The sequence below is a fragment of the Rhea pennata genome, chromosome 7 (assembly GCF_028389875.1).
Source record: "Rhea pennata isolate bPtePen1 chromosome 7, bPtePen1.pri, whole genome shotgun sequence".
Taxonomy (NCBI): Eukaryota; Metazoa; Chordata; class Aves; order Rheiformes; family Rheidae; genus Rhea; species Rhea pennata.
In genome coordinates this window covers 11,482,372-11,552,363 of record NC_084669.1, presented here as the reverse complement: position 1 = coordinate 11,552,363, position 69,992 = coordinate 11,482,372, and the positions used below count along the sequence as shown (strand labels likewise).

The 69,992-nt window shown below is 46.0% G+C and overlaps 2 protein-coding genes across 3 annotated transcripts; both read left to right on the top strand.

Moving 5' to 3' along the window:
- The first annotated feature begins 23,984 nt into the window (after positions 1–23,984).
- Positions 23,985–32,282, top strand: DUSP5 (dual specificity phosphatase 5). The gene is made up of 4 exons (XM_062579953.1): positions 23,985–24,397; positions 28,025–28,167; positions 28,607–28,826; positions 30,676–32,282. The coding sequence occupies exons 1-4, from the start codon at positions 24,004–24,006 to the stop codon at positions 31,074–31,076; spliced, it is 1,158 nt and encodes a 385-aa protein (XP_062435937.1). The 5' UTR covers positions 23,985–24,003; the 3' UTR covers positions 31,077–32,282.
- A 10,680-nt stretch (positions 32,283–42,962) lies between these two features.
- Positions 42,963–68,955, top strand: SMC3 (structural maintenance of chromosomes 3). 2 transcript variants are annotated; one of them, XM_062580226.1, is made up of 29 exons: positions 42,963–43,077; positions 47,334–47,409; positions 49,058–49,096; positions 49,963–50,030; positions 50,414–50,485; positions 50,678–50,757; positions 51,354–51,432; positions 52,749–52,866; positions 53,353–53,528; positions 53,801–53,881; positions 54,295–54,459; positions 54,923–55,044; positions 55,635–55,848; positions 57,523–57,626; positions 57,836–57,935; positions 58,360–58,520; positions 59,939–60,080; positions 61,314–61,464; positions 62,450–62,602; positions 63,376–63,527; positions 63,925–64,083; positions 64,579–64,686; positions 65,126–65,234; positions 65,747–65,994; positions 66,125–66,337; positions 67,014–67,205; positions 67,367–67,544; positions 68,114–68,220; positions 68,535–68,955. In XM_062580226.1, exons 1-29 carry the CDS (start codon positions 43,063–43,065, stop codon positions 68,604–68,606), a joined length of 3,654 nt encoding a protein of 1,217 aa, XP_062436210.1. In that variant the 5' UTR covers positions 42,963–43,062; the 3' UTR covers positions 68,607–68,955. The 2 variants fall into 2 exon arrangements, with proteins under 2 accessions (XP_062436210.1, XP_062436211.1); XM_062580227.1 differs by lacking the exons at positions 42,963–43,077; positions 50,414–50,485; positions 50,678–50,757 and having other exon boundaries at positions 47,338–47,409.
- The last annotated feature ends 1,037 nt before the right edge of the window (positions 68,956–69,992 follow it).

Genomic DNA, 69,992 nt, shown 5'->3' with positions numbered 1-69,992 from the left:
GCAAATGAACGAAGAGCATGAAAGGTGGACAGTGCACTCATTCTGAGGGCTTTTAAGAGTCTAAGAGATTTTCCAGAATGCCTCTGCAACCCAGAAGCAGATGTGGTTTGGATTTTCCTATTCTGAAGCCTTCCACTCTACATTCTAATTTAGGATATAATTAAGAGATTTTTTTTTAAAGAAAGTTCATCAAGAAATCAAGCTAACAAAAAACAGTATCTGCTGTGTGTAATGCTGGAACAAATCCAGAGAGTGCTACAGATGAAATAAGTTTTCTAGCTGTGGAGTTTCACTGCTGTACATATTTATTTCTGGTAGCAGTCATGTGGCTAATGTACTGGTGGTCTTGACCTGGAGCTGCCAGGAGCACACACCACTGTACATGGACCTCATATGCAGCAGCTCATGGGCTATGGGGAGCTCCCATCATTTTCACTAAGCCGAGGCCAGGGGGAAGGCACTAGCCATTAAATCAGTGCAACTGTGTTGTTGAACTGCCCCCTGAGGTGCTGTCTCCGGTCTCTGCAGTGGAAAGGATAGCTCCATGTGCTTAGCTCAGGGCCGGTTCGGGTGGGAGGTGATGGTGCAGTAGCATGCATTGCCTGGCTGTGCATGTTCTGCATGAGGCAGCTGTTAACCTGCCTTTACTGATGGGCAATCCAGAGCTTTACGTTCTGAACCTGGAATGCTGGGCTGCACATCCCCAGCTTGGGAAGGATCCTGGATCCTGGATGTATGTGATACATAGGTATCACAAACTGCCATTAACTTTACCACACAAAAGGCTACTCAAAAGTAGCCTTGGCAATAGGCCAGAATGTATTCCACATTCAGATGTAACAACTTCACCTTCCCTTTGGATTCTCCTCTGCTGCACATAAGATGCCTATAGAACATCTTAGGTTTTAGATGCCTTGAGACAGAAATGGTCTTTTGGGTCTCTGTTTAGAGAGAAAGATTATTTATAACAGTTCTTGGCCTCTTACATGTCTGGGTGCTGAATCCTTCCCCACACCTCTGTAGGACCCATGCAGACAGGAGACCAGCCATCAGGACGTGACTTTACAGTGCCCCAGTACAAAAAGTCCACAGGCACAGTGTACACTAAGCTTCAGCTATCGTATGCCATTTTTAAAGCACAGTAAGCTCTCTCTTATGCTGTGCTGAATCTTTCCACAAGAAGAACATCTGCAGAAGGTGCCAGTGCAAAGTGGTTTGTGCTTCAAGCTTCCTTAGCCCCTTTGCACAGATAGGGAAACTGAGGCACATGGATAGGAGATTAGGTGTCCTTGCTCATATAATCAGCTAGCAACAGAGGAAAAAACTGCATTGTGCAGACTTTTATGCTCCATTCAGATCCTGCTGGCTCCTCTGCAGCTCCCCAGCATGGTGTTCCAAGTCCTAGAAGCCCCCGCACATAGTTGTGCATGCAGATTCAGATGCAATGTAGTCCTTTGCTGCCACAGGTAAGCTGGATAGCAGGATTTGCCCTGCTGGAGGGGTCTGGATTTGACACCTCTAAAGCTCCTGTGCCCCAGCAGTGATAAGAACCTATCGATCAGGCCAACAGCAGAAGCATTAATGGAGAATTAGAGGACTTGAGGAATGAGGGAGAGGAGATTTTTTTTGGAGATGCTTTACATATGGGCTGACTTTCTTGTAGGAGGGAATTGTTTATGTGGGTGCTGCAGAGGAGCCAAGTCTGTTTTGTATTACTTGAATCACAAGGGATCAGTGGTTGCAGGAATAAACGTGCCAATAGTAGCAAGAGTGGGTGGGAGAGGAAAACTATTTGGGGTTGCTGCCTTACACCCTGCTGCTCTGGCCCAGCCCTGACGCCTCCCCCCCCCCCCCCCCCCCCGCCCTCGTTGTTCCTCCCAACCACAGCAAAGGCTGTTTGGCTGCTTTCAAGGGGAAGTAGCTGGAGACTTTACCTCGACACACTGCTCACATGCAAATTGAGAAGCAGCATAAACAGAGAGGCAACAATACCTGCACTTCAGCTGCTGGGCAGAGTCCCCACAAAGTGAGCCCAGCCCCGGGTGGGAGCAGGCTGATAAATGCTCCAGGCTCGAGCTGGCCGTCTGGCACTTCTCACCGAGGGACTCAGCCTGGAATGTGCATATGGCCAATTCGGCTTAACAGAGTCAGTGTAATATTGAGACCTAATGTCTGGTTATGATCCTCCCATTTACTATTTCCTACACCTCCTTCTTTGGTATGCCTGGACCAAGGGAAGTCAATATAAGAACTGAGATAGCTAAGTAGGGATTCTGGCCGCATGAAAGCTTTGGTGGTCTTGTAGGTCCTTATACTGATTTAATGCCTTTCCCAGCCTTTTTTTTTTTTTTTTTGCCAGATGCACCATTTTGTTTTAATCCGTCTGCATTCATTTTTCCCTTGTAGAATCTGGGAATTTCTGAGGCACTGTTCGGTAGTGCCCCCAAGACAGCAGGCAGCAGGGGCTGCGTTGGGAAAGCTACCAGGTGTTGCATTAGGGGATGTGGTTAGGAGCCACAGCCAAACCAGTGCAGCTGCAGTAGCTCCCTGTCCACCCCAGTGAGGAGCAGCTGCTATCTTTATGTAAGGATGTGGGTGTCTCTGGGAAATCGAAGGTCATCCCCTATTTTAGGAGGTGGAGGCTCCGCTGGAGGAAGCAGAGGCTTACAGCCAACACCTTACTTTGCCTGTATTTAATTATGTAATGTGTCAATGCACAAATATCAGCTTTGCCAACCTTAAACATACAAATATCCTGAGTCAGCCTACTTCCCCTGCCCCCCCTTCCCCCCCCCAGTATGGGATTTCCATGCAAAAAGAATACCCTGGTTTCTTGTTTCCTTCTTATGTTGGAGCCTTCAGGGGACATGGTTTGCATTTCTCTTTAATCAAAGCAGGTGTAACTTGTAAGAGTGCATAAGTTAGGCTTGGAGAGCACCTCACCAGCTAACCAGAAAACTCTGTGTCAGGTCCTGCCTCTGTGGTCCTGCCTCTGTGTGTGTGTGTGTGTGTGTGTGTGTGTGTGTGTGTGTGGCGGGGGGGGGGGTGTCACAGGGATTTTGTTGTTAAACAGATATTCCTCAGACCTCCCAATAAGAGGACTGGAGATAAATTACTGAAATACACAAGTAGAGAAGTCATGATGAGCAGGTTAGACACAGGTGTTTGCCTGGGCACTGAGTGATTCCCTGGTAGGACTGCAGCCCTTTCCACCTCCTGATCCAGCCACTGCTTCTCTAAGGAGGATGGATGAGCTAATATCCATGGACAGGACTACAGGAATGACTTTATTTTTTTTTTATAATGAGTGAGGATTTTTAACATTTAAAATAGTTTAGAAATGGCTAGTCTTGCTCAGAAAATTATCTCAAATGTTCTGAGGACAGCATTAATAAATGACCAGCAGAAGTTTACTGTAATGTGGAGAAATTCTCTGTAGAGCAATTACCTTCACAGGCAGCATTTTACATATTTAAATCAGATCCTTGTGCTTGACAGGGCTTCTAGACAGATGAGTCTATGGTTAGAAGTTATAGCATGTGTGATGCCTCATGGTCTAGGTGGCAGAGGGACTTAAAGTCTGCCTCAGGGTGCTGTCATGGACACTGAGAGTTTCCAGTCTTACTCTGCTGGGGGGATTTCTCGTGTGGGTCTTTTTTTTTTTGTTGTTTTGTTTTTAAGGATAACTTTACTTTTTCATTTCCTTTTCATAGTTTTCGGTGACATCCTATTTTTGCTTGCACGCAAAATGGCTCTGGCATGGTGGCACAGCAGTTAATATTTGCTCTTTGGGAACTTCTAAAAATCCTGTATCACTTTATTCCTCTGCTCCTCAACATATTCATCTGTATTTGTGCCTCCAGGCCAGTTTAACAATGTGTTTGATCTGCACATTCCAGCTTCGTCGGAGTTTTACAGCTGACGTCAAGTTCGTATTGCTGATGATTTTAGAAAGAGCCACGAGCAGTTGGAGAGAAAGGGGATTCGCCCAGGTACGGTCTTTGTGTTCAGCACTGTTGGGACTCTGCTCTGCGTTAACTTGCCTGCAGTCAGACTGCAGCCTTCTCATTTCCATTGCCCTTTCACCATGGGATTGCTCCTACGCTCACGGACCAATAGAGCCTTTGTATCCTGCCCCCTTGCCCAGGTGCTCCCCTTTATTTAATGCCAGCTAAAATGTTTTAAACAAAACACAGAGACCCAGCCACTTGTACGGGTTGGTTACGTGCTGTGAATTAGTTGGCAGGTTTTAATCCAGTAAAGCCTGGTTAACACTGTCCTTGCACAGTAAGCTGATTATGATAAATAGTCATGCTGTGTCTTAGCAGATGCCTGAAATCAGATCAACCAAATGCAGTTAGACTGGCCAGGCAACTTTTTTCTTTCTTTTTTATTTATTTATATATTTTTTTTTCCTTTTTAGCTCCCACAGTGATAACACTACATTGGCTTTGCAGAGTGGTCTGGTTAGGATGCAGTGATGGCAACTGGCTGCCATCCACCCACCAAAGTCTGCTGAGATTAGAGGAGCTTCTGGAGGAATGCTGCAAGCTCACATGAACCCTCGGCAACTGCTGCCTCTCTGTCCCTTTGGCAGCAGCCGTCCTACATCCCTGGCTGAAGAAGAGATCCAGGAACACTGGAGAGAGAGAGAGACACACACATGAGAACTTGTGGAGGAGGAAGCTGCGGTGAACTGAGATTCATTCTTGCCACCTCCAGTGGCAGTACTCCCTCCACCCAAGCCCAAGAGACCAAGGGCCAGCAGGGTGGTTTGTTTTGCAAGCTCAGGGAAGCCTCTGGCTTCCTAGATAGCAATACGTGGAGAGACTGCAAGGGTCCCCGTGCTGGATTTTGCTGTGGGCACTGGGAATTGCTGTACGCTGCCAGCCATGAGCACAGGAGACAGTTTAGGATGCGTATGCTTCTAGTGTGTTGGAAAATCCTAGCAAATGGGGCGAACCAGAGGAATTTGGGAGTCCAGGGTTGAAATTCTTGCCTGGGCCCTCTAAATGCTTTCTAGGAGCTTTCGGGGTTGGGGCCTCTCGCCTCTCTGTCCTTTCCAGCTCAGATCAGCGTGGGACGGTATTTTCTGCCGTTTCCTGGAGAGCCATCGGGAGGACCCCAGGCCTGCAGGGAGGTTTTCCAGCCCCGAGTGGGGGTTCACAGCAAGTGTTCCAGCATTTCACGTCTGAATGCCGCCTCTGTTGAGCAGCGTGGAGAATAAAGCTCCCATTTAGAATATTGCTGCTGCCTAAGAGGCTTTAGGGATTGTTAAAGCCCCTGCGTCTCAGGAAAGAGTCTGTCTTCATCTGCTGCCAATTACAGCCATGGGGCAACACTGCGGCCTCGGGTGAGGGCTCGCGCCTTGCTCGTGTCACTGCCCGCCCTCGGGGGCGTGCGTGGGGGCAACGCAAGCGCACGCACGGGAATCGAGCCCCCGCGCTGCGAGGGAAAACGGAGGAGGAGGAGGAAGAGGCCAGGCCTGCCAAGGCCACCGGGAGCCGTGCCGAAGCACGGACGCGGAGGCAGCGCCGTTGCGCTTGGCGCCGGTCTGGATCAGGGCTTCGCCCGCGCTGAGCCGAAGCGTGCGAGCCGCCCCGGAGGCTCCCGGGGCGCCCTCGGCTTGCGGGCGAGACCTGGCCGACTCCTGGCTGTTTTCCGTCCTTCCGTGATTCAAACGGCGGAGGTGCGAGAAAGCCCCCCTCGGGCGGGAGGCCGCGGGCTGCCTCCCGCCGGGGCTCCGCGGGCGGCCCGGAGGCTGCCCGGCGCTCGGGGTTCGGGACGGCCCGCGGGCTCCCGCGCGCGGGAGCGCGGCCCGCTCGCCCCGCAGGAAACGCGTAACAAATCCGACGCCCCGCGGGTCTCCGGAGGACGTCGGGTGCGAGGCTCCGGGCCGCCACGCGACGCGGCCGTGGCCGCGCTCCCGCCGGCGGGCGAGGGCGGGGGCCGGGATGGCTCTCGGCGCCGGAGTCGCGTGGAAGGCTGAGTCTCTCTCAGAGGCGGCCGGAGCGCCCGAATGCGTTGTTAGCTGGTGGAGACGAGTCCCTCGAAGCCAGGTACCCGCTGCAGCTTGCTGACCTAGCTTTGCCGGTCGGTTTAGACGCCGAGTTCGCGAGGCAGCCTGCGGCTTTGCTCTCTCAGCCTCCGTGGACCCAACCACGTTCCTCCCGCTCCAAGAGCTTGTGTTTCTTCCGCCTCCCCTAAGTCCATCTTGATCTGTCAGTCTTCAGGTGACAGGCTTGGCCTCTGCAGACGGCTTCCCGCTCTGCCGAAACAGCCCTTCCTCTGCAGCCACTCATCTGCCCTGGCACGTCTGCTCTCAGGGTCAGGTCCCCAGTTCAGCTCCCCTGGGTGCTATTCAGCTAATAAGCGTTGATTCGTGTGGTTTCACTCCCCTGATTTTCTTAGCTCTTTACAAAATCAGGACACGCACAAACCTAGAGAAGCAGAGAAATCTGCATGCTGCCCTTACTGGTTTCAGAGGTGTTCTGGAGAGCTATCAGTGCAATGCCAGAGGTCCCAAAACGTCTCATTTCTGCATGCGGTTTTGTGAGGAAGAGCCTCTTGGAAGGACATGGCCTTTATAATGCTCCCCAGCTCCTCTTCTACTCTGCCATTGCTGCTGTGCTTTAGTGGAGAGGGGGTGGACTGGGAGAGAACCTACAAACCAGGGAAGATACCTAATGCCAGACATCAGGGCACTAATCTTGCAAAGGTCCATCTGAATAAAAACATCTTCTCATGCTTTGCAGCTTGTGAAGTCTACTGTGGTTTTTCATAGAGACCTAAATGAAAGCAAGTTCTGGCCCAAAATGTCCTGTTACTTCTCACCCTTGTTTTTAGGTACATCTGCAGAAGATCAGCAGCTGGCAGAGAAACTGGCAGTGGAGAATCACACACATAACAGAAGAAACACAAATCTCAACAAAGCCTGACTGCTGATACAGAAATTACTGAAAGGGAACGTAAGGCCTGCTTGGATTTGGGGTCTTTGGTACTGTGCTTCTCAGCCTAGCTAATTGCTCGAATGAGGGTGGCGCTCTCATCCGATCCAGGAGAGAGTACACCGCAGGGAGACCAAGGGTGGAAAATGAAAGGTAGATTAACATTTAAAGAGTGGCAGTGAAAGGTAAAGCTTCCTGTTGACCATTAGAAAATTCAATCAAGCTATTTCCTTTCTTCGTAGCTTTGATGTCAAGAGGCAAACGTTAAAAACCATTTGTTTGTTCCAAAGCCGCTTGGAGGTGAAAGCCGAGGAGGTAAACAACATGCACAGCTTCCTCCTACACTTGCATGATGTCATTCAGATCAGAGTGATCACCAAGGATGCTCTGTCTGCACTGTCTCCTGACTAACGCTGACTTTGTAACCACATCTTTTCTCAGTGGAAACAAGAGCAAAATCCAGAGAGCTGAGGCAGCCTGGCAGTTCATGTTGATAAACAGGCACGAGGAATCTTTCTAGGCCTGTGTTGTGAAAAAAGAATGATGCATAACCTCCTCCTGTGGTGTGTGTGTCCCGTACGCACACCCGAGCAGCCTAGCCCTCCTTGTCTTTTCCCTGCAAGCACGGCCATTGATTCAGTGTGAGTTCTTAGGCAATAGAGAGCAAGAATTAATTCTCTTTCTGCCCTGAGAGCTATAAAACCCTGCTGCAAATGGCAATAGAAGACTCAATCTATTTCTGGTCTCTTATCTATCTTTTATTTTTTTAAGAAGTGTAATCTTATGACCACATCACTGTCTGGTTTCAGATCTGTGTAACAGTAAGAGATACAGCTGTGGGTATTGAATGCTCCCAAACCTACTGACCTTTGTAGGTGCTGCAAGTGCTCTGCATCCCGGTGGGTCAAGGTCAGAAAATGTAGGTGGTGAGTGGATGTGTAATGAAATCACTGCACCCTCACTCTGCCAGCAGATTGCATCACACTCAAAATTAGACCAACAGCTGACTGGCAGGGATGGCCATGGAGCCCAGCTGTTCTATCTGCTGACTAACGTCCCCTCCTTATGCCTCTACCTGATCCCTTTGTGCATCCCCTGATGGACTTTGTGCCTAGGTGAGCCCTGTGCCTTTGTTTGGAAGGAGCTCGAGGTGGTTTGAATGGCAAGAGGAATTCTAAAGCTGGAGTTCACATCACAACAGCCACACTGTTTCAAGGTGAGTGTAACAGCCGCAAGCGACTGTCTAGAATATGTGATGGTATAGAATAAAAATGTGGGTAGCAGGGGATGTTAACATGTTGGCAGGAACTCCCAGCTCTGCCACAATGAATCACTGATAATATCACCCATGCTGGGTCCCAGATCCTGCATTCCTCCTCTTGCCTGACACCCTGATGGAGTGGGAATTGCCATTTGAGATAATGATTGCAGGATCAGGAGGCACTTGGCAATACCCTGCTTCCCTTATTTTGCTAGGGAGATTTTGTCCCTCTCTGTGTCTCTCTCTTTCTGCTGTTTGAAATGTTTTATTCTGTGCTTGCAAAGTGTAATAAGCCTCCACTGGAGAACGGTAAAATACATATGGGCCCTGGGAACTCCCTGGGCTTATAGGGAAAATGCTTTTCTGCTTTGTTTCCAGCAGTAAAATTTCATGAGAAGAAGCCCAAATCTGTGTCATGTTTTGCTACTGTTACTTATAATTTTCCTGCACTAAGCAATTTCTGGATGGTCTGTAATTACGAACAGCCTAGGAGTTGGGCTGTGTAGCACTGAAGGGGAGCGAGGAGACCCTCTGCAGTAAGATTCCCTGAGATTCCCCAGTTAACACCTTTGAGACCCTGTTGTTAACAGGCCTGGCACATACCACCTGCTGAAGAAATCTTACCAAGGGTGTTTTACTGATTCAAATATCCATATGATTGCTGCTGCTCCCATTTTTATGCCTTGCTAGGACTTACAGCAATGCAAGCCCTGGATCTCCACAAGTTTAGCTACTTGTTTTTGTTTTGTTTTGTTTTGTTTTGTTTTTCCCACGTTTGATGGCAGAGTGAAATCATCTCTACTTCTGCACACTAAGAAGTGTGCGCCAATGCTGGAGGACCTCCATGTGCACTGGTTAGCTTCCAGCTTTTCTACAAGCTGTGATTTTGGTGATAGCAAAATACTTTCCCTCCACAGTAGGGCAGCTATCCCCAGATACCATGCACCCTGAATTTAAGTGAGAAGGGTTGGTGTGCAGAGGAGAAAGACATTGTTTAGAGACAATCCCAGAAAAAGCCTAGGAGCAACCTCTTGCAGCTCTTCAAGTAACTTTGAGCACTAGCTGAACGATGAAATACTTCTTAATTTGCTACAGTGAATTCAAAGGTAATTGACATACCAGTCACGGCCTAAATTTGAAAATCAGATCAAAGCTGCTAGCGCTGGGAGGCCCACACACTGCTGTCCCTCGAGGCCATACTTCCTTCACGCTCCTTGTGCTCAGTGTGCAGCAGGAGAAAGTCACAAGCTTGGCTGCTGACCGGGAGAGCAAACGGGAGCACAGCGGGCAGAGCGGTGGAGGTGTTTTGTCGCAAGGCAGGATGAATTTGGCATCGATCCTGGCTGCTCTGGCCTGTCTGATGGGGGAAGTCCAAGGTGAGCCCATGTGATGTTAGGCATGTCCACCCTAACCTACTGGTCTTGGGTCTCCTAGGTAAAAGTCATACTGCTGATCTTTGGGAAGGTAATAGTCAAAGCAAAGACACCCCTTACTCCCAGTTGCTGTCTAATGCTTAATTTGAAGTATAAACATAAACCTGCAGGGGATTTTGTATATCTATAGCATGGCAGAGGGAGAGTTTCTCCTACTTGGTTAGGAGAGAAATTGCTAAAGGATTTTACCTTGGGTCAGCCTAAAGGGCTGGGAATGGAAAATGAATTCAGCTTCAGTTAAAAGTGATCCAAAGTTATCTTGTCCAGGAGTCTCAGTTCAGACCCTGGAGGCTACGTGTTTCTGATGCAAAAAGCTCAGTTTCAGCTACCGCCTTACTGAAAACCACAGCAAAGTGCCTGAGGCCAGAACGAACAAGGGGAATTTCTAACCTCTGAAAGAGGTCCTTGCAGTTTAGGGTGAGCTTTGAACTGTTGCTGCTTGTGCAGTGCCTGTCATGCGCAGAAATAACTTTGTTCTCAAGGTCTTGGAAACTAAATCCCCATAAAACTTGTAGAAGATGGAAGAAAAACAGCAGATTTTCGCTTTATGTTGGTTGTATCTCTGCCACTGGGCTGGCAGGAGACCTGTATATTCCCTCATTTCAAAACTCCTCACACCAAATTCAAGGGAAATAGAAGTTGGAGAGTGACGTCCCTGTGAGGTCAAGGGGATCCTAGGTCTGGGCAGAACTGCAACTATGGGCACTGGTTTAACAACTGCTAGTATCAAATGGGCTGTAGCCAAGATATAAATAGATACTCAGTTTTATTCCCACCTTTTCTATGTTGCCAAAGGATCCCACCCTTGCAGCACTCCTACTACTGTGGTCTTAAGACTGCAGAGGCCTGGTGGTACCCACCACAGCAGGTCCAAGGGGACTGCTCTGATTGAGACCTGTAAATCCTCCATGGTCCTGCCACTGGCAGAGATATGCTGAAGCTGAAAACATCTTTCAAGTCTGTCGGGCCAGCTGCGCGCACGCCTTGTCCTCTGAGTGGCTGCAGTCGCAGCGAGATGAATTCTGGCTCTGCGGTGACTCTAAGCAGACACCGTCGTTCCTGCCGTTGAGGGCTGGGGAGATCACCGCCGTGCTCGGCAAGGGCTACTGCTGTGACCAGCGCGGAGCCCGGCCTGGGAGCAGGTCTGGTGTCTCCGCCGCTGGCCTAGCACACGACTGCACCAGATGGCCGCGCTTGCCGCGCTCTGCCTTCCTGACGCCTCTTCATCCTTCCCTACTTCCCTTGTGTAAGCACTCTGATCCCTGTGCGGACGTGGTGTAAAAGCCAAGTGTTCCTGTGCTCCTTTCTTTTTCACTTCAAATCTCAGTTGCTTTGGTGACCTGTTACCAGTTCGTCTTTAAAATATTCAGTTACTTGATGGTTGGTGCTGTAAGTATGCAGGAAGATCTCCTTGCCAGCTTTTAAGCAGTTCTAACTGTACAATAGCTGCTTTCCCAGGGGAATTACCAGCTCACCCATTAAAGGATGTGCTGCTTCTGCCTACTCATTTCACAGTGGTAAAAAGGCCAGTCTAACCTATAAAAACATGCTTTATTTGTAGCTACAATACAGCTAGTTTCTGATGTATTTTGACCATTACGCCTGAACATGGGACAGCCGTATGATCCCAGCTTTTCACATTACATATGTAGTTTTTAAGGAGGAACAATCTAATCCAGTTATTCCTAAGCCAAACTCCATAACTTGTACTTGACTAGAGCATATTTTTTTATTTGAAGACATCAAGAGAGGGAAACTCCACCACTTCCTTTGGTAGTTTGTTCCAGCGGTTAATAGCCATTGCTACTAAAATTTGTGTCTCATTTCTCACAGGAACTTGTCTGACTTTTGCTTCCCAGTACTGCTTTTTTGTTCTGGTGTCCCTCTCAGTGTCCAGTGGAACTGGAGTGAGAGTGCCTCAAGTTCAGCTTCTAGTATTCCTCCAAAATTCTGTTTACGACTGCAACTTACTTTCCCCAGGAAAGTGGTGGACAAAATACTCCACACCAGCTGGTGAGGAATAACACTTCTGACTTGAAAGAACTGACCTCCACACTCTCCTCCCATCTCTGCCTCTGTTTTTGTGGCACTTTTTTGCCTGCAGCTAATTAAGAAGGAATTCCCTGCTGGAGGAAAGAAGCGAAAATAGAAAAATCCCTCTCAGAAAGTCACTGGGTATCTAATCAAGCTGGGACTGCGTTGTTGGGAGGAACCTTGCATATATCAGGCCTACAGTAGCCCACGGCAAGAGCATCTTCAGTTCTGCAGAATAAGCTGGCTGACAGCATGCTGTACAGATGCAATCCAGGTTTTATGTGGTATAGTAAAAGAAAACGCCTTAATGGGGTTTAATTACTTTTTTTAAAAAAATATATAAATCCTTTGCAACGCACATTTCAGCTAAAAGAACCTTGCAATTAATTGTTGCTGTTACCAAAATCAAAGTCTTACATCAAGTCTTTCTCCTCTTCCATATCCTTTCTTGAACTCTGTTTCAAACTGCATGGAAGAGAATAATAAATACTAGGGACCAGGCAGAGAGAATTCCCATATCTTGGTGTTTGTGCTTAGTGGTAATGATGCTGAAATTGCAAGTTGGAACTGTTAGCGTTTAACAGCAAGGAAATATCAACGCACGGTCACTGTTTGCTGATGGGCTTCAGCTCCCACTGACCTGTGCTCACTGGAGAACTAATGGGATGTATTTGACATGACAGCAGCACGCTGTTTTGTAATCTGAAATGTCAGAGTCAAAACTTGCTACAGTCACTCCTCTGGCTTCTCTATAAAGTGTCTAACTGATACGAGTGCCTGAACCACCTGCAAATAAGGGAGGGAATCAGTTGCAGCAAAATATTTAATGAGTATCCACCACAAGAGAGGGTTTGCTCCTGCCTGTGTGGCCACCTCCTTCTGCACTGAGCTCAGCTTGTCAGGTTGCCTCCTGCTGCCCCGATCCATGTGGCAGCCAGCAGAAATGATGCTCCCTGTAGCTTCTCCTAGTGGGTCCAGAATGAGCTGATACAGGCTGACAGCTAAAATACAAAGCAATAAGGATGTATTCTAACTGTCAGAACTGAATCCTGTCCAGTTCTGAACTGGACGAATGTCTTCTATCCAAGTACTGAACTTGCAGACAAAGAATGGAAACTGGATAAAATTCCTGCTGTGGAAAACCATAGATGTTGATTCCTGACCTTAATTAAGTGCTTTGGGTTTAGGAGGTGTTTTGCTTTGACACGTCTATGTGCCTGTATCTAGGTATAGCAGCTTGGAGGAATTCATGAATGTAAGGATCAACCTCGCCAGGTCATTATCTGGTTAGCTCTAAAACTGTCCCATTTATGGCTGGAAGAAGGCATTTCCCACAATAGTTTCAAGACTTGCTCTACTTTGGGTGGCTGTGTGGTCCCCATCACTGCCTGCCTTGAGCTTCTCCCTCTTACATGTGTGAAGTGATCTGTGGCTCCATGTTCCCACCTTTTTTCAGGCACTTACCACAGTTCTTCCTTTGTCTTCTTAAATTCAACTCTTTTTAGCTCTTTTAATTCAGAGGCAGTGGAACTTGGGGTCCTTTCCACCCTCTGGCAGGGCAGCACAAGAGTCTTGCAGCTACTGTTGATCAGTGCAGCTTGTCTTAAGAGAGACAGTCGTGTGCTTGGTCACCACTGTTTGCCACCGCCTTTGACCGTGGGATTCCTCTTCTCTCTCTGCAGGCCTTTGCCTGCATTCATAGGGGTGTTTGAAGATCCTCTTAGTTCCTTTCTTGGTTATCCTGCTCCACAGTGGGAAGCAGCAGTTTGTGAACTAGGCATTTTGAAAGAATAACAGATTATGTTGTCCTCTGTAACAGGCAGGGCATCCTCAGCATCAAAGGTGAAGGATTGCAGGTGGCTTTTTCAAACATCAAGGCTCCCTATTTACTATTTTGCACTATGGAGGATATTTATATGCAGGAGACAAATGTCAAGTGAGACATGAGCTGAGTATGTTCACGTGTGGCTCCGGAATACCCAGAGAGAGTCTCTTGCTGATTCATGCCGTGGGAAATGGAGAGGATCAGCGCAATTGGCCCCTGTGCCTCCCACCTCCACGTGCTCCCTGAACGCTTCCTGCCGAAAGCAGAGTGCCCTGTTCACTTCTGTTTGCAGTTCATCAGCCTCTTCATAAGGAGAGCCTGCTTGCATCGAAATCCAAAGCGTATCAAACAGAGAGGGCAGCCGTTGGCTGCCTCAGGCCTGTTCCTGGTCTCCAGCTCTTCCCTGACATAAAGTTGCGTCTTTGTCCTGCTGAGCCGCATGAGGCTGCGCTTCCTGCAGGGAGAGACAATACCCTGTGGTTAAGGAATAAGCCTGCAGGGATGTGGCTGAGTGCTCACAGCACCTTCTAGTACCAGGCCTGGGGTCTGATCCAAACTAGTAGAAAGTTGAGTGCTTAGATTAGGGCAGGATACCTACTTGCAGCTCCTGGGAGAAGCAATTGTCCCCTGGCATCCCCACCATCTCCCTGTTAGAGGTTTCTATCCCTGTAGCGAGAGCAGCAGAAGCAAGCACATCTGTCCCTCTCCTGATTTTGTTTGTTTGTTTGCTTCTTTGGCTTTACAGCCTGAGTATTATCTTAAAATAGAGCATCTTGCACCACCCTGGTATGGCTTGCCAGAGCTCAGCAGGCGTACTATTTTATCTCTTTGGGTTTAAAGCTGCAGCATGGAAAGGTCAAAGTCAGTCTGAACTGTGAGCTGATCAAGCTGAGCCTTCTGGGAAATGGCAGTCTAACATGTGTCAATCCATGAAATCTCAGAATGGAATTTCTTGTCTGTCCCAGATTTCCTGTGACTCTGCCCTAGGCGAGGGCTGGAGGAGGACTTGCAGCTCTTGGCCCCTGAAATGAATGTTGTGCTGCTTTGGGTCACCCTGACTAGAGAGCTTGGACAGGCAGTGAAAAGGGGGAACAGACACTTAACCTGCCTTTGAGGACTACTGTGGGGTCTTTCCAAATATGCAAATAGTTCTCACGTGGTCATCTCACTGTAGTGAGGGCTGTTTCTCCCTTCTTTAAACACACCAGTAGAAAATGCACAGGCAATGCCATTGTGCTGACCAAGGTTGAATCAAGCCATCATAGACCACCATATGGGAAATATGTGCCCAGCTGTGCGTCTCCAGGCATGTCTCATCCTGCTACTGCACTTTTGTGGCTATAACTTTCCTCTCCCTTTGTCTTCCCACCAGAAGAAGGAAGTGGTTGAAGAAAATTCCCAGGGAACTCCATCCACACCTCATCCCTTGCTGTCTTCCCTGTCTTTCTGTGGGAGTTTGTGTTCAGAGGTGTCACACCACCAGTATGTGTTTCTTAGTGGAAAACTTAGATGCTATGACGGTATTTGTGGCTGATGATTAGCAGAGCATGATGTAGGAGGGTGTACAGCTATGATCCATGTAGCACAGGTGTAGAAAAGAGTCCCTGTCATCATGCTAAGTGCAATGAAAGGCACAGCCTCAGAAGCAGGCTGAACAATATCACAAATCTGTTTTATTCCTGGGAAGGCTTCAGGAGCTCATTACTGGTAGTCAGTTCCTGAGGTTTACTAGGTTTTAAGAAAAGAGCAGCAGCTTCAGCAGACTGTAGACTCAAGTAGTACGACAGGAATGCCACGTCTGTGTGGTGCTGAATTTCTCTACTGTTGACCTTCCTTGATGGAACAGCTTCAAAATGCAAAGTTGTCTTGTGTGCCTCTAGGCCCTGCAGGTTCAGTTGCCCACGATCTTTCCAGATGAATCCAAACAAAAATTTTTTTTCTCCTCACAGTCGGTAAGAAACGTATTGTAAACAACTGAAAACCCTCAGTGAGTCAACCGATGGCATATGTGTTTGATGTGCAGGCTCCCATAGTAGCACCGCTAAGGTCTAAGCAGGGTTGTGTGTGAGATCAGCCTTCCCTTGCGGGAGTTTGCCCCTTGCACCACACTCTTGCTGCACTGGTGTGACAGAGCACAGGTTCTCATGGGGCTCTTGTGAGGTTCCCAATGTGCATGCCCATACCATGCTCCTGGAGGAGAACCGTGGTAGAAACGAGAGCCCAGTGTTGGTCATGGAGGACCTCCCCTTCTGAACGGGGATTCCAGCAGCAGTCCCACCTGCCTGCAGCCACCCTGCACATTCATCTGTGAATGCCTCTGCTTTAGAATAAAAGGAAGTTGGAGATCTTGTAAATCATAGCTGCCATCGGACACACTGCACCTCAGCTCCTGCTCCAGGGTGCTGTGCTGGTACCTTCAAGTGGGCAGCACTAGAGATGGGAGAATGGCAGGAGCACCGGGGGACAAATGTTCTGGCAAGTGACAAATTGTTTCCCCTATTCAACTACAACCACCTCCCCACCCCTTCTCCCCTGTGAGTCGAGGTCTGCCTACACAGATGCTTTGAGACCAGCCTGAATGCCCCTATTCTTAGCACGCTGATGAGATGGTGAGTTTGTACTGATGCACACTTTCTTCCCCTCGGTTTCTAGATTTTTCAGGCGTGCAGACCAAGAGCAACATGATGCTGTATGACTGAAGTGCCTACTCACAACTTATGAATAATAAAGACATCCCAAAGCTCACAGCCTCAAGTCAGTGTTTTGTAAGGACTCCAGCACACATTCATGCAGCAGGCATCTGTGGGGGTTTAAAAGATGAGCACCCCTTACTGATCTTCATCCGAAAGTTCCTCTCCCCATAGCAGAGCTGGAGGAACAGACGATGCAACGTGCTGCAGCCCCACCAGCACGATGTCCCCCCCCTCAGCTCAGCTGGGGCTGGCGCGAGGCCAAACTGCCAGCCAGGAGCACCTCCTTGCACCGGCTGCCCTGGGAGCAGGGGCCTCTGGCAGAGCAATGCAGCACACAGCCAGGCCGGGCTGGAGGTCCCTCATGAGCAATCCCTATTGGAAGGGGCATTTCCCAGACAAAACTTGGGAAGGATTAGGAGAAGGGCCTGGCTTTGATTTGGTTTTGGTTTTGTTAAGCAAAAGAGCCTTAATCAATCTCGAAATATGCCTTTCAGATACGATGCGCCAGCCTCTTGCAGGCTCCCAAGCGCTCAGGGAGGAAACCATCGGCAGAGAGGCTGAGTGCGATGCGCTTGAACTCCAGGGGCCAGGGAGGCAGGGACCCAAGGCCTGTCTGCACTCGTGTCAGCCAAGGTGTCAGCTGAAGTAGCGGAGCTATTTGAAAGTAAGCCCATAGAGAAACAGCTTCTTCCCCATATGAGACTGCCTTTCCCCAGGAGCATAAGCTAAATGAAAGACTTTGTCCATATCTACAGGAGTTTGCTGGTATTTCAGTTTATTAGACTAGTAGATTTGTACCAGCAAACCTAGCAGAGAGGCACTTTCTCATGCAAAAGCTCCTGTGTAACAGACTGTCATATCTACCAAGGAAATGAATTATGTCACTCAGCTGGCTTTTTTCTGCCGGGAGAAAACTGCAGTGAAGACTAATAAGCAGCAGCATTATATTGGGAAAAGTTTCCAGTAAATTTGACTTAAAAGAAGCCAAGGAGCTGCACTGATTCAACCATATTTTTTAATAATACCAGCAAAATTCATTGCTTTCAGGTACTGCTGAGATCTCAGCTCATGCCCTTCATGCAGGACAAAGGTGAGCAAATGCCTGACAGGTTACCATTCATTTTTTTTTTTAACTTTCTCTCAACTATATTTTTAAATAAGTGACACTTTTGATATTATTTCAGTTTACTTCAGTTTAAAGCTATTTATGTATTTACAGGGATAACATATGTTACTTTCTTGCTTTGACTGCAAACTGCAACCACTGCTGAGGCAGAAGGCAGCCGTCCCAGCACGGAACAGTTGGGTGCACAAAAGGAAAACCATAACAAGCTGGGAGTGACAGGGACGTTTTATTTTATAAAGATGCTCAAGTGGGGTATGCCATCAGAAGGATTCAAAGTAGAAGCCACATCCTGCCGACTTGGCTAATCCATAAAAGAGCTTTCAGTGTTTTCCCTTGGAGTAAAAGCTTTAAATTTTAATAAGCTGTAGTGTACTTTCACCGGATGTCATAAGCTGATACAAAGTTTAAATGGGGTTAAGTAAGTGGGAGCCTAGGAGAAACAAACATAAGGGATGTAATTTATTTCTTCTCTTTCACAAGTTTATTTGCCTAGGATTATTTCAGAAAAAAAAATAATAATTCAAACGATTTTTCTCTTCTCTGGATGATTCAGATGCCAGTGGAAAGGGCTCTGAAAGTAATCATAGGACAACTGGAGCAGAAAGGACATGCAGTAGAAGTTGCATATAGAAAATTAATCGGTCATCAGATCTATTTATTCAAGTTACATTTGTAATGTAATAAATATTAGGAAAGTTACCAAGTGACACACTTGCATGCCTGAATATGACCTGCACAACCCTGTAGAACAAGGATTTGTAGAAAGACTCCTTGCAAGGTCACCCAGTCCATCACCTACCCCAGGGCAGGATCACTTCTGCGTAAGTCTTTCCGGCCTGAGTTCTGCTCAGCCTATTCTTGGAGCCCTCAGATGGCAGGGAATCAGCGCCTGCCGCGGTGAGCGAGTCCAGCGCCTGCGGTCGTCACCTCCGAGAAACTTCCCTGGTGTCGACAGCAGATGTGCTGCGCTTCAGTCTGAGCCTGTTGCTTCTTGTGTTACCCCGCTGAAAGAGAAGGACTGCTTTACCTCCTTCCTCTTTGCTGCTCTTCAGCGTATCTGTAGGCTGTTATCACTTCAGCCTTCTCTAGACAGCCAGCCCCGGTTGCTTCCTCTCTCCCCACAGGCCGGTGCTGCTGCTAGACATGCTGAGGTAGACCCAAATATTGTGCAGAAAAACAGTATGTGGTGATATTCAGAGGACTGACCAAGGCCTAGATCTACTTTCTGTTTGTTTTCTCTTTACAAAGGTTGGCTGAAGAGTTTCTCAGACAAGAGGTGTGTGAAGGCATGCTCGTGATGGGGTAAGAGGGGGAGCTGCTGATCTGCGTTGGGACCCACTTGCAGCCTTGGCTGTGCTGTGCCTGGGGACCCCAAGAGCATGCAGGGACTGTGCTTTGCTTTTCTCTGCCTCTGGATGTGCTGTAGAAAACAGAGGTGTAATACTTTTCACTGAATGTGATGATTTTGTTTACTTATATCCATGTAGCCCACCAAAATGACTCCAAAATATTCCAAGCTAAAAGCATGAATTACTCCATTTTGAGCTTAAGAAGTCAATTCTGTACCCAGGAGCTGTGCTCGCTCTCGGTGGAGCAGGCACAGCAACATGTGCTCTGCACTGGATTATATTTATGTGATTATACCCTCTGGGCAACAACCTGGTGCTTAAGAAATGAGTCAGTCAGAAAGACCATGGCAGAGAGAATCAGATTTAGTGATGATAAGATTAGCTTCCAAAAGATCTGCACCAAAGTAGCCGGGATTTCTCCAAGATATATGCTTGTCCTAATAGTCAATTAAACTGCAGAATAAAGAATATCTTACATCATTTGATGGCTCCCTATAGTCTAAAGAAACAGTAACCACACAGAGCGGGTACAGGGCAGGAACACCAGGGAGGTGTGGGTGAAAACCCAGCCGGGCTGATGATGGCTGTGTTTGTCGGGGAGGATCTGCCTGGGTGGAAGAGGAGCAGGTTCCTGGGACATATATCTGGGGAAAAGGAAGAGCTGGGACAGGAGAAATGCGTGCAGGGGAACAGAAGCAGGAAGAGGAAAGAACAAATGAGAACTGGCAAGTTGATAAAAGAACAAAAGGGCTTTGTCTCGCGTTAAAGGCAGCTAACTATACAAAGAATTTTCCCATGTAAGCAATTACTGTAGTTACCCCAGGGATATTATGTGGTTGCAAATAGGAAGACAAGTTCTTTACATTCATAACTGGTTCTCGCAAGTACTCCATCAGTGTGGCTTGTGATGCTCTGGGCCATGTAAGGCAAGTAAAAAATTCAAAATTGATTGTGCAGATAGCTGGAATCCCCCTTTTAGGAATTGTCTGCCCATCTATAAACAAAGGTAATCAGCTTGTGGAACAGAAAGAACAGCTTCCAAGGGGAGGCTGGAGCCTTGATTTATTCCTCTTTCACTGCTGTCAGTGGCTGTTGACAGCAGTCTGCGGCAGTCAGTGGAGTCACGTAGGCACGAGTCAGGTAAAAATCGGCCATAAGTCTTATACTCACTCGCAGCCTGCTTTTCACAGGTGCTGAGTGCAGTCAAACTCAAGCCGTTGCACTGTTTAGCCTGATTCTGCCTGTATGTCAGAAACGCATTTCAACCCTTAGATCCTGAAGCATGTAACCAGCACAGGACAGCTTCACTGCATCCGCTTTCTGGAGAAGGAAACTGAGGCACAAAACATCTGAGACTTGCTCCGGGATTGGCAGCAGCAGAGCTGGCAATATAAACCCAGTGAGACACCCAGGCCACCAGGAACCTAATTTCGGTTGGGTCTTCCTAACCATATCGTTTGTGGCATGCAGTTTTGTCTAACTCTTTGGGAAAAGGCACTTATGATTATGGATTTGTTGCAGTCTCTAGATTTTAAAGTAAAAAAAAAAAAAAAAAAAAAAAAAAAAAAAAAAAAAAAAGCAGCTACTAATCCTTTTTAGAGAGATAGTTTCCTGGGGAAAAGGTTCAAGTTCATAGCAAATCTCATCTCTGGTGCCATCAGGTGAGGGAGAAGATTGTCATGGCATGGAGGCCGTTTCAGATACTGCAATTCACCCTCTAGAATCAGATTTTGACCATGAGTTACTCTGTTGAGACTGAGGCAAGTTCATAACATGTGATGTGTTAGCTCATGAGCTGATGTCTTTTGCTGGAATTTATCAGGTGAGATCAAGTCATGACACTGATGGGATCTCAGCTTTACAAATTTCATGTTGGCATTGCTCAGCTGTCCTTAGTCCTGGTTATAATTTTATCTTTCTTCCAGCTCACCATCTACCAGCACAAACTTATCTCACTGCTTGTGCTGCAAGTGTTTTGACATCAACTATTCCAAAATTAGAAAGTGAGGTTATAGAAAACTTAATAACCTTTAAGAAATGCGAAGCTGTCTTCTCCTGTGTCTCATGCTGTGCTTTGTTCCTCAGCTGAAGAACTCCTCGTGCTTCACAGGCTCAGGACCGTGCCCCGGCACAGCGCGAGCCCCCGGCCAGGACTCCAGACATTGCGGGTGTTCCCTCCCCACCGCCTCCCTCACAGGTCCCATGTGCAACCCCTTTTCTGCCACCCCAGCGGTCTCTGCGGCCGGAGCTTCACCTCATCTTCACCTGGCTGAGGTTAAGGCTTAGCTCTTTGGGGTGAAGAGCACCGGTGCAGCACCCAGCATGGGGTGCCCCTCGCCTTGGCTCGGGCAACCCTAGCCCCAGGCACCTGGCTGATCCTGCTGCTTTTGCTTTCCAAAGAACAGGGTGTTCATTTATTTGCCCAAGCCCTTCCTAAATGCCCATTTTGGTTTATTCTTTCCAAAGAGCAGCATTTTACTCTTTAGTCTTTTCCCTGCGTGTAGAGGTTCAGCTTTATTCTGCCACTTTTTCCAGCAGGAGCTGGGGCCACCTCTCCTGAACTGCAGTGAAAACATTTCTCCTTGTGGTACTGAGAACAGGCAGAAACGGGGAGCCCGGAGGAGATGGGGAGGGAAGAAGGGAAGAGTGGAAAAGGTTAAGGGAAATACAGCCTGGGAGAAAAGGTGGGAGAGTGGCTGGTGAGAAAACCCTTGGAAAAAGCCCAAGCCAAAGGAGGAAAGGGCAGGGGGAGCAGGAGGAGGAGCAGGAAGATGCCACAGAACCTGAGCGGGAATGATGCGAAGTGGCTGCACGGAGGAGGGGAGTTTCCTACCTAAACCAGAGTGGTTTTCAAGTTGCACAACCGTCCCCGCTTACGAGAATCCCGTCCCGTTCTCCCGTCTTGCCGCGAGCACCTGCCCAGTGAGGGAAGTGCGTCGGGGCCTCCCACCAGACGGTTTCCGTGCCGCAGCCCGGAGCCGCTCAGCCCCCGATCGCCCGTCTAGTTCCATGTTCGGCCAAGTCACGTAGCTGGTGGGCAGAGGAGCAAGGTGCTCTTGCGCCCAGCCCTGCCTGGGCGCCCAGCAGTGCAAGGGAGCGTTAATACCGCCGTCCTTAGCGTGGCTGTTTTCTTCTAGTAAAAAGGAGGTCATGACTCGCTCCATTAAGAAAGAGAAGCGAAGCTATAGTCTGCCGAAAGGCGGTTGTTTGGATATTTGGCGCTAGGTGTGCAAAAGAGGAAGGTCAGCGGCAGTTCGGGCTCCCGCTGGCGCTCTGGGGCAAACATCGTGTCTAGCCCAGATAGTTTATTTTCCAGGCTGGTAAAATCTGCCCCTCTCCTGCAAACCTTTCAGCCAGGGGGGAGCGTGGGGAAAAGCTCTCCTTCGCTCCCCTCCGCATTTTGCTTGGGTTTCCTGAGAGGAAATGATGCTGTCGTGCACCCGGGCTGGCCCCCTCCTTCCCCCAGGGAGAGAAGCGCTGGCACGGCTGCCCGGCAGCCACCGCTTCCCTCCGCAAGGGCCGTGGCGGGCAGGCGAGCTCGGCCGCCCTCCTCGCCGGCTCCTGCCCCCTCCGTGCGAGCGGCGGGAGCGGGTCTGCCAGGCGCCCGAGCTTCCCGCTGGGGAGGCAGCAGCAGCTCCGGGGCTGGGGGCAGGAAGCGCCGGCTGGGCTCGTGCTGTGCCGTGGCCTTCCGGTGGGAGCACCAAGAAACCGCTTCGCCTCGGCACGTGCTGCCTTCCCCAGCTTTGCAAAGAAAAGGGGGGGGGGCAGAATTGGCCTGCCCACGCGAAAGCGGGAGGCGAAAGGTTTTGACACCACTGTGAAAATGCTTCTCGTGGTGGAGCTCTTGGGGGTGCGGCAGAGGCCGAGCCGACACGTGGGCACCCCCACCACAGCAGCACGGAGCCGGCTGGCGGGATCGCCAGCTGCCCCCGAAGGGTGGCTGCAGGGAAGGGCAGGAGCCAGGCCGCTGCCCCAGTGGCGGCCAGGTGAAGGCAGCGCCCGCTGAGCCGCTTTGGTGAACATCTGCGCTACCCACAAGCTTTGCTATTTTTGTTGTCTCACACCCTGGCTGACTCAGAGGAAGGGGGAGAGGGGTCAGGTTGGAAGGAGCGATCTGGGGGTTGCAGAGGGTTGGAAAGAGGAAGAGGAGGAGGTGCTGTGAAACGAGCACTAGGCCTCCTTCCTATCAGCTTGCACATTTTCCTTGCACGGTCTCTTTTTTGTGTCTCTGTTTCAACTGCAGGCAATTTGAGGCAGGGATGGCACTTCCTGCCTGCTATTGAGGTGAACATACTTTCAGGGCACCATCAGAATAAATAACAGCCTGCTCTCAGGCAAATTCATTGTAATCTTTCCTGGTTGTTGTAGCCTGGGTTGGACCTTGTCCTTTTGCCTGTCTTCTTCCAGGATTTCCAGTTCCCTTTCTGGTCATCTGTCAACTTATGTGCCACATTTCTAGTACCTGTTTGCTGATGTAGTGATTCGTGACCAGTGCTGCACAGTGAGTCTGTGGTGCCTCTTCACCGGTCCCTTGGCTCACAGTCTTACAGCACAGGAGTTTGCTACAGCCAAAGGGATGTAAGACGTAGCACTGTTGTCCCCCACCCCACTGCCATGCACTGGGGCAAGGCCGCCGCTGCGGGCCGGGCTGCCCTGCAGGGTCCCGCACTCCGGTGCCCGGCAGTGGGGGCACCCGGGCCGCTTGTGCTGGGGCCGCCCGGGAGGGAGCACCGAGGGCGGCCCGGGGAGCTGAGCCCCCCGCGCAGCCTGGCCGGAGGGACCTGCGCAGCCCTGCCTTCCTCCCCCTCCGCCTCCTCCTCCTCCTCCTCCCCCTCCGACTCCCGGCGCTAGCTGGGCAGAGGAGCGGTGATGACGGGGTGAGTCTCGGGCCGATGACTGGAGAATTTTTGCGGCGTTTTTCAGCTTCCTCTGCCTCCGAGCCTGACTAACGCAGCCTGCGCGGCGCCCCGGCCCCGGCCCCCGCCGCGCCGCGCCGGGGAGGGGAGGGGGGATCCCCCCGGGGGGCGGCGCTCCCGGCGGCGCGGGGCGGGGGATGCCCATATTTGGAGCGCGGGCGCGTCACTCGCCTTATATGGGCAGTGTCGTCAGGGCCCGGCCTCCCATTCATATAAATGTCCCGCGGCGGCGGCCGGGATTCCCTGCCTCGGCGAGCGCGGCGCGGCGCGTCCCCGTGGAGCCTCGGCCGTCCCGCACCCGCGCCGCCGGCTCCGGGACGCTGCCTCGCCGGGCGCCGGCCTGTCGCCCCGCGCCGGCCCCGACTCCTGCCCCGGCCCTCTGCTGCGCCCGCCCGCAGCTGTCGCGCCCCGCGGCCAGCATGAAAGTCACGTCCCTCGACTGCCGCCAGCTGAGGAAGCTCCTGCGGAAGGAGCCCTCCCGCTGCCTGGTGCTGGACTGCCGGCCCTACCTGTCCTACTCGGCCTCCTGCCTCCGCGGCTCCCTCAACGTCAACCTCAACTCGGTGGTGATGCGGCGGGCCCGCGGCGGGCCCGTGCCCCTCCACTTCGTGGTGCCCGACGCGGCGGCCCGCGCCCGGCTGCTGCCGGGCGGCGAGGGGGCGGCGGAGGCGGCCCGCCTGGCGGCCGTCGTGGTGCTGGACCAGGGCACGGGGCACTGGCAGAAGCTGAAGAAGGACAGCACGGCGCAGATCGTCCTCAACGCCCTGCTGTCCAGCCTGCCGGAGGCCGGCGCCAGGGTCTGCTTCCTGAAAGGTGAGAGGCGCGGCGGGGAGCGCGGCCGGGCCGCGGCCGCGGAGGCCGCAGCGAGGGAAGCGCGGCCGCAAGCGCGTCGGGCCGCCGCGCCGCGCGTTAAACTGATTATTGCGGGTGGAGGGCAGGGAGGTGACGCCGGGATTTCGTTTCTCTTCCACCCACTGGAAATAAATCCCGGATAGACTCTGCGGGCTGAGCCGAAATGCCTTTCCGCTCACCCTGCCGCGCGGTTAAGAGGCTGATGAAAAGCAAAGAATATTAGGGAAGAAGGACGAGAGTTGCCGGTTATCGAGGTGGGAGGGGGGAAACGAGACGTCGGGGCTGCGCGGAAGGTAACATCAGCCGCGGCGGATGGGCTAGGCCGCCCCGCCGCCACGGGGAGCGCCGGGCGCCCACTCTCGGCCGCGCCGCCGGGGCAGCGCGCGCTGGGCGCCCGAAACCCGGGGGCAGCGCAGCCGGTGCCTCCACCGCGGATGGAGGTTTGTCTCCATCGGGTGTACTGAGCTCCTCTAGGGCTTGCTGGGGGTGAAAATCCCCCCCCCTTCTCCCCTGAAACGTGTTTCTGTAGTCTCCTGATTGCGGGTTTTTTCTTTCCCTTTCGCGCAACGCGGGGCTAATAAATCAATAAAAAAGAGCAGCCTGCCCTTTTCTCTTCCCGGGCCCTGCATTTCGGCTGGCAGCTCCCTTGTCCCTTTGCCCTCACTGGTTTCCAGCTGCTCACCTTCCCCCTCGGCGAGAGAGCTGCCGGACCCCCCGGATCTGTATGCTGGGGCTGCTTGAAGGGGGAGCTGGCAAAAAAAGCTGCCCTCCCCAGATCTGTGGGTCATGAGGAGGTCAGAAATGGAGGAGAAAATCAGGCGAAGTTTCTTGAATAAACTCGGTAGGTTTCCTCATGGGCCAGATTAAGTCACTTTTATTAAGCTCATACCAGGTCTTTTTTTTTCCTCCGATCTGCTGAGCCTGTGCCCTGTCCCCGGGAGTAATGCCAGGGTGCTGCAGCCACCCCCAAGGACCAGGGCAGGGAGAGCTGCAGCGTGCTGGGCCAGGCGGATCCTTAAGGACCCCTTTAAGCTCAGGCTGAGGTAGCACCCCTAAGGGCACACTGAGAAGTGCATAGCAAACCAGAGACTGAATTAAGCTCTGCTGACTCTCAGCCTATTCGTTTAGCCACAAGATCTTCCTCCTCCGAGTGTACTGGCCCTGCTCTTTGAAGTGGTGCCTGTGGCTGGGAGCAGTTCATCTGAGGTAGAATTTTAATGTAGTCTCTGCTTTTTTTATCTTTTTGTTTATTGCAAAGTATCTTACTTGAAAGCCTGTCGATTTGAAGGGGGGGGGTTAAAAAAGACTTCCCCTTACTTAGTGGCTGGGGACGTTCTTCCTTTCCTGCCTCAGTGCCCTCCGCTTTGTGGGAAGCGCTGGTGGCTGCAGGATCAGGCCCCGCAGCACCGTCAGGGAGCCGGCGCGGTCTGAGGGGCCGCGACTTGGGAGGCAGCGCCGCTGGTTGCCTGGGGCCGCGGCCACAGCAAGCCCCTGTGGGCTGCCTTAGCACGGCTTTCACTGTCCGATGTGTGATGGCTCATGGTGCCCAGCTCTATTTCTTCCTCTGCAAAAGGAGAAAAACTCCCTGAGGCTCCCAGTTACATCTGTGTTGTCCCTCAATGTCAGGGAGCCAGGAGGAGCTGCTGGCTCTGGAGTGGAGGTGGTTGTCCCCAGGAAGTGCAGGGGGGCAGCATGTGAGCAAGGCAAGGATTTGTTATTTATTGATTAAAAGCAAATCTGAACCCGGCTTTCAGTGCGATGAGCAATCCGGTATTTGCAGAAATGACCTCTGGGAAGCTAGGTTGAGTGGGGAGGGGGAAGAGTGGAGCTTGCTGGAGGCTAGGATGAGAAGATGACTCACCGCAAGGATGGCCTGCAAATATCCTGATCCCCAAGGCTTGTGATTAACCATCCACCAACTGCCTGCAGAAGCTGCCCCGGAGACGCGAGGCAGCCGTGTGTGTGCGAACACACACGCTGATTTGGCTCAGACTCGTGTGTTCATTCAAGAGTGAAAACAGCAACACAGGGCATGAATGGAGATGGTGGCTATTTACATAAACTCTACGTATTTTTCCCGTGAGATGGTGGAGGTTGTGGGGAGGGGGAAGATAATGTCAACTATTCAAAAACACAGGGATTTAGGAGCCCAGCCCAGGAAAGGCAGCTTGGGATCAAGGCAGCAGAAGACTCTGGAGAGCTTGTAACGTTTGTTGGCTCTTCACAGCACATTGATTTATTAACCCCCGAAGCATCCTTTCCCGTGTGCCCCGTTGCCGCCTGACCCGCCGGCTGGCGCCGGGGCGAGCCAGCTAGCAGCCCCGGGGCGGGCATGGGCACAGGTGCCGTGCGCCAGGCGCCCGCAGAGGCACCTCCCGGCCTCGGTCACGGAAAAAACCTCCCGTTACGTTCAGCGGGCTTTGGATCAGGCCGCGCGACGGCGGCACGGGCACCCACCGCGAGGCTCTGAGCGTCCGCTCAGGCGTCGCGGAGCCCAGACGGCCGAGTGGCCGTGCCGGGGCAGCCCGGCGGTCCCTGCGGCGTCGCCCGGGCCTTCTGCGCTCCCTCCGTTTCGATGCCTTCCCTCGTAACAGGGGGGGGGGCCCGCGCCGCTGCTTGTTGCAGATTAATGGATCGGGTCGAAGCGTTTTGCTTTCAGAGCCTTGTTTACTCGAGGCCCCGCTCCGACAACCACAGGCGCTTTTGCCGTTCGCTTTCGCCGTGAAGACTCACGGGGGGCGGACACGCGGCGCCCGGATGAGTTTTCCGGGCTGCGGGGGCTCCCCGGCTGATTCACGTTCGCTTTGGAGATCACGCGCTTCTGGGCGGCATTTTCCCGGGTGGGAAACAGGCGACAACTCAGCTGACGACAAACTTTGAGCAACAGTGTAATAACAGGATTAATTCCTTTTCATTAGCCGTGCGCCGAACGTAACGGTCGCGGTACTTAGCCGTGCGGAATAGCTCACGTGGGGCTATTCGCTTGTCAAGCGCTGTCGCGGGATTTCATCAAGTTTTGTAGCTGTTATTTAAGAGATTGGTTTCGGTGGGGCTGTCTTCATTAACTTGCTGTCTCGTGCATCGTGGTGATTAACGACACCTTTGCAAGTATCCCCTCTTGTGCCTCTGTTCATTCAAAAATGCAAGTAAACATTTTTTACATTGTCACGTGTACATAGTAATAAGAGATTTAAAGAGGATGGACAGTGTACATAAAAATCTGTCTCAAATACTAGCACTAACACTCATATATAAAATATGAAGGAGAGAGGTTGGTCCCCACTGTGCTGGAGTTAACGTTTGCTAGACTCGACAGATTAACATTCGCTACCGGTTTTAATCAGTCTCCATCGGCTTTTAGCAAGTTAATAATTGTCAGCTGTGTCGGAGGTTTTCCTTGGGCGCCCGACGCCTTTTAAGCAAACAGACTTCCCAAGGGGCATGTTATTCATTAACCCCCAGGGGCTGATCCCCTTGAGCTGCTATCGTGCTTCATTGCAGGCGCTGCAGTTTCATTGCTCCTCCACTTCGCTGAAGCTGGTTTTTGGAAATGCCAACATTTGTGTTGCTTTTTCTCTGCTTCCCTAGGTGGCTATGAAACCTTTAATTCGCAATATCCCGAGTGCTGCGTGGATGGAAAACTCATTTCCCTGGAGAGAAACGAAATGGAGAGGAACGTCGCCAGCCCCTGTGAGCAGCCGCGTGCCCCCCACAAGCCGGCGTACGACCAGGTGGGTGCCGGGGCACCGCTTCCCGTGCGGCACCAGCCGGCCCGGGAGCCGCGGCCGAGCCCCGCGGCGGCGTGGGCTTTCCCCCGGGAAGTCCCCACGCCGGAGGCGGCAGCGTGGCGCTTCCGGCACCAGGGAGCCCCGGGGCTGCCGTGGCTCCCCGGCACGCAGGACCGCGAGAGCCGGTGCCTCTCGTTGGGGAGCCGCCGCAGCGCCCGGGCGCATCATGGAAAGTTACCTGCCAGCTCTGAAATGCCGGTGCTAGGCGGTGACACTTTTTTTTAATTTCCTTTCTGTGTGTGTGTGCGGTTTTGTCATCCAGCCTCCTCTCGCTTTGAGAAAGGAGGAACCGAGATTACGTGTGTGCGCGGCATGAGTGACGTGGCCGGTGGCGGTGCTGAGGGCAGGGAACCCTCCGAGTTACGCGCTCCTTCTCTTCCAGGGCGGTCCGGTGGAAATCCTGCCTTTCCTCTACCTCGGCAGCGCCTACCACGCTTCCAAGTGCGAGTTCCTCGCCAACCTGCACATCACCGCCCTGCTCAACGTCTCCCGGAAGAGCTCAGAGTCCTTTCAAGACCAGTATTGCTACAAGTGGATCCCGGTGGAGGACAGCCACACGGCGGACATCAGCTCGCACTTCCAGGAGGCCATCGACTTCATCGGTAGGTGCACCGAACCCTCCGGCAGACTCACGGGATCGCCGAGGGCTCCCCAAAGTCTGCTTCGGGCTTCAGCGGTTCCTTCCAGCCAGCATCCCGGAGCCGTGCTCGCCCGGGAAGCCTTTGCAATGGGTGCAGGAGGAAGACAAGCTGGAGGATGATTCCCCTGTAGGAATGAAGGGGCTTGAGTAACTGTGCTGCAGGTGTGCGTGGTGCTGTGTGGCTCGGAGCACTCGAACCCGGGAGTAGCTGGTGGCTTTCTCTGGTCCCCTTCATGCAGGGCCACTGGAAATAATGTTGGGGTAACTGAGTGTCCAGTCTTGCATCACTGCAGTTAAAATCTGAAAACTCAAATAAGCAAGATGCAAACCAAGGGCTGTAGTGGAAGGGAAAGCAGGTTTTTACTACTGCTCTTAATAAAAGAGGTTTCCTAACAAATTTCCGGACCTTCATGGTAATTTAAGAGCCATATTGGTTGGAAGAACCTGTTATTTTTCTGTATGTCGGTGGGGCCGCTGTCCAGGAAGGTGGGCGAGGGCCACCCAGGATATAAAGGCAGGTACTGCCCCCTGGAGCCGCCACTCAGCTGGCTTCGAGACTGTCTATGCTGTAGGGGAAATGGCAAAACGCCTGTTGACTCACAGGTGGTCTCCTTCCTGGTAAAGGGCTTTTTTCAGTTTTCAGGGAAACGGTAGTTCACAGGAGTTTTCTGTCCTGTCCTCATCCCCTTCTGATAATCGTTGAGTCACTTGGAAATCTCCCAAAAATGCTGAGGGTGGTTTCAGTTTTCACTTTTTCTTTTGAAACTGGCTGTGTGGTGTGGATGCTGGGGATGACTCAAATCCATGCCTGCCTTATTTTGGGCAGCAGTTAAATATAACTGGCCATGGTGGCACCGGCCCCCCAGCACACAATCAAAGACAGGCAAATGATAACTTGCTCGGCTCCGTGTCACTTAGTGCCGTGCAGCGAGCACCGTACTCAGCCCACTGCTCCGTAAATTGGAGCTTGAACATCTTGCTCAAGGCAAGAGACCAGAGAACATCTATTTTTGCACTGTATTTTTGCGCGGAAAGGACTTATTTTAAGCCCGTTCTCTTTAATCTAACAACAATCATTGTGTTGTGTGAGTAACCGCAGCGGCTCCTCGTGTGTAAAACGGGTGCTTTGCATAAGCCTTTTATATCCGACTTAAATCCGACCGTGCTTTGCCCAGGCTGTAATTAGCAGCTGCCTGCGAGTCCTTGTGCGCTTCGTGGCGAGGGTAGGGGAGCGAGCTCGGCATCCCGGGCGCCCGCCCAGGGCACAGCTCCTGGCACGGCCGCTCGCGGCTAGCCCGCCAAGCAGCCAGCGAGGTCCGCGCCTTGCAGAAAAAGGGGGGGATTTGAGCAAAGCTGATGGGGAGCAGCCAGTCCGGCAGCTCTCGCCTCTGTGAAGTCCCTGATCGCAGGAGGGCTGGCTGGGCTCAGGGCTGCCCTTTGAGCCCCGGGCACAGCAAACAGAAGCGTTGCCCACGTACCTGATGTTCGTGTCTCAACGCTCCAAAAAGTGAATTGCTCCAAGGGAGAAATACGCAGGTCAGAGGGAGATGGGGAAGGACTTTCACAAAAACAGGAGTAGAACCGAGTCAGGATGCACAGATCCTGAGCCAAAGTGTCATCTGCAACTCAGGTCCACCTTGGTTTTGGTTTTGTCCCCTTTCTCTTTTCTCTCCATGTTATCCTTGGTGTCGATAGAAGAGCAATGGACTGGCTGTGTGCTGTGTTGCACCTCCAGCACTGGGCATGTGTCCCTTGGGGATGGAAAGGACACATCAAACTGACATCCGCAATGTGTACTTTTTTTTCCCTAGATCATGTCAGGCGAGCAGGGGGCAAGATCCTGGTACACTGCGAAGCTGGGATTTCACGCTCTCCCACCATCTGCATGGCGTATCTCATGAAAACGAAGAAGCTCCGCCTGGAGGAGGCCTTCGATTACGTCAAGCAGCGTCGGAGTCTGATCTCACCAAACTTTGGTTTCATGGGCCAGTTACTACAGTACGAGTCAGAGATCTTGTCTTCCACTCCCAGCCCCCCTGTTGCCTCATGCAAAAGAGAAGCTGTGTCCTTCTTTGCGGAAGAACTGACATTAGGCAAAAATTTTGAAGGCTCATGTTTCGCCTTTCCTACCTCAGTCTTGAGTTCTGTGCCCATCCACTCTCCTGTCCATCAGCTGAAACTTAGCCCGATGACCGCATCTTCGTCCTGCTGAACCCGCCAGGAACCGGAGCTGATGCAGTCCTCTGATCCTAACTGTGACTCCTATTTGAACATTTCATGAATGTGCAATAGAGAAACCTCATGGACTTCGTCTGAGACAGAGCAGTCATCGCGGGTGGTAGTTGCTCTATGCGTGCGCTGACTGTAAGATCCGAGTGCCATACATGGGGCAGGTTTTCTGAACTGTTAACATCCTTTTTTTTAAAGTGACAAAGTGCTTTTCTAGGTTTTTATCCACAGCGTGTGCACCCACTACTGTGTTTCCAGATTCTTCTGGAGCAGTGAGAGATCCCTTCAGTGTATTCTCAGTCCCCATCTCCTCCCACTTTCTTTCTTCTTTTTTTTTTTTTTTAAGAACATTATTTAAAGTTTCAAGCAATAAATGGCAGCAACAGGGAAGAGCAAAACGCAAAGCACAACCCTTGACACTTCGGAGGGGGTGCGAGCCAACAGCTGTTTTGCTTTTTCTCCAGCTTTCTCCCCGCCTGGGTGTTTCGGGGAGGGAGCAGAGGGCCGGCAGCAGGGCGCTCCTTTCCCAGGACGCTGCTGCACGCCACGTGAAAATCCCCTCCGCCCTGCTGCCTCCTCTGGAGCAGCAGGCAGCGCCCGCGAGGCGCCAAGGCCGAGCCAGGCGGAGGGGGCATTTCGTGTACTTCTGCCTTTGCCTTTGGACTGGAGGTGCTTTTAACTGAAGCAGGGAGGCTTAAGCGATGCTCTGGGGCTGCTCTGCTGAGCGGTTGTGGTCCCGTCTGAGAACAGCCCTAGAGTACCGGACGTCTCCGCTGGCCTCGTCCAAGTTACTCCCCATCAGGTGACACTGTAACTGCAGGATTTTACACCAAACCCCCCCCCCCCCCCCCCGCTGAGGGCGGCTCCAAGCCGTCTCCGCTCCTGGCTCCCCCGCAGCGTTTCGGCCGCGTGTAACGTGCGTGGCAGAGCGCGCTCGCTCCCGTCTCGTGGCTCGCTCCGCGCGTGCGGCCCCCCGCGCGGAAACCCCTTCCTCGCTCTCGTGCCGCGTCTGCGGGAGCTCAGGATGCGCCGCTCTGTCTCTCGACCTTTTTATTTTTATATGTAATATGTGTGGGAAACGGCAATAATTTCCAGACAATCTCGTGAATGTGAAAGAAAACCTGTGACGGTTTTTATGGAGTGTAAAAAATAATAATAATAATAAAGGAAGGGGAAAACCCCGTCCGGAGCAGGAGGCCGCGCGTCGTGCCTGGAGCGGGCCGGGGCTGCGCCCGCGCTCCGGGGCGCCCGCAGTGGGAGAAGGGCCGTGGCCCAAGCGGGGCGAGGGGAGGGCAGCGCCGCGGTGCGCCTCTGCGGGGCGAGGGGGGCTTTTTTATTTTATTTTTTTTAATTCAATTTGATTTTTTTTTTTTTAAACCAGCATGACGTGAGTCATGGTGGCGTCACTTCCCGGCAGGCGAGCGGCCGCTTCAGTTTTGATTCATGCAAGGTTTACCGTCTCGCCGAAGATGAAAATCTGAAGCAGGTCCGGCCCCCGCTTCCTGGCGCGGGCGGCAGGGGGACGGGGCCCGCGGAGCAGCTCCTCTGGGGACGCTCCTCTGGCTCCCTCGTGCAAGGTGCCAGCGTCGTAAGCTGCTCTTCCGAGCTGGCAGGTTAAAAAACATTATCACGTGGGGTTCTGGAGGGAATGGCATCCCTCAGGGAAAGCCTCTCCGTCCCTCTTAGCTGCTGGGCTCGTGCCAGCAGAGGGGCCACGTCCGGGCCCGGGGACCTGCAGCCTCGGCCAGCGGCAGCCGGCCGCTCTCCCTGCAGCGTGTGGACCTCCTCTGCGGGCAGCACGCCGGCTTTGCAGGTGAAGGACGAGGGGCTGAGCTCCCCGAAGAGGCGGCGATGTGCCGTAGCGGTGCGCAGCAGCGGACGTGGCAGCAGGCTGGAGGGCTTAACGGAGAGGCTGCTGCTCTTGCCAGGTTTGGCTGTTCACGTGGGTAGAGACAGCAGCCAGGTACTTAGCGGGGAAGGTAGGTAGCGGCTCTGTTTTGGGAGGGTGGCTCTGATCCCTGTCCCTAGCACCAGGTGGTGGCGGTGAGGAGGAGCCTCAGCAGAGGGAGGATTCAGCAAAAGATGTAGGCTCAGGTCCAGAGCCCTGAGGCGGCTCGGAGAGGGCTTGCTGTCCCGCACGGGCGCACAAGCGTGCGGAGTGCGCTCCTGCCCCGGCGTAATGCCCCCTGCTTGGGCAGGCGTGGTGCTGGGTCCCACCTGCAGCCCTCCTGGGCCACGGGGAGCTGCAGGAGCCCCAGCAGCCCCGGCAGAGCAGCACACGGACGACCCAGTGGGAGGTGCTCCCACACTCCTGCTGAGGCCTGTTTTGCTGTTTTGCAGCTAACGTGAGCTCTCACCCTCCGGCTCAGCTCTCCCTGGGAGCAGCGCAGCAGTTGCCACCTTTCTGAGAAGACATTGCAGTGGCCAGAAAGATGCTGTGCACTTGAAAGTGGATATGAGGGGGTCCAGTGGGACAAATGAGTGTGGCACTTATCTGGGAGATGGGACGCGTGAGCTTTGCCCCCCGTGGGGGCAAAAGCTCACGCGTCCCATCTCCCAGGCAGCAGCACACACAGCTACCTCCTACCCAGCGGCAAAAACATCCCTGGCAATGTTTTGTGGGCTGTGCTGAGGGAATCCACCTGACTGAGTACAACAGGGGACTTGGGGGGGCTTTCATAGCCCACTTGGGCTTAGGTTTTGGGTAGGTCAGGCCCAAAAATGGAAGTTCAGATCATGTGGATGGCTGCAATCCCAGGTGTATGGGGAATGTCAAAGCTGAAGGATCAGGGCTGATAACATTGATAGTGGTTGAACTGGCACAGTCCACACGCCTGTGTCCATTGGCCAGCTAGACTTGGCAGGGGAGTAGAAATCTCGAAAACTTCTGATAGATTTGATGGAAAATAGAGACCCACTAGCTGTAACAAGGGGAAGGCTTGAAGCAGGATATTGTTAGACATCAGAAAAACAAGTGCAGGAAAGGTACCATGAATGCTGGAAATTCAGGCAAAGCTTTGCTGGAACTTCTCCTTTAGGATATCTGAATCCAAAGAAGAGAAGAATCATCATAGAAAAGGGGCTTTTGCAGGCTCTACTGCCTGTGGTTCAGGGCTGTTTGGGGACCTGAGGCCCCACTCCACTGGCACGTCTGGTGGTGCAGCCCTTGTGTCCTGGGCTCCTCAGTGCTGGCCAGGAGCCAGCTCTGATGCCAGCAGGAGCATGCACCAAGCTGCGCTGGTGCCACGTAGCCTTTGGTCCACAATTTTAGCCTCACAAACTTTAGCCTCAAAACGACAAAAGTCGTGTTGCAAGGGCTGCTTCCCGGCCGTTGTCTCTGGGTTGCACAGGCTACCTTTCCTTCTGCCTCCCAGTCAAACCAACGCCTTCGAAACCTGCCGCAAAGAATGAATGTCTGCATGACCGCAAATCAGAGGGCGAAGAGATATGAGGAGTATTTTTGGTCCCTACGTGGTACCTGGTCTTTTAGTCCGTGCGCTGCCTGGTGGGCTTTGTGTCAGGTAACAAAGACCCCTCCTGTGCTCCCGGTGAAGGGGGACTTTCAAAAGGCAGCAAATATCTTGCGGCAAAATCTTTCCTTTGAAGGTGCCTAAACTCATGCTTTGTATGTCTTCGCTTCAGGCAACATGGACAGGGGATAGAGACTTGAACCTGACTAGTAAAATCCCTGTAAAATTCACCATCCCTGAGCTCTGCTAGGAGATCATACCAAGGTGCCCAGTGACCCACGTTAGTGATTTCTGATGGAGGGCTACTTCCCCCCTCTCCCCCAGGAGACAAAGTCTGAATGAAGAAGGCAATCTGCAGGCATTGGTGTTTGTATGTTAAAAATAACACTTGCCTTGTTGGGAAGTCAAAGGACCAAATGTGCTGTGTAACACAGTGAAAGAAATCGGAGCACCAGGCAGGATGAATTTGACCTCGCAGCTCCACTTTTCACAGGTCTCAGCTAACTGGGAAGGAGACCCGAAGCCAGCTCACTTTCTCTGGGGAGAAAAAAAAAAAAAAGGCAGGAACCAATGTGAAGAGCCACTTAGATATGGAAGTAGGATATTTTTTTGGCGTGGGAGGTGTTACTGCTGCCACACGTTACGGTTCCTTGGCTTTATCACATCGTAGGCTTTCACCACGACATGAGTAAGTTCTCTAAATAAGGAATATGAAAATGGCTTGTGAAACAGGTTGAGTCATCAGAGCAAATCAAATGAAGTTTTGACACCGGGGCCTCAGCTGTAAAGTCCTACCTGGTTTTAAAGCTGTGCTGTAAGCTGTGCCGTTATTTCCATCTGTTTATTTCGGCCTCCGAACTCCAAGGACTGCGGGGTCAAAGTGACCGAGGGCTCACCAAAGCGGTTCCTTTCGCCCTCTCCCGCCTCCGGCCGGGCGCCCGGGTCCCACTTCGGCTCGGCTCCCGCTTCGGCTCTGCCCCGCTGCGAGAGGGGCTCTGCGGCCGCGGCGCTCGCCCCGCTGAGGTCCCTGGCTGCTCGCGGCAGGACCCCCCGCGCTAGGAGCCGTGCGAGCCCCGAGCACGCCGGCAGCGTCCTCCAGCGTCTGCGGCACGACCGGCTTCCGGGCTCGGATTTACTGGGCTGCTGCTGTAAGCAAAGGCACTCGCCTTTCATCGGACTGGGCGCCGGGCTCCCCAGGGACGTGGTAATGTAGTTTTGCATGGGCTCCCTTTTCTCTCTTTATTTTAATGAATAGTGGCTTATTTCTGTCACAGAGAGATGCTCCTTTTCTGAGACTTCTTTGTAAAGCAGACAGCGTTTGATATGAGTCATCTCTAGTTATTAAATTGCCCATACACTGCGAGCTGCCCCCAGGCCCTGATCCAGAGCCCGCTGACCTCGGCGGAAAGGAGGAGGACTGCTGAGCGACACGGGCTTTGGATCAGGCCCCGGCTGAATCCTGGCCTTAAATCCTTATTTTAAGGAACCGTTTGCTCTAAGGGGAGCTGCAGTTGCTGCTGCCCCGGAACGGCAGCTAGGGCTTGAGCGGGAGCACGGGGGATGGTGTTCAGTCACGTTAGCTGGAAAATCAGTTGCCGGGAACTCCGGCGTGGCCGTTAGCTGCTGTCTGGAGGCGCCCCGAGAGGACTGCCAAGCCGACAAGGATTGCTAGCGGGGATCGGAGCTCTGGTGGCTCCCAGGGACGCTCTCGCCCTCGTGCTGCGGTCTCCCTAGCAGGGCCGGCGCTGCCCTGAGGAAGGGCTGCGGCTGACGGAGACGCGGGGGTCTGGCGGGCTGGGGTCGGCGCTGCGTCTGCCTCTGGCTTTCCAGGGCAAGCGATGCAGCCTGCGCTCCGCATTGCTGTGCTGTCAAATGCATAAAGGCAACGAGTGAGACCTCAACTGACCGAGCTGACCGGGCAGGGGCCTCGACTAGTAAAGGCTTGCACCAGCAAAACGGCGTTTTCCCCAGCGCAGCTCCTTTCTCCCGCAGATGTTTCCATCCGCTGGCATGAAGCAGAGCTTTGCTGATACGGCGCTGCTCATGCAAGAAGCGTTTTGCTGCTGCAGCAGACCAGACTTTCCCTCCAAGGAAAGCGTTATCCGCCGGCCTCTGCACCCTGCCTTGCACAGGGGAACGATACAGATCTGGTCTGGAGAAAGGCATAAGTAAGGCTTGGTTCCTGTGTTTGCAATGCACATCCGACCCACGCACAAAGGATGTCCTGGGCACAAAATCCTATTACTGCGATGTATTTATTATACTCTGTGCTCGTGAAGCAGTATGTTCCATGTTATGAGAAAGGATTTATTTTTTCCCCCTAGGAGAGAACGTTTTACTTAGTTAAAACAAAACCCACCTGGCAGCCCTTTCTACGCCAGCACTGGGGTTTAGCAGCCGCTCTGCCCGGAAGCAGCCGGGACGCCTGGGCTGGGCGGCAAGACATCTGCGCGCTACCGAGTGCTAAGGCACTGACACGGCTCTGCTTACTAAATCCAGCTGCGAGGAGCAGCTGGGTTTCTGGCAGGCAGCACGACGGACGGAGGCGGGCGTGCTCGCGAGAAGGGGTCGGGGGCCGCCGGTGGGGAAGAGGGAGAACGGCGGTGCCCTGCAGCCCATGCCGCACAGGTCGCTGCAAACCAGGGCGGTCTGGAAGAGGCGCCTTTCGGCCCTGTACAATTTGCTGCCCCAGGCAGCCTTATTTCAACGGCGTCTGAGGGTCGGTGCGGCTGAGGGGCTGGTACAAAATAAAGATGTGCTTCCCACCAGTGATGGGGCTCTGCAAGAGCATGCTGAATAAATCAGCGGGATGCTTCCTCGGAGAGCTGGAAAAGAGGAAAAGCCACCCATTAACTGCACTGAGCTGTGAAAAGCTGCACCAGCAAAGTCTGCCAGCGAGGACGTCCTGTTGCCGCTGGCTCAATCTCGAAAAAGCCTGAGAAATGCTGAGTGTTAACTACTAGCGCCAACGGGGAGACACATCCAAGATAACTCCCGGGGCTGTGGTTTTCCTTTCCGTGGTAAAGCTGGAAGTTATCTTTGCTTTCGTTTGCTCTTCAAAGGCCAGAAGGAAATTTCACACTTGCTGTCGGCCACCCAGCTGCAGGTAACATCACGCAAGGCAGCTCACCGCTGCAGCAGCGAAACGCCTGGCCGAAAGCCCTCCGACTTTTCTTAGGGCAGATTGCGGTGTCTGCACTGGAAAACCGCATTTGCACGTGGCTTTGCAGGCTACTGTGGGCTAGCTCAAAGAGGGAGTGAAATCCAGATGCAGTGTGTCGGTCCGGGTGTCCGTCACTGTGCTGGGTGGACGTTAAGGTTTCCGCCAAAATCCTGAGCGGGTTCCAAAGCGTCCCTCTGGCTTAGGCTGCCCTCTGATGGGTGGCCTCACTAGTGGTATCACCCGCTGGGCAACACCTCCGGGGCCTGGAAAGACACCACTGATTCCCACCAGTCCTTCACCCGCTATTTATAACACCGGAAAATAAGTGTTGCTGCGGACACGTTTTCAGAAGCAGCAGCCAGTTCCACAGACGGGACGCGCGGGTCCGCATCCGCACGGCTCTCCTGCTGCCAACACAGCATTTGCTGCTCGCTTGACACAGGCAGCCTCTTTGGAAGTAAAATTAACTAGTTCAGCTGCTGATCTCCCAGGCCAGCGTCGCTGGCTGAGCTGGCGATCGTCCATCCGGAGTTTGGGATTAGCCGGGTCTTTAGAGGTCGGGCTCGCTTATAATTCATTTTGACAAGAACCAGTTGACCCCGTGCTCCTCCGGGCTGTCCCTGCGCGGACCCAGCCCGCTGGCAGCTGCCCGGGCCCCTGGCGCCCCACGGAGCGGGAGGTGGCCGCGGGGGAAGCTGCTCGGCGTCCCGGCCGGGCCGGCGGGCGGCTGGGGCTGGAGCCGTGCAGCTGGGAGCCGCGTGTCCCCGGGGGGGAGAGAGGGGCCCCTCCGCTGGCCCACGGGCAGCTGGGCTGCCGCCGAGCCCTGCGGGAACACGGCAGCTCCGCGGGAGCGATGGGCTCCACGGGAACGGCACCGCCGACGGGCCACGCGCCCGCAAGCACGGGAGCATCCCTCGCTTCGCAAATATCCCAGCAAGCTGGCAATGGGGCCTTTCCTTGCCTGGTGGTTAAATAAAAATAGGGTTAAAATGAACAGCAACCGCTTCTTCCACTAAATTTCCCAATGTAAGAAAGCACTTTGTTTCATAAGAGTGAATAAAAATACGGATGTTTTCCATTCTTCTGCAGCTAAAACAAGGCCTCTTCCTATTGCGTAAATATGAACTTAGCCTTGCTTGGGGCTTCATCCTGCGCCATCTGCCGGTAGAAATCCATCGCGCGTGTTTGGAATCATCGCTATGATATTTATTTAATTTCACATTTGTGTAATGGTTTGTTTTATACGATTAGTGAACCAAATTAAATTAATTCAACCACAACCACATTTTGTTCATAAAGAGGCTCTGCTCAGAGATGATGAGCAGAACAACTACTTTCCCTTAATAAACCTGCAACATACTCATTCGTAATCAAATGCATCTTTTCAAAAGCAACCTTTTCCTAGTATTTATTTGCTGCTATTGTTTTACCCTTTCACTCCCTTCTTGCCAAGTGTGTTAGCTTTATTAAAATGCTGTTTCTTTATACATGGGTACTCTGATAGTCAATGATAATTGTTTACTTTTACACATGCAAAGGCTCATAGAAGCACTAGGAAAACATGCTTTTTTGAAAAGAAACTGCATGACTGTTGTTTTAAGGGAATATAAACAGAGCCTGAAAAGAAGACCGTGTGAAATACCTGGGTGTTTGGCATAACTTGACAGGTTTGCCGGTCGCTTGCCCCGGCAGTCATAAATGAGGGGCAGCCGCCTGGCAAAGAAGAGCTAACGAGCCGCTCACGGCGCGGATCACGGACCGGAGGCCAGCTTTCTTGGAAAGTTCTTTGACTTGCATGTTTTTATGTTTTTCAGAATAAGTATCCCTGCTCCTGGAAAGCCTGCAGCGTGGAGCACCTCGGGCGGAGCCCATTCCCAGGTCCCTGGAGAAGGAGAACGAGCCGGTTTCTCTCCTTCGCTTGCTGTAACTTCCACTGAGTTCAAAAAGGAGGATGAGGTATTGCTTTATGGGCTTTGGATTAGTGCTTTACGTGGGGAATTTAGGAGAACTAGAGGTATTCTTGGCTGGCTCACAGTTACGCTGCTTAACCTCAGGGAAGACACTTTTCCATTGCCTTTGTTTCCCAAGTGAAAGATAGGATGCTCGCCCTTCAGGTAGCTGTGTGCTCAGCCTGTCAGCTCGGAGGCAGAGGCCTTGTTCGAATACAGGTGGCTGCAGCATCTCATGCAAAGAGCCCCCTGACCCCAGGATCGCTCTTGAGCTCCTGCTGTAACACCGGCATTAACAAGAAGTGGCCCCAAGGGTGCTGCCGTCCGCCTTCCCTGCCCTTTGCTGCAAGGACTTTGAATGATGAAGCACAAGTGACTGATGTTGTCGAGAAGCCTAGTGATTTCTGTAATCATTTAAAAATATGGCTTTCAATACCTAGTAACTACAACCATTGATGAAGAAAAGCAGTCTATACGTGTTTTAGTTCACAACTGAAAGTGGTAATAGAAGAGATAACAATACAATTTACTTTTCTATGTTTAAAAAGCTTTTTTTCCAAAAGAAAAATAACTATTTGAAAAGCGTAAAGGAAATAGAAAATTTAAATTCCATCTACATGTTCCCACTAAGCTTGATTAAAGCGATAACTGATGTATGCTCATGCTGATGAAGCCGCGATGAATTACTGTCCCCACTTTCTCCTTTCTAACGTTAATATTTAGTTATAGTATATTTGTAGGAAAATACTGCCTATAAAACAAGGCTATGGAAAAGAATATGTAAGCTTTGCAGCACCTATTGAGAAGATACATTAACGCAAATGCCATGCATAGCAAGCACTGATTGTATGTTTGCAAGTGCTGAATAAAATATGCTGTTTTACTAGCTGCCTATAGCAATGGCAGCTTGACAGAATAAAGGAGACACATTGCCCTTGGGCTGGGTGTATATTTTCAGCATGGTCTACAAAGCAGCCGCCACACTCCACCGGTCCCCTCCCTCAGATACAAGCCGCAGTTAATGTTAGTAAAAGGTATGTGACAAAACCTGTGTGTAGGGAGATGCAAATGTATTTGCAACACCTCCCTACTCTTTGAACAAGACTATTGGTTGCCACACTATTCCTTAATGAATATGATTGATGCTTTTTTAAGCAAATGGCACTGGAGGGTGCTTTGTGATGAAATATCAACGTGATATGATTTTATTCATATGAATAAACATAACCCAGTGCCTGTGCACAGCTGTGTACACAGAGAAATCATTTCTCAACTGCAGGATACTGTTGTTGGATACTGCTCATCCGCAAGTGGAAATGAGTGTGTGTGGATAAAAAAGATCCCAGGTCTGTACTTGCATCTGTCGTAACGCAGAGGTTGAAGTACTCATTGCTATGCCTTGATAGCAGCCAGCTGCTCGAGGCACCAAAGGTGAGCTCCCAGGTTATGGGGTCCTGGCTCTTGGTGCTTTGATTGGAGCCAGCGTTTTCAAGAGGACTCAGTGCATCTACATACAATAAAGTCAGTGCAGCAATCAAGAGAAAAGGAAAATCTTCTGTGGCTGATGACCTCTCTTATGTTCCTCAATCGCTTCCTCAGGGGAAGTTTATATCTTAGCTCTGGGATTTTATAATTAAGTGAAAATAAGTTTCTGGACCTTGTGGCTACAGAAGAAAGCTTGAAAATGTGACTTAAGGCACCCAATATCTCTAAAATCAGATGATGAAGAGGAATGCATTTTAAAATTTGTCAATTTAAAAATGTTTCTTGGTTATTATTGCCCTCAGAAGCTAGTTTTGAATGTCTCCCCTCCACTTTCACTGTAGTCTCTCAGCTGAGGTCAAACTTCACTGTGTCACGTGATACTAACAATCTCAAATGCATCAAATATCCTGCTGTTTCTTCATTTCCGAGGGCTTCACTGAGTGATTTTCAAAATTACAAGTTTGTCTAGAATGTATGGATCCATTCCATTTATTTACCTGTAAAATATTAACACAACATGGATTTTAATAATGTTGTGAGACTCCTTGAAATCCTGCAATGAAAGGAATTCCGAAAATGCAAACGGAGAAAATGTTTTCCCCCACTCTAAGCATTTTAAGTAGTGCACAGCAAAGGGAACAGTCAGGAAGGAAATTTTCTTTTCAAAGGTGTTCAGTAGAACAATTTATTACATACTTAAGCTTTTCAAGCACTGTATTTTCTGAAGAAACAATGAACTATTTATTTAAAGGTGTAGGGAAATCTATTACAATAGCCTCTTGATGGGCCTTTACTAAAACCATTTCATTAAATGGTTGTTAAGAATGGCAAGGTCCAGGGGAGATTTTCATGTTAAGGAGAGTAATTCACCCACCTATTACTCTTAAGAGAGGAAGGAACTTGAGAATCCTGTTTAAATCTAATTTTTACTCATGCTAACAGGGTCATTACAGGCATTATATTGCACGTACAGAGGCGCTGACTACAGCTGCATTTTGAAGGCATACTGCCAAACTTAAAACAGCATTTCCTCTGAAACGTTGTGCCCTTACTGTTGTCATCACAGGACCACCTAAAATTAATGTTACTGAAAGCACTTAAAAATAAAATTAGCATTTCTCTTTCTTCATTTTGCTTTTTCTGCGTGTCTGGCAGCGGTGGGCCTGGGCACGGCCACGGAGGCACTGAAGCGCCTTGCCTGCGGGGGCGCCTGCACGGAGGAATATAATTTATACTCCTCTGCGAGCCCCACAGCGCCCCATGGCCTGCTCCTTCCCGCGCCCCACAGCGCCCCCGGTCTCTTCCTTTCCCGCCCCACAGCGCTCCATGGCCGCCTCCTGCCCACGGCCCCTTCCCTTCCCTTCCCGCCCCAGAGCGCCCCCACGGCCTGCCCCGCTCTGCCCCACGGCGCCCCACAACCTCCCCCCCCGTCCACTCCGCTCACACTTGCCTTTGGCGCCCAACCCGCCCCTCAGCGGGAGAAACCACTTTTCCCAACTGCCCGGGGGGATCCCTGCTGCGACGTAGTCACTCCGCCGCCCTCTTCTCCCCGTCACAGCCCCTAGAGAAGGCCAGACAGGTACTTCAGACACCTCTCAAAGACAATACTCCTGCTTTTCCTGGTGATTTCCCTCCTCCGGCCCACAAGAGGCGCCTCCCGCGAGCCGCTCCTCCCCTCGGGACCGCGCGGAATGGTTCGCGCCGGGACGAGTTAGGGGAGGCTCCACCGCCATTTTGTTTGTGTGAGCTGAGCGGGCGCTGCACCGCGCGGCGCTGCGGAGCCGGGGGCAGCTGAGGGGGCGGGAGGCGGCAGCGCCGAGCCGAGCCGGGAGGAGACGGTGAGGGGCGGGCTGAGTGGTGCAGGAGGCACTGGGGCGGGAGCCTCCCCCATCGGCCGGAGACATGTACATCAAGCAGGTGAGGCGCCGCGGCCGAGCCGCCCGCCTTGGGCGGCGCGGGCCTGGCCGGGGTCGGGGCCGGGGCCGGGGCCTGGCGCGGCGCGGCCCGCCCCTCCGCCGGGCTCCCCCGCCTGGGCCGGGCGGCAGGGCCAGGCCCCGGCGCGCCGCGGCCTTTGCGTGGGGCGCCGCTTGCCCAGGGAGAGGCCGCGTTCCTCGCTGCCGGGAAGGGCCCTCGGCGCTGCCACACGGCTCCTCCGCCGCTGGGCTGGCGGTAGCTTCTCTCCCCCGGCGCCTGCGGGCGGTTTCATTCATTGCCCGTGCGCGGTGGGGTTGGGGAGGGGAGGCGCTGTGGGGCGTCTGCTCTGCCACGGGCTCCGTGGGGACCCTCCGGACGGGGCAGCCCTGGTGTCCCGGCCCTCCACCCTGGCTGAGCCTGGGCCGGGAGGCTCGTCCCACACGGGGAAAGTAAACAAAAGGGCTGTCCTCGGCTGTCAGGAGGCATCTTTCAGCTGTTAAGGCGTTTGTTGTTTGTTTTTAATCTGTGTGTGCATTGGTGTGAGGAAGTGTGCCTGCGCTTAAGGTTTAAACTCAAAGTGCTTCTGATTCCCCCCTCTCCCAGGAGAGTTACTGCTTGTATTGAGGTGGTGCCTTGGGTCCCCGGACGTCGGTCGTTTTGGTTATGCATCTCATTCCTGAGACGCAAACTACAGCGAACGTTCAGTTAAAGAGAAAGTCTGTGCACAGTCCATTTCTAAATAGTCTTCAAGACTGAGGCTATCATTAATGCCACTGCTATAGTATATCCCTGCAGTCTTTCATGTTGCATAGTGTAGTTTTAATTTTTATGACTGCTTTCTTAGCCCTACCTATACCTGTTGAGATAAAATTGGTAGGTCTTCTGGTTTTTAGTGGACTCAAAATCAATCTGACATTTGGCCACCCTACAGTTATCTTCAGTAAGAAGAATATTTTATTCTGTTTAAAGGTGTTTTCTATGTAAGAACAGTTTTTCTTAAGCCATTTGGGTGTCAAAGTGTTGCCGATGCCTCTTGATAGTTTTGTAAGTCACTCTGTATCATTGTAAGTGCATGCTTTAAAATGGTTGAATAAGAATTCTTGTTCTACAAGCTTGAACTTCACAAAAATTAATAGTAGTGAAGCTGTATGTGGAATTATGTTAAGCAGCTCAAATTGGGGAAAACAAGAAATGAGTTTCATATGAAAAAGAAATTTGAGTGGCCCATATGTGGCACTGTTCTAGGGGCAATAAAAGAGGATAACAGTATGCAAATCTGAGAATAAAGGGGATGAAGGTGATATTAGGAATAAATAAAATAAAAATTACTGGTGCAACTAAAATCATCCCTAAACTTTGAAGATGAAAATGATTTAAGCCTTGATTTGAGGCTGTACAAGGCAATGAAAAAGACTTGTAATGTGTAGGATGCATGATGCAAGAAACCACCTAGAAAAAATTTGGGGGAAAAGAGTGGTGTTTGCCTCTTGCAGCTTTGAAGTGTTGCATAGGTATGTAGATGGCAAAAGTTTGTGCCTGTATAATAATAAGAAATAACATTTGGGGTTTTTTTCAGCTTTTTGTGGAGACTTGCAGGTTGCTTTGGGAATAAAGTAGATAAATTACTCCTATCCAATCAATTTTAGGGTATTAGAGGTAAACTAGAAAAATACTAGCAACCAAATTTCTTGCTCTTTTGATTTTCTTTTGAAAACTGGTGAATGAGCAAACAGTGTTGTTTGGGTGGTGGTGTTCTTTCTTTCATAAGCCAGCATGAGTGAATGTGGTTGCTATGGCCTGGAACTACTTGCAGGACCAGAGTAAGAATTCTGCAGCTGCTGCTGTTCTCTGAAAGCCACTGATGCTGAGGCAGAGCTGACTTACTATGAAAGGCTCCTTTTTGGAGCATGAGGCAGACTGGCTCCTGGGGGGAAGTGTTTGTGTTCACAGCAATGACTGATCCTGTTCAGTTAGTACATTGTCTTAAACTTGCTTATTGCTTGGCAAATTAAATTCGGAAGTTCTAAATCTTTTCCAAACACAGTTGCCTTGGATTTAGATCTGAATACACTGCAGGTACTTCAATGACTGTAGTTGATGCTGATGACTAAGAATTGTCTTTCGCCTGCAGAAAAGGGATCACAAACACCTGCAGTTTAAAAAAAAAAAAAATTTTTAGATGGATGAACTACTGCAGCATGTGACAGAGTATTTCTTTTTCCAAAATAAAGAATATGGCTTCTGTTGCCTAGATCTAATTTATGATGGTCAAACATCAATATTTTTCTGCCTATCCATACCCTTAGCTTCATATTCTGGTAATGGAATAATTTTGCGAAGAGGGTTTAACCAGGCAAGTGCAGCATCTGGGAGGAGAGAGAATGGTTCTTTCCATAAAGGTTAGTCAATGCCTTTGAGTTGTATTGTATTTAATGTTTAATAAACCCATGCTGTCTAGCATGACATTTTCACACTATCGGAGAAACAGATTTAATTTACTAGAGCAAGCAGGTGTTTCCAGTGATATTCCTTGATTATGAGCTATCAAGCAGAAGTGGTGGGGAGGAGTGACTAAGATCAAACTTCTGTTGAATGAAAGGGCATCTTGTTCTCTCTGTCTCTTGTTTGGTAAATTTTATGCATGGAGTTATCTCCCACTGTTTGTTTAGTGTATGCTATCAGAACATTGCTGAATATAAATATGATCCTCAAAATATCTGTTTCTTGAATTGTTGAGATGTAGAGTTAGTTTAGTTTTTTTGTAGTAGAGGAAAAGCTTGTTTTAATATGTTTGTAGTATTTTTTTTTCCAGTCCTAGGTTTTTTTGTTTTGTTCATTCTTTGCACTTCTCTGGTACCTACTGTTGTGCTCATGTTGTAGAACATGCGCTATTTATAAACTTGAAGAAAGAAGAGGTGGCAGGTTTAGAAATACAGTAAATAATGATGGTACTGCAGTGACTTGGCCTTACAGACAGAGCATTGTAAATGGTTTTTCATTCCTAGCTTAAGCAATAATAATGTTAGGAAGGCAGCAAAATGTGTTAGGATATATTTCTGAACAAATCTTGTCCTTCATTCTTCATAGTAGCTGTCACAGTTAAAATACTGGTGACATTATTTTAACAACATTTTCTTTCTGATGGAGAAAAGCTGGGGGGGGACACAAAGATCAATTCTAGGCCTTTTGTAAGCAAACATCAAAAACTTCATGTAGCTAGTGTCTTTCTGATAGATGTTTTGTTGAGTAGAGCAGAGCAAAGCTATTGTATATTCTTTCAGAACAGCTTTGATAGCTGGAAAGGGTTGCTCGATGCTGAAATAGGCATGCTGGAAGATGGATCAATTTTGCTGCTATGCAGAACCAAAGTATTGGGATACAGTCACTCCATATGTTGTGTATTACTTGGTCTGACAAACCTCAGATGACTATGAAATAAAGAGTTGAAACTTGACATGCTTCTAGATTAGTTTGCTGCATGACTCTAAATGTGTAGGTTTGTATATGTCCATTTAGGCAGTGAATTAACTGAAATGAAGATTCCTTCCCCCCTCCTCCCCTTTAGGGGTTTACTGCTGCTATATTTGTGCTATACTATGCAAATGATAAGCAGCAGTAAACATGAAAGTGTAAAAGTAACCTGTGTATGGTAGATATGGAAGAAGATGAAGACTTACGTAGTGTTCCTTCATATTGACACTGGTAAACCTATTAATATTTAGACTTTTTTTCTTGTGGTTGTTTAGTAGAAACACCACAATTAACTGAGACTTTCTTGAATGTGAAATAGGTAAACAGTCTGGTATAACTCTTGCAGTCTGTAATTGTTCTACTTCGAATTTGTACATTGAATTCTTGTGCTGTTTGTGTGTGGATTGTGTTAAGAAACTAATTATATTCTGACCCCAGAAAGACATGTCGTTGTTGTTGTATGTAATATTGATTCAAATGCATTTTCCCGAATAGTTTTATACCATTGCAGAAAGACTGACTTTATTGCAGAATTCTCCTATTCATTATACTTTGGTCTAGATAAATATCTCATGTGATGTGGGGAGAAAAATCTGTTCTCCTGAAGTGATAATTAGGTGAGGGACAGAGTCTTATGATGCAAGTTGCTGCTCTTGAGACAAAAGTTTGAAATAAAAAAAAAATCGGGTGTATTACAATTGATCTAAATATTTCATGAGGTCTTATCTGTTCTTACACAGTTTTTACAATATAACTTTTTGTTTAAATACCTTGTTTCCGTTAATTAGGTAATTATTCAAGGGTTTCGAAGCTACAGAGACCAAACCATTGTGGATCCATTCAGTTCAAAACACAATGTTATTGGTAAGTTTTGATACTTCTAACACCAGCTAGTGTTACACTGTTTCATTGAACCTAGAGTCCTTTATGATGTTTTAACATTCTTCCTACCTTTCAATACTTCATTTGTATTGCCTACACCTGCTCTTTAAAGTTGTCTTGTGGCAAGGTACATTCTGTTTACAGTAAAGTAATGATAGCATTCAATTTTATTATGACAACAGTATGCTTGTGTCTTAGTAATTGAGTGTTGTAAACTCCTTCATATGTGTAGACATCTGCACCAGCTGAGCTACCTTGAAGGCTATCCTTGCAGGAACAAGGGCAGAGAGCTTTTGTTTGGGGTTGAGATCTTTGTTTGTTGTTGGGGGGGGGGTCATTTTTGATAAGTAAGCACATTGGCTACCCTAGGGTGTTGCAGAGAAAACTGGTAGTAATATCTACGTAGTTTAACAAAACGTTCTCTACTATTCCTGTGCCTCTTCCTTTTTATGCTCATGGATGTGTACTCCCACCTTTTCATTTTCATTGAATTTAGTGACTGCAGCAATTTGATTGAGGCTGCTGACCCAACAGAAAGCAATCGTTTTCCCCCCCCCCCCAAAAAAAAAAAAGATTGATAGTCATGGTTGCCTCTGAGAATGGAAATATTGTGCATCCTTGAACAGCATGTCCCAATATGTTTTATACATTAATGGAAGCTAAGACTTCACCCAGAAATAAATGCTTATAAAGGGTGTGTGGGGGTCATGTTTTACCATTGTTTGCCTTTAAAAAATAGCAGTTTCATAAGAAACTTACAGCGTGATTTTAATATCTGCATTATTCCTATGGTATTTTAGGAAAGAATGGGATCTGGAGCAGGATAAATAAAACGCTCTCTATGAATGTCAATTGTGGAAGAGTTGGTTTATTGGCAAAGTGGGTTCTGTTGCATTCATGTATGGAGAATGCTGGAGAGGAGGAGTGGTGTGCTGATCAGGCAGCAGCAACACTAATACTTAAAGCAGAGAGCAGGTAGTAGGAAGGGAGGAAAAACCGAGGATGCTTGTTGCTTGTAGAAAGCAAGCAATTTTAAAGTTAAAACAAGAGGTACTGATCTTGAAGACAAGACAGTGCTTTTCTAAAACACACCAGAGTAAACACTAATTAAGGTATGTTAGTGCAGTGCAACTTTTGAGGTGTAAAATGATGATACTTCCAGTTTTTTTAAAAACAAAACATGACTGAATTATTAAGGAGTTTATATAGTGCACAATCAGTCTAAATTTACAGATGTGATTTCCTTTGGTTAAGTATAAAAGATACTAGGACCATAAGAATTGTTTTTATGGTCTAGTGTTTCATCCTACCAAAAAATGAGTATTAAAAATAGAATGATGGAAGTAAATAAGATTGTTTTAACCATTATTCTGACTGAGGACTGTTGCTGTAGTTTGTAAGTTGTTATAGTGTGTTTGACTGTGGAATGAATCATTCTGTCTTGTTCAGAGGCAGTGGCTAAGTGACCATGTGCTAAGCTCATCTTGTACTCTTGAGGTTTTATTTTGTCTAGCTGTGTTATGTTTGGGTTCTGCTCTTGCATGTATTTATATGCAAACTGCAATGTACATTCCACTGTTAAACTTATTTAAACTGCTGTTTTATGTTCTGTATTACTTTTAATTTTCAGTGGGAAGAAACGGATCTGGAAAAAGTAACTTTTTCTATGGTAAGCATGGGCTTTATTTGATAGTATTGGGATGCTGGTAATATAGCTGTTTGTTTTTGTTCCCCCCACCCCCAACCACAAGCTCATTGATCAGAATTTCTTCCTTAACTAGGAATGGCAGGTTGGTCGATAGTTGACAATGATGGAGAAAGGTCTAAATGCACCTGTTGAATATTCATCTGTGTTTTCCTTGCTATTTATCTTCTCTTATTAAGAGCCTTCTCAGTTTTGTTTGTTTTTCAAATGGCAAAGAATATTTACAAAAAGAAGCTGATTTTAGAAGTCACCAGCTTGCAAACAGATCATAGAGTTTGCAGTTACTTTAAACATTCATCTTGCTGGCTAAATTCTAAGACAGTTCCCTCAAAGCATGGCATAACTTGCTTAAATGCAACCTTTTAACAGTTTGATTGTCTTGTGTCTTCTGGGAGGTGAAGGCTTCAGCAGAGGAGCAGAGAAGCTAGCCAAAGATGTTAGTGACCCCTTTATGATGGTAGTACATACGAATTTTCAATTGTTACTGAAGTATTTTGGTGTCATTTTTGATCTAGCTGTGTGCTGAGCTGTGTTTTATAGAAGAAATTTTGCTAGTTCATGAACTGCTACATGTGTGGAATTGCTAAGGCTGTGAATCAATAAGGAAGTGAACTAGTAGGCCAGCGATGATGCAAATTCTTTAAAGAAATTCTAGTGTGAACCAAGCCGAGTGATCAAGCTCCAGCAGATTAAGGTGTGCTTTTTTGAGGAGCCATTATAAGGTATTAACAGTGATGTGACTATACTGTACATAAAGTCTGTTTTGAGATACAGAAACATCCTCTGTACGGGAAAGAACAAATCTTGTTTTTGTTGCTATTCTATTACAGCAATTCAGTTTGTCCTCAGTGATGAATTCAGTCATCTTCGCCCAGAGCAGCGACTGGCTTTGTTGCATGTAAGTGAAGATGTATAACAAGAAAAAAGAATTAGAGCTTTTGATTGTTGCTACAACTTTGTCAGATTGCAGGAATGTGGATATTCTAAGACAGTTATTTTGGAAACATCCTTAAACATTTTTTCCCCCATTTTCCTTTGACAACAAAAGTTGTTACAAAATAATGCATTATGCTATTATGGGTAGTTAATGCATGCCTGTGGATGTCTGTCCAAGATTTTGAAAAATAAAAATGTATTTACTGAAGCTTACATGGAAGATCATGAATCCCAAATCTTTGGAAGGAAGTGGAAAGTGTGCTTGTCAGGGGAAAGGAGAGGTTAATTATTTTCAGAATCCTTCCAAAGAGGGAAGTCTCTGACCAAAATATTTTCCTTTCTCAGGAAGGTACAGGTCCTCGTGTTATTTCAGCTTTCGTGGAAATTATTTTTGACAATTCAGACAACAGGTTACCAGTAAGTTGAATACACTACTTCCAAAACAAATAGTAATTTGGGGCTCTAATACCTTTGTATTATAAACATATTCAATACTTTAACTTTGCTGTGGGGTCAGGTCTGGTAGAAAGTGCTATAAGCATTCTGGATTAGTTATATCTAGTGCAAGCAGCTCAATTTATTGGAGTTTGCTTGTTTTCTTTTCTTAAGATTGATAAAGAGGAAGTCTCACTTCGCAGAGTCATTGGAGCCAAGAAAGACCAATATTTCCTAGACAAGAAAATGGTGACGTAGGTACTTCTTTTCCTTACCTGAATGAGCCAAGTAGTATTACTGTAAAATACTCTAGGCATACGAAATACTTTTCTCTAGTCTGAAACAAATGAATTCTCATGAGTTTCCTTGCTAGCTATGCATTGCTGGTAACTTAGTTGTATAATGCGCAGTACAAGTAGTTTGACAGCAAAGACATCAGTCCTTGTGTAATAGGCAGCAGGCTTTGAGCTTATGGATTAATCCCATTCATCAGTGTGCTGTTTAGTTGCTTATATTTTTTTTTCGGGGCCTTTTTTTAAATACAAGAGTTATCAAAATTTAAGTTGTTTCATATGCTTCTTTGTGGTATCTTTATCTATATTTGCATTTTGTGCTGCAGAGTGCTTCATTTTTGATTTCTTTCCAATGTTATAGTTTTCTGTCTTTAATTTCATTTTAGAATTGGCTATTAACAAATAAAGAAACTTCTTTGAACGCTGTATGTATTGCATATGGCGATTAAAGTATTTGATTTACAATTGTGATACTTTATTGTATTTTTGCAGCTGTTACTAGCTGTAAGTTTTTTTTTTTTTCTTTTTTCTTAATACATTCAAAATACTACTTTCAGGAAAAATGATGTAATGAATCTTCTTGAAAGTGCTGGATTTTCTCGCAGTAATCCCTACTACATTGTCAAACAAGGAAAGGTAAGTTTTTTTTTTTTTTTTTTCCTTCCACAGAGCAGAATAAATCACTATCAAAAGTGTTCTGTTTCTTGAAAGACAGATTTTCATTCTTCTGCGAAAGTAAAACAAATTATTTTAGTTTGGAATAGTTCTTGTAGATGCTGCTTTTGCAAATGATACTCTTGCAGTGGTATATGTAGTGAATGATGGGTTAATATCTAATAATGTTGATACTCTTGGAAAAAACTTTTACAAATAACCTTTGCAATTACATACTTTTGTATTTAAATATAAAAAGCCTTAGTTGTTCTGTTTCTTCCAGTGCAAATTCCTAGGTTTACAAGTCTTTAAGATGAGGTGGGAAAGTAATTGTAGAGAATTATAGAGAAAGAATGAGAACATTGGATGTGGAGGCACCAAAAGGAACATGCAGTGGGGAAAGGGTTCTCAGCATGGCCTGTATCAATGGCACGCAGATTAGCAGGTCTTCAAGACTCCAACCATTTCAAAAGACATCCAGACCTGGAAACAAAAAACAGTGATGACTTCTAATGAATCACAGGGGTGGGACAAGATGGAGACACTTAACTGTTGACTCCCAAAGGTTCTAGAAAGGCATATTCAAAAAGAGGAATGCAGCCTTCCTGAAGAGGACTTGTTCAGCAGTGCTGATCCAGAAATGCAGTCTCTCAACTGTTTAATAACCTAAATAAATACTCCTTTAGAACTGAAGTTTGGCACCTGGAAGGAAGAACTCCAACTGGAAAATCACTGTGTCTTGTAGTGGAAATAAGTGTATGTGACAGCAAGTGCGAAATCAAAATGTACAATATGAAAAGCAGTATATAAATTGCAAGCAATTATCTACTTCTAGAGGTACGCAGCCTCTGAAATTCTGTTGAAGGAGAGTGAGTTTTACTTCAGCTTCTAATTGTATGACTGATGTAGTGTTGGATTAATGGATGCAAAATGATACAGTGTTAATGGAAAACTTTCAGCTAGGTGGTTTTAGCAGCAGAACTTAAAAGCCCAACCATGAGCTTATCTGAAAATAAGTTTGAGCTGATGGAGTTTCTTCAGTCTACATAATACTGGCATCCTGAGTTTCAGCAATAACTGGCAGCACTTGAAAACCAACAAAAGTGAATTGTAAGCAGAATAGTAGCTCTCCTAAAGTTATTGTCTCATAAGAACAGTATGGTGTAAACTAGAAATCTTCATCTTCCTGCCAAAACCTCAGGCAAGCAAGCATAGAGGAAAAAGCACAGTCTTTCATCTCTTATGGTAATCTGTATATCCAGAGCAGGATACTGAAATTATAAGTGTTGAATTTTCAGATCAACCAGATGGCCACAGCTCCTGACTCTCAGAGACTGAAGTTGTTGAGAGAAGTAGCTGGTACCAGAGTGTATGATGAACGCAAAGAAGAGAGTATTTCACTAATGAAAGAAACAGGTAAAAATAGAGTGAACGTTTTATGCCATGGTAGTTCTTTAAGTAAAGGTTTATGCCTTTTTCAGTAAAAGTAATTGCTTGATTTTTATTTGTGGTATGTTAAATAATGCAGAGTATGTTGTATTTCCTTCTTGAATTTAAATATCTCAAAGGTTTAATAAATTAATTGATATGTTCTTTTAGTAAGAAAGCAGCCTTTTTAGCTAGATTAATAGGATAGCCCCCAGACTGTTTACTGTTACTTAAATGCTACAATTTATGTAGTGTCTGTAATGATGTTTGTAAACCAAGAAAATACATATTTTTCTTGTGTAACTAGTACTAGCAGTTTGCTAATCATACTGGGATGTTTTTTGGGGGGAAATTCTGGACATCAGTTCTTTGTATGTGAGTAATTGTTGGTCCATAGTTAACGACTTCTCATAGCTCTAAAGCTTCTTAACCTATTTACTGTTTAACAGAAGTTCTGTCTCATCTTTTTAAAAGAGGGCAAGCGGGAGAAGATCAATGAGCTGTTGAAGTACATTGAAGAGCGACTGCATACTCTTGAAGAGGAGAAAGAAGAGCTAGCTCAGTATCAGAAATGGGATAAAATGAGGAGAGCATTAGAATATACAATTTATAATCAGGAGCTTAATGAAACTCGGGCTAAGCTTGATGAGGTGAAGTATCTTGTCTACCTATGAAATAAAAAATGAACTCTCAACTGCTTTATGCAGACATCTCCTTACCTTCCTTGGTAGAATTTTGTCAATGTCCTTGGCTAATATAACACATTGGGTTTTTTCGTTTTGAAAGTAGAAGTTTACTAAAGTACTTTCGGGCTCAATCCCTGTATGAGGCTATGCTGAGGGTTGGACTAGATGGTCTCCAGAGGTGCCTTCCAACCTTACCATTCTATGAAACTCTTGCTAATTATTCTATTTCTCTACAGCTTTCTGCCAAACGAGAGACAAGTGGAGAGAAATCTAGACAGCTAAGAGATGCACAGCAAGATGCCAGAGATAAAATGGAGGTAAAAATATGTAACAGGGACTCTTTCAAGAGGCTCTTTTATTTCTTTATTTATTTTAATGGGATACATATACCTTGTCTGTATTAGTCCTTTTCTCTGGATTGCTTCTTTGTGTGTGTGTGAACACTTGATTAAAATCTGAATTCAGACAAAGATCCTGGAGGTAATTACCTTGAAATGAGAAGAGTTCCTACATTTTGAGCTTAAGCAGTTAACTTTGAAAACATTTTAAATTCTAATCTATGCTTTCATTCTTTTTGAAGTTTGGAAGAGTTTATCAGACTTAGTTTATCCTGATTACATGGTAATTCTCTATTGGGAGTTATTTTCTTAGATAACTGAACTATGCGTTGGGCTTGACTATGGTGTATTTATACAGTGTCTAAGATACTACTTGCTTAATGTTTGTGTAGGAAATAGAACGGCAAGTTCGAGAACTGAAGACTAAGATTTCAGCAATGAAAGAAGAGAAAGAACAACTTAGTGCTGAAAGACAGGAGCAGATTAAACAGAGGACTAAGTTGGAGCTTAAGGCTAAGGACCTACAGGATGAATTAGCTGGCAACAGTGAACAAAGAGTAAGTAACAAAGGTGAAGTATAAAGTGTGATAAATACAAGATAGTGTGTGTTTATTGTAAGTTTTAGACAAGAAGAATCTCTTAAGAAGGCTTCTTTATTCCATCACACGTTGCAAAATAAAGCACCTACAGTCATCCTCATCTCTTACTCTATTTTGTTATATAATACCGGAATTATTGGGAAGGAGATTTTTCTTTGTAGGGTTCTTAATTTGGGCTTGGTTGTTTGACCTATGCTGACATTCCTTACTTGTGTTGTTTAACTACACCTTTTCAATAATGTTTGTGTCATCCCTCTTTGTCTTGATTGTGACTGAATCCATGGTGGTTATACAATCAAGCAGGATAGTGAGATAAACAAGTATCCTGCATTCTTACAATTAAAATACTCCTTAGAAATGTGTATTTGTCTGATAATATTAGTTTCTGGTACTGGCTAACTTTACTTTGTTTCACTTTCAGAAAAGACTGTTAAAGGAGAGGCAAAAGCTTCTTGAAAAAATTGAGGAGAAGCAGAAAGAGTTAGCAGAAACAGAGCCCAAATTCAACAGTGTAAAAGAAAAAGAAGAGAGAGGAATTGCTAGGTCTGTGTCACTTCCTAGTGGGGAGTTAAATAGAGATACTGTCAGAACAGTGTACAGTACATGCAGAACTATATTTGCTGCCTGAGAATTGGGTGGCCTATTGAGACACACAGGTGGCCTATTGAGATACCCCTTCTAATACTAAGGGATTGGGAAAGGGTTGGTATTAGGGAAACAATATTCAGGTTACTTTTTAGATGTGACCAAGTAGTATTTTTGCTTGTTGTGGTAGAGGTGGTAAGACTGTTTCTCAGGAATCTTGTTACAAAAGCTGAAAGACTGGTATGCCACTAAGGCTAACAAACAGCAAGAAGACATATTAAAGATCTGCAAAATAAGCTTTCCTGATTTGAGGGAAGGGAGAGAATTTTCCTTAAGCTTAATCAAAAAATCTGGGGGTTAGTCTTTTCTCATGATTGTGTAGTTTATAATGGACGATACTTTTTTTTTTTTTTTTTTTTGCTACTGGTTGACACTTAAGCCTAGCTTGATACTTTCTGACAGTTTTTTATGGTGATTTTTAATGCTTGCTCTAGGTAAATTCAGGATTTCTTTATAACGTACGCTATGTCTTCCCCTGCTCAAACTAGACTTGCCCAGGCAACACAGGAAAGAACAGATCTCTATGCAAAACAGGGTCGAGGAAGCCAATTTACTTCCAAAGAAGAAAGGGATAAGTGGATAAAGAAAGAACTGAAGTCACTGGATCAAGCCATCAATGACAAGAAGCGACAGATTGCAGCTATACATAAGGATTTAGAGGATACAGAGGCCAATAAGGAGAAGAATTTGGAACAATATAGTGTAAGTTTTCAGATTATTACTTTTGAGGATATCTGAGGGAAGAGCTAAAGGCAGTTTGTTCAAATAAGTTTATCTGAGTAAGCTCTTAGAGTCTACTTAAAATGGAGATAGAGGGTTCTCTTGTTGGGAGGAGTCTTTTAAAAGTGTATTATTGAAAACGTAGGCGCATAAAAACTGTCTCAGACCTTTCTTTGCTTGCTTTATGGTTCTTTCCACAATGTTGTCTGGCCTGAATTTTCAGGAAGAGAGACACAGCTGCCTTGTTGCTGTCATAGCTATTTCATATAGATAACATTTGTTATGTTTTATAGCATTGAACGCTGGATATTTTTCCTCTGTTTGGGGAATAAAGGAGATAAGAACAATATCTTTTAAATTCTGCTGGGAGCACTGCACCTTTGCATCACAATTACAGCTGACCAGGAATAGGGTCCCAATCAGTTTTAGCAGATACATCTGAGTCATCTTTAATGGTATTATCTGTATCATTTCTAGCGTTTAACTTCGGTGTTCTTAGAAGCAGCTCTTACACTGCAAATGTAGCAGTATAGTCTGAGAACATCATTCTTGTTAGCTCCATGGGTGAAAATCCCTTGCATTTATATCAGGAGAACACTGAGTACCAATAATGCTACCCTGCATGTGTTGATATTCTTAGGCTCTGCTGTATAATATGTTTTTTGAAATCAAGAATCAACCTGACAAAATCTAGTAATGTAGTTGTAGGAAAGAATTACAAGAGAAAGTGTTCTTTTATAATATGCTGTTTGGCTGAAACCCATGTTAGTTTGAGTTGACTGAAGAAAAAATTGGCTTTTATCACTGGTTATTTGCTTGTATTGGTATTGTATTGCTCTTTTCCCATTTTTTTCTGTAGAAAAGATAAATTTGAAGATGCCTTGATTTCTTTATCTTGGCTTACTTTTCCCCTTAATGTTGGCTTATGATAAGACTATAAGAGTTATGTAGCTTTTTATTATTTGAAGGGGAGGTGACTCAGGAAAAATTGATATAGAGCTTGCAAAGCTACTGTTGAAAAAACTTAACTGTTTTGAGAGCACATCTAGACTTCTTGTACACAGGAGCATGTCTAGTCCTCTTATACACAGCTAACTATAAAAATGTAATTGCATGCTAGCCTAAAGCTGCTTAAAGAGATGAAGGGTGCTAAAAGTGAGGGAAAGATGACTGCACATTGACTGGTGCTTAAAAACACAGTTAAGACGGTGGCTTTGGTAAAGTGTATGTACTACTGATGGGCAAACTAAAATTGTGACTAATAGCAATGTGGCTATTAGTGTGATACTTAGGACTAATATGCATGTTCCTATCAGATGCTGTATGTATCACAGCATAATTGCACCTGGTAGTTATGTATATGATGGTTCTTTTTGATTGTTTCTTATTCTGACTTACGGTGAGCTATTTCACTGTAACACTTAAGAGCACACCATTTTTTTTTTCCAGCTCTGTGCCTGCCTTGTAGTCCTACCACTCTGCTTTCCTACTGCTGACTTGAAAAGAACTATTCATTCTTAGTGCTTTTACAGTTTATGTTGCAAATTGGTGGAAAGTTGTGGGGATTGCTTCTGAATTTTAAACAGTAATTATAATACTGAATAAAAAGATTTTGAACATAGCTGTAGCTTCATAGTGCTTTTCTCTTTGTATTAGAAACTGGACCAGGATCTTAATGAAGTGAAGGCTCGTGTTGAAGAACTGGACAGAAAATACTATGAAGTGAAAAATAAAAAGGATGAACTACAGAGCGAAAGAAAGTTAGTAATTCATTGAAATATGTCTGAATCTCACTTAAATATGAAGGACCCCAACTGTGTAGTTGTTAACATGGCATGTAGGTATGTTTTTAAATGTAGCCATGTATGAACTTCTGCACTTAGCTTCCCATTAGATTTAGCATTCGTTGAAGACGCTATCTTCAGACTTAATTCCCATTTAACATACTTTAATTATTCTTGTTTTGCAGTTATCTGTGGAGAGAAGAGAATGCAGAGCAACAGGCTCTTGCTGCAAAGCGAGAAGACCTAGAAAAGAAACAGCAGCTTCTAAGAGCAGCAACAGGAAAGGTAAGATGCCTTGTATCTTTCAGAATTCTTTGTAGAAGCTCATCCTCCCACTTTTAAAGGGTAGGTCAGTTTTATCTGAAAGATATGACCATTAATTCATTTGGCTGTAGTCTTAGTGTCATAGTACAAATTGGCAAATCTTTTGAGCTGTATTTTTCAAATGTTTATAGCTCTAGAGATATTTTGAAATGAATTTTGTTAGCTTAAAGTTACTGAAGTGCGAGGAGAGCAGGTAGAAATACAATATTTATAAAACTTCTTTTGACTTTCTTTTTGCTTAAAAATTAACAGACCTTAAAGTGCAGACTCTTAAATACTTATTTCTTAGAAAGTCTTAGGTTACGCAGCAAGAACTTGGAAATAATGAAGGCCAACATTTTTATAAAGTGGAAGATGGAATGGATTTTTCTTTCTCTCTTAACAGGCTATTTTAAATGGTATAGACAGCATAAACAAAGTTTTGGAGCACTTCCGTCGAAAAGGCATAAACCAACATGTTCTAAATGGCTATCATGGCATTGTGATGAATAATTTTGAATGTGAACCAGCTTTCTACACTTGTGTTGAAGTTACTGCAGGGAACAGGTAATTACATGCTTTTCAGTGTTATTTGTTAAAGCATCTGCAGTAGTCCATACATTAGTTTAGTTGCTAGTACAGGTTCCTGTTGAAAGTTTTATTCTCTTAATCTTGTTCTTTGTCTTTTGTGAAACTAAGTGCATACAGTGTATTGTCATAAAATGTTCACAATTTTAAGAAGGAGCTAAGAACCCTACCCATTTAAAAACTAATCCTTAATCTTATCTCAAAAAAAAGGGGGGGGGGGGAAGTAAAAACAGACCCAGTCTCTAGGAATCGACCTTAAACAAACTCTTGGCAGACACCTATTGAATAAAGTGAACAGCATGTTCAAGGGTGAAGAATCCTACAGCAGGCAACTGTACGAATCAATAGGAGTATTTACTTGCCACACTAGAAGGTGTCGTGTGAAGGTAGGCCTCAGACTGTCAAGAACTGCCATTTAAAAGCTGTCTGAGAAATAATGAGTAGTTAATGAGTCTCTGTGTGTAATGTATATTCTAGAAATGCCTGTTAGGTGGTCTACTACTTCCTGCACCATCTGACATTTCAAAATAAATAGCCTTAAGCAAGGCATGTTGCAGTCATGGAGATGACAGCAGCACAGAGAATATTATCCCAGAAGGAAAATTGATCCTTTGCCATTCCCAGTTTTTCATTCCTTTCAGTATTTTTGTTCTAAACTCATGACTAAATAGTGGTTGATATTGGTATTATTGCCTTTGTATTAAAAGGTGAAGACTTTCTCATAATCCTTTGGTATTTGGCTCATCCATCCCTGTTTTGTAATCACTGGCTGTGCTGTAAACACTCATACTGTGGAGTTTTTTTGTGTTTTGATGATAGTGGTACTTGTGGAGCTCTTTAGACCTCTACTTCCCATCCCCTATAGTGTGCCAGTACAGACTTTTGTAGGCCTCTAATGAAGCAAATTGAGGGACTGGTGGGGTGGTGGATGTTGCCATAGGGCAGAATGAGGACAGAGGTGGTGAAATGCTGATGGAACTACAATTTGAAGCGATGTCCCTCTTCTGAAACGTCTGTTTCTATGTGAACAAGCCTTTTTAAAGCACTGCATAGTTTTTTCAAAATTCTGTTATGGTTTGGAAAATGCAGTAGTAAACTGCAGTTGAACTTGTGAAGGATGGATCACATATTTCATTTGATTCTCTGAAACATACTATCAGTCATCAGAGGGGGAGATTTCTGTGGTCTCCATTTGTTGCTTGTACACAGAGCTTTTATTTTTGCCACATGTGCTGCAGTATTTAAAAACAAACTCTGTAAACAAAGGCGATACATCAATACAAAGTTGTGTTGCATTTACTTTAATATACCTGCATGCTTTTAATGTTCCATACATGAAAATACTAAAGTTTCTAGCACAGTAAAGTTTTTGCTTGTTTCTTGGGCTTGCTAATTAGGTTATTTTATCACATTGTGGATTCTGATGAGGTCAGTACAAAAATCTTAATGGAATTTAACAAAATGAACCTTCCGGGAGAAGTTACCTTTTTGCCTCTCAACAAGCTGGATGTTAGAGATACTGCTTATCCTGAGACTAATGTGAGTTAGAGTTCACTTTGAAACATTCTGTATTCTCTCTCTAAATCCAAAGCTTCGTGTTTTGAATTATTTACTGCTTACTGCCTGCTACTTTCCTTGATGTTGAATGTGTGTAATTAAATATTATTTCTAATGTGTCACTTCTCAATATTAAAAGCTCTTAACAGAAAAACATTTACTTTCCCACTAGGTTTTGCTGCTTCAAAGTGAGACTTTATATCTTCTAAGTGGTATATAGGTGGTAGTTAAAGGAAGCAGAATTTTCTTGTAACCTGACCATCAATAAATATGTCAATTACGAAATTGTGACTTTAAGCTGAAAGGCTGCTGTCAACAAAAGCTGAAGATAGTGTAATGTCAGTCATGGATGCTTTCTCAAAGTTATTTGATACCAGTCACTTTTGAAATAAAAGTAAACCTTTCACCTGCAACAGTTTAAAGTATTTCTGAAATATATTTCAAGAAAATATCTGCTTTTATTTGATAATGAAATAGTGAATTTTATGAATGTAATGACTTTCTACAACAATTATGGTAGGAAAAAATCCTTTAAAAGTTGATTTTTAGATAAAAATAGACTTTTATGGTATACTTATTTTAGGAGAGTCTTACTGGTGAAAATATTAATGTTTGTGTACTGTTCTTCACAGGAAAAATAGTACAGAAAAGAAAATATTTTTATGGCCAACTTAGCACAGTTTTTGAACTTAAGTGGCAATTTAATACTTAGATGAGATTCTTTGCAAACTCCAAGTTGACTTAAAGGAGTTTAGCTCAGCTTTGGTCTTTAAAGCTTAAATTGCAGAAGCTTTTGCCTGGTTTCTATACAGTTTTATGTCTTTATCTAGAGAATGTTTAATTAGTGTTTCCTTTTACCTAGTAATAAGCAGCTGCTTATTTCCAAAGCAGTTATTCAGAATATACAGTAACTTGGGTTCAGAATTTGACATCCTGTATACAGATTATGATATACACAGTTCTGGAAGTCTTAATTCTAAAAGCTTATTGTTTGTGAAGCCAAATGTTAGTCTTCAGTGATCGAGATGCAGATCTCTAGCTGAAACATAGAGATTAGACATTTAATAGAGGCTTAAGCTTGAAGGTATATTGTTTTTCTACTTTTGATAGATTTTTGGAGGATGAGGTGCTCTTACATTCTGTGATGAATTAGTTGCAATGCACTTGCAATGTTTGTTTCAATGCAGTGTTCTCACTAAAATCACATTCTTTTAGGATGCTATACCAATGATCAGCAAACTGAGATACAATCCAAGATTCGACAAAGCCTTCAAACATGTTTTTGGAAAGACGCTAATTTGTCGTAGTATGGAGGTATCTACCCAACTGGCCAGAGCTTTCACTATGGATTGTATTACTCTAGAAGGTAAATACTGCAGTTTCAGAAATTACTTAGTGGGGAAAATGAGATTAGTGGAGTGAGAGGCTCATCAAGCATGGTCTCTTAGTGTTGTCAAAGTAAAAACTGTTGAAAATAAAAAAGAGGTAACCAAGAGCAAACTGCTACCAGTGTGTGGCTAAAATACAGAAATTCTTAAGTCACTGAATTTTCTTATGTTCTAAAAAGTTAGTAGCTGGGCGTCTCCCTCCTGAGAAATGGAAAGCAGATTTTTGTGTATTATCCAATTAAGCTAGAATCTGGAGTATTCACAGTGTATTTCACCAGCTTAAAACAGTACTTAGGGCGCAAATGTGCAGTCTTAATTATTCAGAAGCGCAAGTTGAATACTTCTGCCTACCAGTCATATTTGCACATTCTTCTCTGAATTTATCTTTTGATAACGGATTGTTCTTGGAGAGCAGTTTTCCTGCAGGTTTATTCTGTTTGCTTTTTGTCTCTTAAAGAAGACAGTCTGAAAGTCTTCCCAAAGAATATCTGAGGAAGAAATGATTAATTACTAATATATGTGGCTTCTGCAGTATGTTGCTTCTGTAGAATTGCTCAGCCTCTCTTGCTTTTCTCCTTTGCAGTAGGTGAAAACTGGGTCAGGTTTTTTAACTGGTTAGTGATGAGCATTTTTGTTTTCCTTCATATAAACTGTTTTTTCCTGCAAACTATTTAGTTTCAGAACTTAATAAAGACAAAATTAACTAGCTAATGCTGAAAGAAGGTGATAGTCTTGAGCAACAGAATATACCTCAAGATGGCATACTGAAATGTTTTATAGTCACAAAACATTGTGTAAGGCAGTTACTACAAACATAGATGTGATACCTGAAACTGCTAAAGCATTTTTGTAGGTTAGTTGACATGTTATGTTTTTTCTGTAAGCTATATTGTAGAAACTACTCTGAACATGATGGAGAGTATATGCTGTGCAGTTTATATTGTCGTTTTCATGTGTTCTTAGGTGACCAAGTCAGCCATCGTGGTGCTTTGACAGGTGGTTATTATGACACAAGGAAGTCTCGTCTTGAATTGCAAAAAGATGTTAGAAAGGCAGAAGAAGAACTTGGTGAACTTGAAGCAAAACTCAATGAAAACTTACGCAGAAACATTGAAAATATCCTTTCATTGTTCTTCAAGGGTTGTGATGACAGAACTTTCATTTTGCAGTAATGGACAAAGACAATAGATCATAACATTTTTTTTCTTAACGTTATAAATTAGTTGTGCTGTTTGTCTTGACTGTTTGTGCAGCCCTGTTCTGCATAGTACTGTGGCAATAGTAGTAACAAAGGAGTCGATGTTAGAACCACTATTTTGGACTTGAGAAACCTTTCATGCTATCAGTTAACCTCAGACCTGACAAAATTTTGATTTCAGTTAGGTACTGAGGAAGTGTTGGTAGGAGGTTGGGTAGGGTGCCCATTTAGCTGGTAGGAATCCTGTGTGGCATACCATTCAGCTGTGGTGGAGCTTTGTTGTTACCACAGTCTGACAGTGAGCTTTAAAATGTAACACAAACTGACCTTGCATGTTGAAAGCAAAATTATGTTCTTTTATATTTTGTAAGGAAAATTAAGCTCTTACATTTGAACTTGTATCTTTACGTCCTTCTGACTGTCATGCTGTAAAAGCAGCAGAATGAAACTTCCTTGGTTTACTCTTGATGCTCTTGATGTTGGTAAGGGCTCAGGTAAGGGCTCAGGTTATTTCCTTGGGAGACGCTTTTTCATTTTCTCCTATACAACTGATTGTTTTTTATTATAATTGCAAGTGAATATGAGTCTGAAATTCTGTTATGGGGCTTAGAGAAGGACTAAGTTTTGAAATTTCCAGTAGGTATAAATGTCTTTTTAAAACATGGAGAGAATTTTCCTTAGCCCAGAGCATGGATTAATAATGAGATTGACCAGCTAATGAACCAAATGCAGCAAATTGAGACACAACAGAGAAAGTTCAAAGCCTCTCGAGACAGTATTTTGTCAGAGATGAAAATGCTGAAGGAGAAAAGGCAGCAGTCTGAAAAGACATTTATGCCTAAGGTATAATTAGAGGATATTATTGGTTTCTTGTTTACATCATAATATGAAAAGATTATTTTAAATGTGTACTGTCAAGCAAGTATATAGGAGGGAAAATTGAAAGAGGGATGTCGCCCACTTAAAAAAAAAAAATAAAGCATTTTATTTTTTCCCTTGGCTTTTGTTCAAAAATTTTTTTTTTTTTTATTTGGAAGGTAACATGCAAGCTGATAGATGTTTCTAAAGACAGCATTAATAATTAAATGTTGAAGATCCAGATAGTTGTCCATGTGATATCTCTGTGGGTTGGGCTTTTTTAGTAAAGATAATATGCTGAATACTTATATGTAAGTAGAAAAGTGAAATTTGTATAAATCTGCAGACAGCTCTGAGGAATGATACTGTTTCTGTTCCATAGCAACGCAGCTTGCAGAGTTTGGAGGCAAGTTTACATGCTATGGAATCAACTAGAGAATCATTAAAAGCAGAACTGGGGACAGACTTACTTTCTCAGCTCAGTCTTGAAGATCAGAAACGCGTGGATGCTCTTAATGATGAAATTCGACAGCTACAACAAGTAAGAGGAACTCAATATCATATGCTGAATGTGGTAGCTTTCTTTTCAGTATCTTAAAATCTTGTCTTTTCGTATGAAAAGTCACTAATGATGTGTTTTGTAATTAGACAAGTGTTTGACTGGTAGTAGGCAGGCATATATGGAATTTTCTCATCTGCAAAGATAATTATTTAATTTTTCTCAAATGCATGTGTTAGATGGAAGAAACACGAATATTCTCTTAAAAGCTCTTTTGGTTTTAAGAGTTGGATTCAGATGCTAATGCAGCTTGACAAAATTACAAGTTTGTGTAGTTGATTTTTTTTTTTTGATGCTAGCTAGCTGCAGAAATACTTGCTATTTCTATCTGTTAAAATTAGAACAATGGTCCTAAGAGTTGTATGATATTTACATATATTGTATTCTTTGAAGGGATCTTTAGTTTTTTAACAAGGAGGATATTAGTTGTTTGGGAGTCACTTGAGGCAATTAATATACTACTTTTTATTATTTCAGGAAAATAGACAGCTTTTGAATGAGAGAATTAAACTGGAAGGCATCATTACAAGAGTTGAAACATATCTCAATGAGAATTTGAGAAAACGTTTAGACCAAGTGGAACAAGTAAGGGTTTTATCTTAAAAGGCATTTTTTTTACAGTCCATTCTTGATTTATTTCCAGGGCTTCAGCATATTACTCTTTTGATAAATATGCATTTGTTACTATGTATGTTGCAACTTCAATACTTAATCTGATACTTTTGCTTCTCTTTATCTAAGCTAAGTTATATGTTCACTTGGATTTCAGCACAGTATTTTAAGAATATGTGAGATTCTGACCAAAAACATACCACCTATACAAAAGTCTGCTGTACTTGTAGAGTTCCACATTCAATTACAGCTACAGTAATGACAGATTTCTGTGCAGATGCAACTATAAAACTTCAGTAAAACACTTTGTTGTATACGTACATCAAGAGTAGTGGAAGATAACTTGGTAGCCTGATTTATACTTCTGTTCCCTTCCTTGCTGAAACTTGATTGCATTCATTTTGTCCCATAGGAACTGAATGAACTACGAGAAACAGAAGGTGGCACAGTTCTTACTGCCACAACATCAGAACTTGAGGCTATCAACAAACGAGTGAAAGATACACTGGCCCGATCAGATGGTTGGTAATACCACTTTTTCCAACAAAACTGTCCGTTCTGAAAGTTCACCATATCGTGTTTTGGTTTAAAAATAGAGCATAATATGAAAAGCAATCATCTAATGCAAGTAATATACAGTGTATAACAACTGTTACAGTGTAACAGATTCTTAGACCTTACTCCAAAAGATACAAAAGTACAGGATTTTGTGCAAATCAAACAAATGAAGTTTGTCCATGATTGCAAATGGATAATTATCTCAGTAAGTATGTATACATGATAACACAATTCTTTTGCCTAGCTATCTAAGCTTAAACTATCTAAGGAAACAGCGTGTGTGTGGATTCCTTCCCTCCTTCCCCACTGCCCGTTCTCTCTAGACTTTAACATGACCTTTGGTTGTTTCTCTGATCTTTATCCATATACTTAGAGAAGGAAAGGATGTTTCAAGATAGCTGACTGTATACCCATTGATTTTTACACAGACTTAACGCTTCTGGTTTTGTGCTCTTTCTTTCCCTCAACATTTCAGATCTGGATAATTCTATTGACAAAACAGAAGCAGGAATTAAAGAGCTTCAAAAAAGCATGGAACGCTGGAAGAACATGGAAAAAGAACATATGGATGCCATTAACCATGACACAAAAGAACTTGAAAAAATGACTAACAGGCAAGGCATGCTCCTCAAGAAGAAAGAGGAATGCATGAAGAAAATCAGGGAGTTGGGCTCACTTCCACAGGAGGCCTTTGAAAAATATCAGACTTTAAGTTTAAAGCAGGTAATAAGTGTGCTTAGTTTCATACTATAACAGAGCTGGTGATCTGAATTATTATTACAGGATCACACACAAACGTCTTGAGTGTCAAGTGTGGTTAGAATTGAAACTCACTTTGTTCTTCCTTATGCAGCTATTCCGCAAACTAGAGCAGTGTAATACAGAACTGAAGAAATACAGTCATGTTAATAAAAAAGCTTTAGATCAGTTTGTGAACTTCTCAGAACAGAAGGAAAAACTGATAAAAAGACAAGAGGAGCTGGACAGGGGCTACAAGTCCATCATGGAGCTGATGAATGTACTTGAGCTCAGGAAATACGAAGCTATTCAGCTGACTTTCAAACAGGTAATGTTGGCAACAGTTATGAAGAGACTGTGGAGTTGATATAAAATTGTCCCATTATGTAGCAACTACACAAGAAAAAAGATAAGTAGAGCTCTTGTATAATAATAGAAGGCTGTATCTTGTAACTGAGTTTTTCTTTGATACATGAAAAAGAAATAGGTTAGCGTTTTAAAAGTGCTGACCTTGGTTGTGTTACCATTCTTGCTTGTGTGAACTTTTAGAATGCTTCCTTTCTGTTGAATTTCTTTTGTATTATGTACAACTGTTTCTGGAGAAAGTTTGATAACAAACTGTGCTCCCAAGTCCATTCTCTGAATTAAGTGAAAGCCATTGCTACTTTTAGCAAAGGGTCTTACTGCAGTGTATAAAGTATTTTCGTAATGATCACTTTGCATAACTTCTAACCTTATCTGAAGTTCACTGAAATCATACTTGCTTTTGCTGTTGTTCTCTCTTTTTTTTTTTTTTAACAAAATCTTGTACTGTAAAAAATTGGTTCTGATGTTTTTAGAGCAATTTTTATGTATCAGGTATGTTTCCAACTTGTGCTTGAGCATGAATGCAGATCTGGTTAGAAGAAAATACATAGCATGATTAGAGAAAAACAGTAGTTGTTTCTACTCTATTTCACTATGTAGAATAAGCTGAATTGCTATTGGCTGTCTTTTCTTCTAAGGTGTCAAAAAACTTCAGTGAAGTGTTCCAGAAATTAGTTCCTGGTGGTAAAGCCACATTAGTGATGAAGAAAGGAGATGTGGAGGGCAGTCAGTCCCAGGATGAAGGTGAAGGCAGCACTGAGAGTGAAAGAGGATCTGGATCACAGAGCAGTGTTCCATCTGTAGACCAGTTCACTGGAGTTGGCATAAGGGTAAAGAAATACTTCATTTCAGTACTCAGTGGTCTTTTAGATTAAATATAGTTCAAATAGTAAAAAGACAACATTTAGCTGATCCTTTTTATTGAATACAATAGCAAATTATGTTATGGTTTAATACTGTAGAATCATCTTAACTGATATCATTTTCTTAGGTATCGTTCACAGGAAAACAGGGTGAAATGAGAGAAATGCAGCAACTTTCTGGTGGGCAGAAATCCTTAGTGGCCTTAGCCCTGATATTTGCTATCCAGAAATGTGATCCAGCTCCATTTTACTTGTTTGATGAAATTGACCAAGCCCTGGATGCTCAGCACAGAAAAGCTGTTTCAGGTAACTGCCTGCTTTAACTCATTTTTTAGCATAAATCAGTATGGTTGAAGGTGATGATCTGTCTTCTGATGCTTGCTGATGTTTCAGCAAACCTTTCATTGTAGAGGTGCTTGTTTATATATTCTGTGTGTGTGTGTGTTAGAAGTTAACTTTGTACTTTTGAGGGTTTCTGTGAACTTTTAGGGGGTGGAAGCTCTATCTTAATATGCAATGTTTAAAGGGGCTCTAATACATTTCAGTGTAGTGAAAATATTGCTGTTTTTGAAATGTAGTGGTTTGGTAAGAACCAGCTCTTACTGCATTAAGTTTGAAAAGTGCTCAGTCTATTTTTCATCATAAAGGTATAATGCACTGATTTGTCAAGTGATAGATTTGTCAGCGTTAATATTGGAACTAAGGCCTAAAACATAATAAAAACTAGGCGTGGATCCATTCTTGATTTGTTTTTTATTAGCAAGCAAAACTTTTTTTTAAACAAGGAATAGCAAACTTTTCTGTCTTGCATTAAGATTTATCCTATTCTATTCAGGCTGACCTTAATAAGGAATTCCTATGTTCTTCTCTTTAAGATATGATTATGGAACTGGCAGAACATGCTCAGTTTATTACAACAACTTTTAGGCCTGAACTGCTCGAGTCAGCTGACAAGTTCTATGGTGTAAAATTCAGAAACAAGGTAAATAAGTCTTACTTCTGGTATTTACTGAAAACCTTATCAAGCTGTGAATTTGAGACTGGACTTCATTTCCTAAGAATTGCAAGGGAGTCCTGATTTATATTGGTGTTAGATCTCTGGTTATTTTGCAGTCTGGTGTAGTTCTCTGTCCTGAAGAAGACTTAAGGATCTACATCTGTCCCTAGTCATTTGCTTTAAATGGAAACCAGATGTTTGTTACAGACTCATTGAGTCTTGATGGGAGCCTTTGGGAATAATGCTGTTCTGTTTTGTAGGAGATATTTCTAATCATTGCATACTTCTTGTTCCACCAGGTTAGTCATATTGATGTGATCACAGCAGAAATGGCCAAAGACTTTGTAGAAGATGACACCACCCATGGTTAAGCGAAAGCGTACTGACAGCTTGTTTGGAAGATGTGTATAGTGTGATGTTTATGCCAGGGAACTGTAAATTTAAAATATGAAATATTTAGTCCTTGTTTAAAATAGTTTTTGAACATACATTTTAACCAAAATCCCTGACAGTTTAGTTTCAAAGGAGCTTAAGTACTCATTTTGTCTCTGTTGCTGTATTTTATAAGATAATTGTTAATGTTACCTTTATACAGTACCTGTAGTTTGAAAGTTTTATTCCCCTCCCTCAAATCTTTTGTAAAGTGTCCTATTGCTGTTTTAAAGCTTTTCAGAAAGTGCTAGCGATTTCTTCCTAATTATAATTTTATCATTTATATTGCCTCACATGTTTTTTTAATAGCTTCAATTAAAACAATTGGTTTTATCGCTGTAATTGTATATGTTACATTTTTTGTCTTATGTTGCCTTTCTTTAGGGTATTTCACTGATTGGGGTGAATGTATTGATCATATTGGACCTGCTAATTTCAGAAGTATGAGACAAAATTATTGGTTCAAACCATACTTCTGTTTTTTTCTTTTTCCATGTTGTCAATGGCTGTCAAACTTTGGATAGTGTTTTGATTCATCAGTCAAATGCCAGCTGTGGCTTAGCAGAAAATTACCTCAAATCTGTACTTAAATTTATAGTATTCTGGTTATTGGGGAAAAATGTGTAAGTATCAGAAGATACTGAGAAGTCTCAAAAAATAGATTTGTGTTGAGACACAAATTTTTTTTCTTCTGACACTTTGGAATTGCCAAATTGTAATATTTCCCCTCTACTCTTTCAGCCTAGAGGACCAACGTGACTTAGGCTGACAAAGTGATAGTGTTCAGTTTTCCTGTGTTACTTTGTAAAGTTTAAGGCTTTTCCCTGAACCTTTTATTTCCAATCTTAGATAGCAAAGCAATTATAAAAGCAAAAAATCAATTGGTGTTGCAAAAAGGAGCCCTAAAGCAGACTTCTGCCAGAGAAGATCTTGGGTCTGCATTCCATACTCCTTTACTGAAAAAGCTTAAGTGGCATAAACTTACAGTAAGTAAACAAGTTGTTTTGGAAGTAAGGAGTACATTCAGCTATCATTTATCTTTCCATAGGGCACAGCCTTAGTTGTCTTAACCTTAAACAGTACAGTGAGAAAAAATAAACTTCTATACTGCATTTACTCTGTAGGGCACTTCCACTGAAAAAGGAGAATAAAGCTGTCTGATAGGTTTTCATCTGCTGCTTTAAGCACCTTCTGTCCCCACTGAGAACCTCTGTTGGCACTGCATGAGGAAGTGGAAGAGGGGAGGGTGTGAATATGTGAATCCCCTGACCTGGGAAGTACAAATAATTACAGGAAAAGGTAGGATAAGAGGCTAAGTCTCTAAA

Bases quoted from the DNA above. Each gene is read 5' to 3' on its own strand.
- DUSP5 (XM_062579953.1), top strand. From the start codon at position 24,004: ATGAAAGTCACGTCCCTCGACTGCCGCCAGCTGAGGAAGCTCCTGCGG. The intron at 24,398-28,024 runs GTGAGAGGCGCG...CTGCTTCCCTAG, and splicing joins CAGGGTCTGCTTCCTGAAAG to GTGGCTATGAAACCTTTAAT. The intron at 28,827-30,675 runs GTAGGTGCACCG...TTTTTTCCCTAG, and splicing joins GGAGGCCATCGACTTCATCG to ATCATGTCAGGCGAGCAGGG.
- SMC3 (XM_062580226.1), top strand. The intron at 64,084-64,578 runs GTAAGAGGAACT...TTATTATTTCAG, and splicing joins AAATTCGACAGCTACAACAA to GAAAATAGACAGCTTTTGAA. The intron at 65,995-66,124 runs GTAATAAGTGTG...TTCCTTATGCAG, and splicing joins AGACTTTAAGTTTAAAGCAG to CTATTCCGCAAACTAGAGCA.